The 72,089-nt window shown below is 38.6% G+C and overlaps 2 protein-coding genes and 5 long non-coding RNA genes across 8 annotated transcripts in view; 4 read left to right on the top strand and 3 right to left on the bottom strand.

The window, feature by feature from the left end:
- LOC148153170 (uncharacterized) overlaps positions 1-739 on the top strand; it is a 3,117-nt gene extending 2,378 nt beyond the window's left edge. The window contains exon 2 of the long non-coding RNA XR_015761814.1: positions 372-739. This is a non-coding gene — a long non-coding RNA (uncharacterized LOC148153170). The remainder of the gene's footprint in view (positions 1-371) is intronic.
- Positions 1-2,067, bottom strand: part of LOC148153169 (uncharacterized) — a 2,231-nt gene extending 164 nt beyond the window's left edge. Inside the window, exons 1-5 of the long non-coding RNA XR_015761813.1 lie at positions 1,796-2,067; positions 1,028-1,476; positions 855-907; positions 616-689; positions 1-396 (exon numbers count right to left, since the gene is read on the bottom strand). The exon at positions 1-396 is cut by the window's left edge and continues 164 nt beyond it. This is a non-coding gene — a long non-coding RNA (uncharacterized LOC148153169). The remainder of the gene's footprint in view (positions 397-615; positions 690-854; positions 908-1,027; positions 1,477-1,795) is intronic.
- Positions 2,068-36,016: 33,949 nt separating this feature from the next.
- LOC148153168 (uncharacterized) lies at positions 36,017-37,365 on the top strand. Its single transcript, XM_088002291.1, has one exon. It carries the CDS (start codon positions 36,436-36,438, stop codon positions 37,363-37,365), a length of 930 nt encoding a protein of 309 aa, XP_087858417.1. The 5' UTR covers positions 36,017-36,435.
- Positions 37,366-37,858: 493 nt separating this feature from the next.
- Positions 37,859-42,896, bottom strand: LOC106906373 (uncharacterized). 2 transcript variants are annotated; one of them, XM_088002046.1, is made up of 5 exons: positions 42,612-42,896; positions 42,279-42,358; positions 41,127-41,738; positions 39,882-40,364; positions 37,859-39,793 (listed from the first exon to the last, which is right to left on the bottom strand). In XM_088002046.1, the coding sequence occupies exons 2-5, from the start codon at positions 42,354-42,356 to the stop codon at positions 38,714-38,716; spliced, it is 2,253 nt and encodes a 750-aa protein (XP_087858172.1). In that variant the 5' UTR covers positions 42,357-42,358; positions 42,612-42,896; the 3' UTR covers positions 37,859-38,713. The 2 variants fall into 2 exon arrangements, with proteins under 2 accessions (XP_087858172.1, XP_087858173.1); XM_088002047.1 differs by lacking the exons at positions 41,127-41,738; positions 42,279-42,358; positions 42,612-42,896 and having other exon boundaries at positions 39,882-40,727.
- A 2,685-nt stretch (positions 42,897-45,581) lies between these two features.
- Positions 45,582-47,812, bottom strand: LOC148153167 (uncharacterized). The gene is made up of 2 exons (XR_015761807.1): positions 47,647-47,812; positions 45,582-47,320 (listed from the first exon to the last, which is right to left on the bottom strand). It is a non-coding gene; the product is annotated as an uncharacterized LOC148153167 (long non-coding RNA).
- A 3,934-nt stretch (positions 47,813-51,746) lies between these two features.
- On the top strand, positions 51,747-59,444 carry LOC148153166 (uncharacterized). The gene is made up of 3 exons (XR_015761805.1): positions 51,747-55,394; positions 59,005-59,074; positions 59,236-59,444. It is a non-coding gene; the product is annotated as an uncharacterized LOC148153166 (long non-coding RNA).
- A 1,139-nt stretch (positions 59,445-60,583) lies between these two features.
- LOC148153165 (uncharacterized) lies at positions 60,584-62,756 on the top strand. Its single transcript, XR_015761849.1, has 2 exons — positions 60,584-61,867; positions 62,503-62,756. It is a non-coding gene; the product is annotated as an uncharacterized LOC148153165 (long non-coding RNA).
- Positions 62,757-72,089: the final 9,333 nt, after the last annotated feature.

Raw genomic sequence — 72,089 nt, 5'->3', positions numbered from 1 at the left:
AAAAGGTTTTTGTACCACAAATTAACGTTTATATTTGAAGTCAACTCAGACATTATTTTTTGTTACTTTTATAAGTAAAAGAAACCCCTTTCAAACAGGAGAAGTCTCTGCGAGTGTTTTTCATTTTTTCTTTGAGTGAGTTGAAAACCTCCTAAAAGACTACTCTTGCATTTTTTTTGGACTTTTATTATGATGCAAGAGTGGCCATAACAATATATATTAGCTCATTAACTTCACATTTCTCCAATGAATATTTATCAAAGGTTATGATTAGAAGGATAAATTTCTTTTACTTTGTTTTCCTGCGGTTGTAGACTTGGCAGTAGAAAATTGATAATATAGGAATAACACCTTTATATCCCTTTTAACAGGTTACACTTGATTCTGCTGTGGTGCCTGTGGAAACGAAGTGCATGAAGTTTGTGCTCAGCTAGGAAAACCCTGTGGATCACATGGTGGGACTTCTGCTTCAAACTGCTCACTACAGTTTACCATTGGCTCTGTCACCCACCAGTTCACTGCAGACTGGCACCAGTTCACTGCAGTTCACTGCAGACTGGCACCAGTTCACTGCAGTTCACTGCAGACTGGCACCAGTTCACTGCAGACTGGCACCAGTTCACTGCAGACTGGCACCCGCCAAGGATCCTACATGGATGTCTTCTTAAGTTGTAAACCCTGAGTACATACTGTTAAAATAAAAATATACCGTTTGTAAATAAATTTTCTCTATCAATGACTTAAATTGTTAACTGTGATAATTATGTTTGTGTAATGTTTATATATATATATATATATATATATATATATATATATATATATATATATATATATATATAAAATTCCCTTCTCACCCTCCGCAGGTGGTCTCTTTCATCCTCTGAGCCCTGGGAGCTTGAGGGTTCTGCTGCAGTATGTATATATATATAGCTGACTGTATATATACAGTCAGCTATATATATATATATCTATTTATATATATGAATCCATGTACAGTGTTTAATGTTTGCAAGAAACGGTCACAAACCTTATGTCTTTGTTCCACAATGGCAGCTTTAATAAGCTCCTCTCCTTTCTCATTTCCTCTCCTCCACATACTTCGTTGCCAGATGTGTAAGATTTACAAAAAAAGCAATTTAAATGTAAAAGTTGCACATATGTAGATTACTCAAGAGAAGCTATTTACAATAGTTTTTACAGAACTCTACACAACATCAATTTATTAATAGATACATATTGATATTAATTAAAGGATAGATACACAAAGATTTCATTTCTAACAGCTGCAGTATTGAGTGTTCATCCAAGAAGTGTGACTTGCAGGAGCAGGGAGGCTCTGTACTGGTTTGTCTCCTTTTAAATCAAGAGGCTCATGATAGTTTGATGTTAGGCAGCAGATGTCCCACAGCTGATTGACTGAACCTGCCATGGACAGAGGAACAAGACCATCCCAGATATGGTAGGCTAGGTAGGCTACTGTTGAGAAAGATGAACAAAACAATATGAGAAATTATGAATCACATCAGAATATGTAAATTATTTGGCAGATAGCGCTTAAGTCAATATTTAAAATGCTTTTCTAAACAACTGTTGGAAGATGTCAGTGATTTTAGTGAAACTTAACAACACAGCACTGACAGGCAGGCGTGTATATGTTTCCTAACTGTGGCTAAAGCAGCTGCTAGCTGGTTTATTCTCCGATCGGAGGCTGTTTATTATATATACAGTTAGAGAATGGTGGATTGACAATGAGTAATAACGGCTAACACGTAAATGCTGTTGTAATTAACCTTACCTTTTAGTATATCTTTAAGCTAATGAGTATCCGTGAATTTTTCAGTCAGGTTTCCCGAGGCAAAATCACACCAGAAGTAAAGATACATCTCATCTCTTCGAGTTACGGCGCCCATTGTCTGACATCATTGTGAAAAGGGTCTCCAGAAAAACTTCCGGTTCAGAAGTAAAACGAGCTGTAGTCCAATCAGCGATTTCTTACGTCTCCGCTGGGACCTACCTTTTCCGTTTTCTAACGAGCTGTAGTCCAATCAGCGATTCCTTAGGTCTCCACTGGGACCTACCTTTTCCGTTTTCTTAATGTCGTTGTGTTTTTGTTAATGTCGTTGTGTTTTCGTTAATGTTGTTGTGTTTTCGTTAATGTCGTTGTGTTTTTGTTAATGTCGTTGTGTTTTCGTTAATGTTGTTGTGTTTTCGTTAATGTCGTTGTGTTTTTCTTAATGTCGTTGTGTTTTTGTTAATGTCGTTGTGTTTTGGTTAATGTCGTTGTGTTTTTGTTAATGTTGTAGTGATTTTGTAATTTGTAATTGTGCTTCGTTAATGTTGTAGTGTTTTGCACCTCAGGGCCACCGTATAAATTAGATAAATAGGAAATAAATAAATAGGAAAATAAACAGGGAATTAATCGATCTTAAAATTGTTATTCTCTTATTCTGAAGGGTCACGTTTATGTGTAACCCACGTGACTAGCTTCAGCCAATCGGGTTGATACGTTCTCTGACGTGAGAGAAAGCAAGCAGAGAGCGCAGAAGCAAACGGGATTGTGCTGAAAAGAAAAGACAGATAAGAGAAATTGACCACTCGTAGCTGATTTTCTGTCTAAGACGAGTTTGTTTTTTTTTATTTCTGGAGAAGGAGCTTTTCGCATATTTTTTCTCTCACCCTGACTGCGTTCGGGATTATTTTTTTGTGTTGTGGAACTGGACTTGGTGAGTTGAAAGTGTATTTTGTTTCTTTTTTAAGATAATGTATTTGTTAAACATTTATTTAATTTAAATGGAAAGCTGAAGCGGAGGCTGATCAGCGGAGGCGTTGGCTGTTGCTCTTGGTGCTAACAGCAAGCCAACTGAAAGTCAACAGGAGTAACAGCTGATCCGCTGAAGCTAACAGCTGCTCTTGTCAACAGAAATTCAACGGCTTATCAGCAGAGGAGCTAACTGTTGCTAACTGTCGCTCTTTGTTGGCAACAGGCTTTTTTTTGTTTTGTTTTGTTTTGTTTTGTTTGTCGTTTTCGTTCGGCTGGGATTTGGACTAAGGAGTCTCGGATCATCACTGAACTGGATCTTCCTAAAGAGTCTCGAATCATCACTGAATTGGATCTTTCTAAGGAGAACGAGATGGCGAGCCAACCCGGGAGCTTGATGACCATCAAAGTAGGAGCTACGCCTTCTGCTGGACATTGCCAACCTCGCGACTTGGTATGACCTGCCTATGTTGTCGTGCGTATTAGCAGTGGGTCACTGAAACAGAATTAACTGTTGAATCATCGGAAGAAACAAGACATCAATCTGAAGCACAGTTGATCTGTCCTTTCTGAATTGTTCTGCTGTGTTGTTGTTTTGCTGTTATTGTTTTTTTTTCTTTTAACTCCTTAAGGGAAACACTAAAGAACTAAAAATAGATTAAACAGATTAAAACAAACTGTAAACCAAAATAGATAAATAGTATTAACTAGAACTTAAATAGAACTAAATAGTATTAACTAGAACCTAAATAGAACTATAACCTAGGTAAAATAAATAGTATCCCTAATTTAGATTTATAAAATACTCTGAAAGAAACTGGAAACTATTTTTTTTTCTTTTTTGAATTTATGTCATTGTGTGTTAATTGTGTAATATTGTTGTTGTTTATTCTTTTATTGTTCTTTAAACAAATAATAAGCCGGCTGTTTTAACTTAATTTTCTTTGGTCTGTGGTCATTAATTCAAACTACACTTCTCACTACTCCATTAGCCGAACCTAACTCTGGTCTTATTACAAATTTATTAACTGTAAACACATAGCGAGTGTTACAGAAAGATATGTGGAAGTGAAGTTTTAGGACTACAAGTTAATCTTGGTCTCCATCAAAACATGAAAAAATAAAACACGCTCATATACTGGTATGACCAGCTGTTTGAAAAGAACTTAATTTACAACCATCATGGCAGGGAGTTCCCAGTCCTCTGCAAGCAAGCACTTAAGGACTTTTCAGATATCAAATCCCAGATTTTAATTTATTAGCAGTACTAATGGGCTCAAAGTTGAAAAGGAACTTAAGATCTCAAAACACCATACAACAACATAGCCACAACCCATATTAATCAAGAACCTAATATGGAATCGGATCATACTACATAATTGTCATAATGTGGGGAAAATACTAAGTAAAAACAGTCTATGTTTTCTTCACTGTTGCTGCTGAGGGGTGTTTGTTGTTGCGCAACACCCCCTCCCCCCTTCTCTCTCTCTCTCTCTACTTCCTCTTCTGAGAGGAGGGAGATGTTGCTCCCAGCTCTCCGTCTAACGGGTCCGAGAAGCCTCTAACTCCGGAGTATTACTACAGATGAGAATATAGAGGACATTCTGTTTAAGCTGGGTGCGAGAAAGACTAGCCTGGTTTCTAACGACCTCCATCCAGATGTCCCACCCTTTTTCACCCTGTGAACTAGCCAGATAGAGCAGCCCGGAATCAGCTAGTTTCACAGAGCACACCTGTTAACGGTCGCTCTTTCTCTTTAATAGTCCATGGGCCAGAGGCCAAAATTTGACATTTTTGTCCATTTCAGGGTGGCAAAGTCTATCAATATTTTTTGAAAAGATACATGTGTCTAGTGAATATTTTGGTATGATAGCCCTTCCAAAATGGTAGCTGAGTCATAGTTATCATCTCATGAAGTAAACAACCCCTTTGGAAAAATTCTGTATTTTGGGACTGCTGTATCTCTGGTTTAGGGTCATGGTATGGGCATTTGTCAAAGGTTTATAATGCAATATTTGGTATCATCTTAAAGGGGACACTCTTGGCTTTCATTTAAGCCATGTTTTGAGTTTCTCTGACCAACACAGAGGTCATTAGAGGTCGTTAAACCAAAATTATTACACATTTTTCCACATCTTTTGACCAAACTAGATACACTTCTTTCATCCCAGCGGTATCCAGGGACATCAGGGACACAAGAGTAAATGACTAAAATACTCAACAGACTCTAAGGAATCAGAAAATGTATGATATGCCTACACTGTCTGTCTATGGGAGGCGATTATGAGCTGTAATTTGAAGGTACAGACTTGGGCTATAACCTTAACTGGTGTATATGTTGGGGGTTTAGTGGGGGTTTGTTTAGCGTGTCACTCATGTCTAGTTTGTTAGTTATAAAAAAGTTAATCAGTAATAGTAGAAATGTACACTTACATAGACTTTAGGATGCTGTATTGGCCTATTTATCAGATTTTGTGAGTTTTTCCATCCTGGGCTACACAATAGTAGCCCAGGATGGCCACATAGAGACATGGCAGAATGAGAGAGGAGACCACCCACATTAAATTACAAATTCTGAGGTAAAATAAAAAAAATGATTATTTTCAGATGCTTAGGCTACTATTGACAGCATAATTCAGATTATTGTATTACATTTCTGCCAACAGATGATAACCTTAGGCATATCGGTACCATCTACATTATGCTTGCTGAGAATGTTGATGTCAATCAGGCCCACAAATTAGTTTGTTAAAAAATAAAATCAGTAAGATGTAACCATTTAGATTCAGCATGTAACTTTTATTTAAAAATCTATGTATTTATTAAAACTATTACTATGTTGTCCTGAGACCCTCCTCCTGGCTCTGCTTGGTTGTTTCAATTTAGCACTGCGAGAAGGCAGACAGGCTTGATTTTTCTTCACAGATTATTTGTCTCAGCATACTGTGACAATATGGTGACAGTTTCAACAAATATATAATAACAGAATCTTTTCCCTAAAATGTACATACTGCAGCATTGAAACTGCCTTTGTTTGGATGCTGTTCCTACCCTCTGATAGCTACACAATTTAGCTAAATAGTCTTACTCTGTAGTTTCAATTTCTACTTATCTGGAGCAAAGTTTAGTGCTGGTTTACAGTTACAGACCTGGAAATATTGACTTTTTGTATTTATTTCTTCAGATGACACATGGCTATTAACAGTAAATTAGAATGTTCACCATCTGAGTATCATTAATCCATTTGGAAATAATCCAGTGTGTGTGTGTGAATAAGGATACTAAGACACCTGCAGGAACCAAAGGTTTCATTTTAAAAGCCAGAGCTGCTACCAGATACTATCTCACCTCAGAAAACAGACTTCAGTATCTAAGGTAACTTAAGGTGCTTTTCTACTGGGAAGTCACGCACTAACCAGTTAGTGTGTAGTTCGGTTTTACCCCTGGTAGTGAGTTTTTCCATTACCCGCTCTATTCCTCACTATTGTGGGAGGGCCTTTAGCACAGCAACTGGTCAATTCTCCGCAGAGGTTTGAAGTGACACTCAGCCATGGAGAACCTCAAGGTTATGGTTCAGATGGACTCAAAGATATTTCATTTTGTTTTATAGAAATTCATTGCTGGCCCAAAGATAATGATAAAGGCTTCGATCAGCTGATTATTTTGCGATATATGAAATCGCTTTGGTCCCTACCCTGATCGGTCCAGCTAGTACTACACTTGAAGTAGATATGGAAATCTGAGAACAGCCAGCCAGAGCCGCGCTGGATCTGCTAAAGGAAAATGAATCTGGCCGAGGTGGACTGAGGCCAAACCAGTTAGAGGCAGGCTGGTAGAAAAGCACCTTTAGGAACATGACAGACAACGAGCCCACAGAAAGTGTGAGACATTATGGCCTACAGAAGCCTGGGATAGAGATGGACAGATATTCCTTTGTAGAACTTATGGAGAAAAGCTGGGTAAACGCTCTAAGTCAGTCTCAGTCAGACACAGTCGGTCTTTTCACCAGATTCATTGTATTACCAACAACCACATTCGTTGACACAATAAAAACATTCCTAAGCTTCAAAAATACTGGGCTCACTCTTTTACACCACTGTTTTTGCTATCTAACAAAAGGAAAGAAAACAGATTGAAATATTTTTGAGTGCATCATAATAGTTTAACAAAGAAGAGACCTTCAGATTTAAAAAGTCTTTGGTCATCCACTAGATCAATGGCCTTTTCTCATGTTCATAATAACTCTAGCAAGTTTCCTCTTGCAAGAGAGTTGGAAGAATCAGTTGATGTTGAATAATAGTCTTGATGGATCATTGGTGAAATGAAAGTTGTTCAAAAACTAAAAGGTGATGGCAAGACTTATTATAATAAGCATACTGATATTACTTTATACCTACGTAAGGATGCTGGATGTGGATTATAGCTCAGCTTTTAACTCCAACTCCTGACAAGTTGGTGGAGAGGCTAGAGTCCCTGATACTAGGAGAAGGACTGTGCTGGTGGATCAGGGATTTTTAAACCAACAGACCCCAGCATGTCCAGATCAACTCCCTTACCTTCTCCGCGGTCACACTCAGCACAGGTATGCCCCAAGGCTGTGTCCTCAGCCCCATCCTTTACTTCCAATTTACCCATGACTGCAAAGCCACCCAGAATAATATTGTCTTGTTCAAAAATGCGGATGACATACAGAAGAGGTTCAAAGGCTAATAACATGGTAAACCAATGGTGAAGGGAGAATTCCCTTACCTTGACAAAGGAAATAATCCTCAACTTCAGGACAAAGAGGACAATCCAGGGCTGAGCATAGATGGTGAGAAAGTAGAAAGGGTCAGTAGTTTCAAATTTCTGGGAGTCTACATCTCAAAGGATTTCAACTGGACCTTTAAAACCAAATACCTCTTTAAAAAAAATCCCAGCAGAGCTTCATTTTTTTCTGAGAACCCTCGGGCAATGTCGTCTGTCCAAGAAGCTGATGACCAGATTCTGTCACTGACTTACTGCTGTACAGTGTAGGTACAGCAGTACCTACACTGTACAGCACTGTACTATCTTGCAATGTACAGCAGCAGACAAAGGCACCGCTCTACTCCAGTTTTCCTGGGACATTAAGTTGCTTCTCCACCATTTGCATATTTAGAAGCATGAGCATTAGATTGATTGACAGCGCTAAAAGAACAACCAGTCAAAAACACCCAGTCAGGAGGAGGGTCTTAGCACTGTCAATCAACCTCATGTTTATGCTTCTAAATATGCTAATGGTGGAGAAGCAACTTAATGTTCCAGGAAAACCAGGGTAGAGCAGCACCTATATGAGGATGACTGACAGCGCTAAGACCCTCTTTCCGCTCTGATTGGTTGTGTCTGACAGAGCAGAATATTTGTTCAGGTGACAGCAGGTCCAGAGGGAGAAGGCAGAGGAGCTAATTCTTTACACAGATTATCCATCTTATATTCTCAGGACATAGTGATCATTTCAGTTAAGTAAAAAATATATATTTTTTTAATAAACATTACATACTGCAGCTTTATGTAGAGAGCAGGAGACAGTCTTGCTGAAGATCCTAAGGGAGTTTTTATATATTAAAAACTGAACTGACTGGACATACAAATTCATAGACTTAAAGTTATACATTTATATATTTTTCCTTTTAAATATTTATTTTTATTTGACTATACACTTTTATACTTTGAGCAATTTTTCACTTTTTTATTGGCAATTCTGTTACTCAAGGCAATAAATGTTAATGTCAGCATATGATGACAATAAAGTTCTTTGTCTTTCTGTCTGACTATGGTCTGCCTATCTACATAGCCAGCTAGTTGGTACAGGTTTATGTCCTCACATCTAATAGTCTAATAGCCTACTATCTTGCTATGTATGTGAGGACCCCCAGCATCAGGAACAGTTGGGTAGCATGCAAGCTACCTGATGTGCAAACAGGCTGAAGAGCTCAGAAATGTGCAAGCTCTAATGTTGCACCAAGACTACTTTGAAATATAAGACTGCATGCTGGTAAGGTAGTTCAGCCAATGAATTTAGGTGTGTATAAAAAGGGACACATCTAAAAGTTGCAGGACTCTGGCCCTTGAGGAATGCAGTTTGAGACCACTGCCTTAGTCTGTTGAGTATTGCAGTTGTTAACTTCCTCTCAGGTACAGCTGGGTTAAAAGAAATGTGGTAGTAAATGAATAGCAGACAAACAAAGGCTGTTCAATGCTGCTGGTCACCTGAAGCTTTCTGTAGCTTTTGGTGTACTTCTAAATCTGCTCCTTAGTACATCTTTTTGGGGTTGGTACTGCCTCTAGTGGTGTGGGGGTGGTAACACAACTAATATAATTACATTACTAAATCAGAATACCGCAAAGTCTTTAATGATTATTAATTTTTCATTCTCTTAAGAATGTAGAGCTAATTAAATGATCTAAACGAGACCTTAAAGTGGTTCCAGTTTCTCTCGATGGCCAACCTGTTGAAACTGTGGCACATTTTAAATTCCTTGGGTCGTTCCTGGACAGTCGGCTCAACTTTGGTGAAAACACTGACTATATTTTGAAAAACTGTTGTCAGAGACTCTACCTTTCAAGACGACTTGGTGATCTTGGAGTGAATTTGGAAAAAATCATTTTATTTGTCACAAAAGAAGGGTTCGGTGAATGCGCATATGAATCTGATGGTTTGGTACCTCAAAAAAGGTTAAGAACCACTGGCCTAAGGTTATCATCTGTTGGCAGAAATGTAATACAATAATCTGAATTATGCTGTCAATAGTAGCCTAAGCATCTGAAAATAATCATTTTTTTTATTTTACCTCAGAATTTGTCATTTAATGAGGGTGGTATCCTCTCTCATTCTGCCATGTCTCTATGTGGCCATCATGGACTACTATTGTGTAGCCCAGGATGGAAAAACTCACAAAATCTGATAAATAGGCCAATACAGGATCCTAAAGTCTATGTAAGTGTACATTTCTACTATTACTGATTAACTTTTTTATAACTAACAAACTAGACAAGAGTGACACGCTAAACAAACCCCCACTAAACCCCCAACATATACACCAGTTAAGGTTATAGCCCAAGTCTGTACCTTCAAATTACAGCTCATAATCGCCTCCCATAGACAGACAGTGTAGGCATATCATACATTTTCTGATTCCTTAGAGTCTGTTGAGTATTTTAGTCATTAACTCTTGTGTCCCTGATGTCCCTGGATACCGCTGGGATGAAAGAAGTGTATCTAGTTTGGTCAAAAGATGTGGAAAAATGTGTAATAATTTTGGTTTAACGACCTCTAATGACCTCTGTGTTGGTCAGAGAAACTCAAAACATGGCTTAAATGAAAGCCAAGAGTGTCCCCTTTACGATGATACCAAATATTGCATTATAAACCTTTGACAAATGCCCATACCATGACCCTAAACCAGAGATACAGCAGTCCCAAAATACAGAATTTTTCCAAAGGGGTTGTTTACTTCATGAGATAACTATGACTCAGCTACCATTTTGGAAGGGCTATCATACCAAAATATTCACTAGAGACATGTATCTTTTCAAAAAATATTGATAGGACTTTGCCACCCTGAAATGGACAAAAAAATGGTCTGGCCCATGGACTATAATTACAACTTGCACTTGTTATTGAACCAGGTAGGTTTTAGTGACTCGGGCGAGTCCCAAGGGTGTTGTTTTAGTTTTGGCTAAAAGCAACCTATAAAACATTTTCCACTTTCTCCTCCCAGAATCAAACTTCATAGCTATTTTACAACCATCAAAGAACTTTAAGGTGACTCATTAACTGAATGTCCACAACATCTTTTAGATTTTCTTAATGCTAAGTATTTTATTAGTAAGGCAGTTTTGTAAGGGTCAGTACAGCTTAAATTAGTAACAGAAATAATCAAATAAGTAAAATCAATAATCTAGTCTATCTTTCCCTAATGCTGACACTGTGAACTAAAAAAGAAACTTTGAGAGAGACGGACGGAGTTTGGCATTTTGAACCCCAGAACTGGCCTGATGATGGAAAAGGTGTTGCAGCAGCAGGAGGCTCCCAGTACAGGAAGAGTACTGAGTCAGAGCGGCAGATCTCGGGCCTCAGGGTGACTTCCTCATACGCGTAGCGGCCCTCTCCTTCTTGACTTGCAGCTCTGTAGCTCCTTTCTCCTCGTCTCACGATCTCTCTGGTCCTTCGAGATGTAGAAGAGCTGGTCTCATGGAAGGAACACACCAGTTCTTCCTCTTTGCCTTTGTTCTTTCCCTTTGTCTTTATCTTCATCTTTGCCTTGGTCTTTTTCTTTGGGGTCTCGAACCCAGCTGATGAGAGAAGTGCAATTTGAAGCCACATGTTGCGGGGCTAACGGGTTGGTCCCCATATGCAGAACAGTCTTCGTCTCTGTGGCTCCGGCTCTTCTTCAGCTGCAGAGTTCTTTGTCCATCTCGATCTTGGCTCGAAGCTGCCTGAAGGATCCAACCAAAGACTCCTCTTTTGCACTCACCTTATAAAGTGTTTATCCACCCTTTTAGTGCATTTGCATTGGCTAGCTTTGTTGCTGTGCCTGTCTCATTGGGTGACTGCTTGGACCGATAATCTCATATCCATCACCATCTTTGGACATTATCACCTGATGTCTGTACTAATGTCCCAAGTTGCTCAACAGTCCTCTTGTGTCTAACCTTCTCTTAGGAAAGTTAAAGTTTAGCAATAAGGCCTTGGTCACCTCTGCTCTCCTATCAGTTCCTCTTTCCCCCTGACCTTTCACCTACCATCTACCTCCAACACAACAGTGACCTTTAGTTACAGTTTACACCATTTCAAGTTCAATGTCAAAATCACATTTATAACCTTTTAGTTTCTCTGATTTAGCATTCATTTATAATTTTATAATAATCATTACTTATTAGTTACTCTTATAATCATGATGTGTGTTATTACAGACATTTCTGAAAAGAAACCATGAATAATTCATTATTCTAATTATTTGATACCATGTTACAGTTACTTCTTTCACCTTTAAGTACTTCCATAAGTATAAGAGTAAGTATTCTTATAATGAAACCAACATCGACCACTGGTTAAACCAATATTAATTATTGGCTTAATTATAAGTCATCATTATTAATTTAAGTATTTTACTCTGGGTTTTATCCAATTACTCAAAATGTCTAGATTTTATTCCTTAAACCTTTAGTGCTCAAAATGAGCAGTCTGAACTATTTTTAACCACTGCAGGCTGGAAACTTCCTCTTTTTCCAGGAAACCTGCTCTTCCTGTTTCATAACTCTCCTTCTGTCAGACTATGATTATTTATGATTAAATAGAAAAAAGTAGAATTAAAGCAAAGTTTGCAAGACACAATAACAACACACACAACCAGATTAATTTTATTACCCTCTGACTCTACTGTTGGGTCTTGATGTCACCTGTGTAATCAGTTTTAAAGATAACTTTATTCATTGTTAGTATTAAACTAAAATCTCCAGCATGGGGAAGTGGGATGAGCTCGACTTTTCTCGACAGGGGTTGCTGCTGCTGATATTGCTGAGAGCTGTGTTGATCTGAGAGTGTACTTGTTGAAAAGGCCGTAGGAGAGATGGTCACTGATTATGAGGTATATTATGAAATAAGCAAATTTGGTACTGTTTTACTGAATAAATTCTAGTAATATCAGACTAATTCCATAGCAACTCAGCTGAATACTGTTTTATTGTCAGGTGAAGGTGGGTGGAGGCAGGTGGTACCAGGGAATTAAGGTGCATCACGGTGAAAGTCGAGACCCTGTTTCTTTACATCAGGTTGCCTGACCTATATATTCATGAGGGAAATTATAAATATAGATAAAACCATCTTTTGTGACTTTGTCATCAGATCTGTGTTTTTATTCACAAACATGTCTATGTTGAAAAAAAATATTCTTTCCCACAATATCTGGAGGGTGCAGCGTCATCCCTCTCTACTTAAAACCTGCTCAAATTTGAGAAGCTGATTGAGAAATGATGTTTAACTGGGATAGAACTGGCCTTCAACAGCTACAGCCAGCATAAAGCAGTGGTCCCCAAAGTCAGTCCTGGAGGGTCAGTATCCTGCATGTTTTAGGTCTCTCCCTGGTTTAGCACACCTGGATCAAATTATGGCTCATTAGAGACCTAAGAAGAACATTGACATGCTGAAAAGGTTGGTACTACCACCAGGGAGAGAAGTAAAATGTGCAGGATGCCGGCCCTCTAGGGCCGACTTTGAGGACCACTGGCATAAAGCATTAAAATATTATATGATTAGACTCCCAATTGTCTGTGGATTCTTTCACTTTTTTTCCATCTTCCTTTTTTGTATTATTTAGTATTTTGTGGTTGGTACATGATGTGCAGTTCTTTCATCTTTCATCTAGTTGGTACACTCTTAAGACAAACACTTTTACTTTGCTCTTCTTTTTCAAATTTATAAATAATAATTTAGAAATAAAACCTGTAACAATTCATTTTTAAACCAAGAAATGAAAAAATATTACTCAATTACTCATCCCTTTTCCATAACAGTGTATGCTTGGATTTAATATCATTCACTGTAATAAATGTGGGAAGATTTCACGGCAGATGTTCTTGTGTGGGAATTTCATATTCCTGACTGATAAAAGAGGAAGAGCCAAACGTCCATCATTGTTTTTCCTGAGTTATCCTACAATGTTTTGCTTCACTCAATTTGTCATGCAGCTTTCAAGGTCCACTGTAAAGCAGGAACAACTCTACATTTAGCAGAGCTTGTGATCTGATATTGGTTCCAGTGCTAATTAGTAGCTCCCCATTTCCCTGCGAACTTGGTCCATCTGTGTCTTGTTCTGGCTCAGTTCCATACAGTCACCTGTCATGCCAGGAAACCCAGAGTAGTCCAGATGCCCATGCCTCCAACAGTTCTCTTTTCTGTGCTTCTAAGAGTTTCTTCCTCCTATGAAGAGATCTTTAATCGTTTTTTTTGATGGTTGTGTGGCATACAGGCCATTTTGCTGAAATAGTCGATGTAAATTAATACCGTTTTGTGGTTTTTTTTTGTGTGTGTGTTATTTACTAGTTCTGTTGCAGTTTGACGCGGCTGCGGAGGGGGTCAGTTTCACTCTGCTGTTGCTAGGAGACGGGTTGGAACAGATGTGTCTTTTTCCAATGGCTGTATAGCAATACCACTAATGGAGTTACTTTTGTAACAATTATTACAGTGATTCTTGAGGATAGGGACAAAACAGGTCCTATGGATAACGCACAAAATTTGAATAAAATATACACAAAATATAATTTTTTCAAATATCTGACTCAACTAACCTGGGTTTTATATATTTTTATGGCCACCATTTTTATATATTTTCCAACTCCATTGAAATTTGTCCCTAGTTTTTGTCAACACCATCAGAAATGAAAAGAATGTAAAAAAAAATCAGGCATTATTGGGGGGCACCAGAACTTCTGAGGACCCCATGATCTCTTCCTTTCTCTTCCTTTGCTAAGAGGGCTAGTTAGCTCTGGTTAGCTTAAGTTATTCTTTAGTTTTTTTCTTCTGTTTTATTCCTAAGTTGTTTGTCACAACCATGATGTATCAACACCATAACTGACAATTTACAAAACTTTGATGAAATTTTGTGAAATAAAAGCTTAATTTTGGTATAATGTAAAGATTTCATGGACCTGATGAGCTACAATATGGCCTCCTTCAGAATAACATCATATAAATTGAGGTAGTTTGGCATTTCGTCAACTCCGTCAGATGTCAACTCCATCAGAGTTTTTTTGACTCTTTCAGTGAAATTGTTGTCAAATCTCACTTAAATGTGCAGTTAATTCATTTTAATGTATTTTACATAAATTGCATTACTTCACATGTACCAAGTTTTTCATTTTATTCACTAGTTTGTCACCACCTTCAGTTCTGTGTCAACTCCGTCATGCACTGTCAACTCCATCAGATGGACTTTTTGTTGTTTTTGGTTTTAAATAATATTTATTTTGTTTCTTGAGAAGCATTTGTCTGTAAAATGAGTAAAAATATCACTAATAGGGTCATTAAAAATTATTTTTTATTTACTTTTGTCAGATGGTGATGACAACGTTCTAGGTTAGGTCGATTAAAAATTTAATTTTTTAAAAAAATGTTACAACTGGGAGCCTGTACTTTAGCATCTTTACATTTCCTAAATATTATTTGTCATATTTGCATACATAAGGTTGAGAAATAACAAAAAAATTATGGGAAAATTAAAACCCATTTTGTCCCTATTCTCAAGAATCACTGATTAAATTAAAATGTTGCGGACTCAATCACAACATCTCGCTTGATTGTTTGTCACCGTTACATTTTTGGCAAGCCTGAGCCCGGAGGAGTTTCAAGTAAAAGTAACCAATCCAAATGAGACGAACCGAAGACAGAGGAGAAGCTACCGATGGAACAGCTTCAAGACGAAGTGAGCAGGACGCTGCTGATGTTAGAGAAGTCAGAGCTGATTTTAGTTTGTAAACACCTCAAGAGTGATGAACCTTCAGGAGGCTTTACTGGCCAAACTCAGCGTTCTCTAATCACACTAGTAGAGAACACTGGACGATATCGGAAATGAGGAAGAACATAAATCGTTTCAACAGTTTCTCCAGACTTTTAATCACTTTCATGGAATCTAGGACGTTGGAGGATGCCAGAAAGCCAGAAAAGACACAAGCTGACGAAGGTAAATTAAACTCACTAAAAGTCAAGTACAAGGAATTGCAAAAGGAACATAGCAAAGCCCGAATTCTTATAGAGGAAGAAATTAGAGTTTTAGAGAAGAGACTGAGCATAACGGTGTATATGGAGAAGACTGAACCACACTGTGCTCCATCACCTCAAATACCAAAAGTGACCCTCAGGCGGGAGTTTCAGATTTGTGGGCAGATTGGAGAAGCTGGTCAGAGGGATAAATTGTCCTATAGGAACCTGTTACGGCCCTCTCCTTTGTGAGGAGGAGGGGATAACACGACAACCACAAAAATTCGACAGAGTTCAAGTGAATGTGATAAAAAGGAGGGATTTATTGACAACAAAAATCCCAGAAGGCTCATACAAACTGTGGGGGAGAAAGGGACAGTTAGGTGGTGCCAAATCAAAGAAAATAATAAAACAAAACAGGGCCTAACTACCAGTGTTTCTCAACCTTTTTTGGGCCAGCGCCCCCCTAGCCTTTATCCAGGTCCCTCACCGCCCCCCACCAAAGAATTTGTAGGCTACTTTGCACTGATTATTATTTTATTATTAATATTACTATCACTATTGTAGATGTTTTGATTTTTCTGTATTTATCATCAAAATAATTGTTTTCTTTTGTTTTTTTGTATAACATAATAAGCCTTCCGCTCACCTTGTTACCTTTGACCTTTTGCCCGTGACGCATGACACAGTTGTCTCTTGCACAGTGAGATAAGGCAGCTAACTGGAGCTCAACGTAGCAAACGTTTTGGTGAATTTTATATATATATTATATATATATAATGTTTTTGGTGAATAAAGTGGAGTAGACTTGCTATTTGTCAGATGACGGAAAACGTTGTAGTAACGTTTCTGCTTCAGCACGGAGTCACGGTTTAAGCAGAGAGGTAATGAAATACAACAGACACTGACAGGCCTCTGCGTCTGCCTTTCTCTGAAGAACTACTGAGGGGAGGAGACAACCGGGTGAGGAAAAACTGTTATCTATCGATTCAGTATTTTTATCATACAGACATTAGGCTGCTGTTGTTGTGCTATTAGCTAGCTGCTAGCTAACGACTTTGCTAGCAAAGCTAGATAAATAAAAAGCTTCTTCCCTGTGTACGAGGCACATCGCCCGTCCAAAACCGATCATCTCCATAATGAATATATGTCCGATCTTCTAATTTGCTTTGCTGCATAATGTACATTGCATTTATTGTGGCGTTAAGTAAATGTATCTTGAAGGAGAATAGCACTTACATAAAAGTCCAACGAGGATATTCATTTAGAATTAAAAATAACTCACCCTGAATTACCATGATAGATATAATGTATGTCATTAATGAAGGGGGAAAAAACTCAACCCAGACTTTAAGTTTAGGGTCTGGTTCGCAGAGTATGTAGTTAAATTTTTTCCCCCAATTATTCAATGGGAAAAAATAAACTAACCTCAGTTAAGTAAAATAAAATTGTAATCAAAACTTTTGGAATTGTAATGATTTCTTTTTTAAAAACAAATTTTATTTAAAAAACTTTTTTTTAATTAAATAACTAATTTTTGTCTTGTGAACTTTAAAAGTTATTTGCCAAACATAAACTTTTATTTGCACACATCAGAAATCTTTTGTTGCAATTTTGGGTCTTGCCCATGACGTCATGTGAGAATCACAAGCAAAACTTTGAGTCAAACAAAAACTTAGAATATCAAGAAAAGATTTCTGACATGCACAAATAAGTTTGTTTTGCAAAAAAAACCTTTGGTTGAAATGGCGCGTTAAATTCAAGTCTCCATTACAGAGAAAAAACTAAAGAGAATGCAACACTGTGTTAATCCATTTGAGCAGCCGGCAGTTTATCTTGAGGAAATAAATGACGATGCAAAAGTTAATTAGACTGTAACATGTGCAGTCCACTGCTCAACCACTGCGGACTGCGAAGAATTAGAAACCGCTGGGAGTAACTCATCCAGCAGCGGATTTAACAAATGGAGCCTTCTTGGTTCACGTTACCCAGGAGAGCGGCGTTCTGGAGGAGCTGCAGACGTAACATCTGTCCGTTTCGGAGAAGCGAAACCACGCAAAAAAAAAAAAAAAAAAAAAAAAAAAAAAAAAAATATATATATATATATATATATATATATATATATATATATATATATATATATATATATATTTATATCCTGGTAAAAGCTCACACCGGACCGCGCAGGGTAAAACACTCTCAGAGTTCAGTTGATCTGTGTGGTTCAGACAGATCCAACTGACTGATGAATTAGCGCAGATTTTTCTGCAGATGGAGACCAGGAGGAAGTGCGTTCAGACCCCAGTGGGTGAAGTGATGCCAATTTTAAGTGATGTCGCTTAATTTAATTTATTAAAAGTTATTGGGGCCTCAGTCAGTGGTTTTTGTCACTACGAGAAAATGTAGATACATCTGTTTAATTTGTGATGGGATCTGGATTCACTGTGAATATTAACTAAACCACATAAAATGCGACTAAATAGCCGATGTTACTATGATTGTAATTTCACGGATAAAAATAGTATATGACCAATTTTATTTATTTATTTATTTTTTATGTTGTCAGTCAAGATAACGTCTAGCGCGACCTGCCCCCCCTGACACCAACTCACACATATCTTCTTTCACAGTCTTACTTGTAAATCAATTTTTCTTTTCTTGGACGTTTTGATGTTAGCTTGTCGATGTCTCAGTTTTATTCGATGGGAAAAGCAGCTTGAGGTGACTCTGCTGCTCTCTAGTGGCGAGAAGCCGTAATGTTTGGCTGGTAACAATCAGAATGCATTATGGGAGATGTAGTTTGTAGTCAATTCGTGCTCAAAACCTATTTTAACTCAATCAACGGCATATGAAATGCTGGGGCGGGCCACATAAAATGACATGGTGGGCCACATGTGGCCCGCGGGCCTTGAGTTTGACACATGTGGCTTAAGGGATGTGATATGCCAGCCCTATCTGGATGATAATTTAGTTCACAGAACAAGTTTTGAGGATAAGATTATCCAGGTTGAGATCAACCACATGAGAACTGTGTTGCAAAGATACCAGAAGCATGGAGTGAAGCTGAGCCCAAAGAAGTGTGAGGTGTTCAAAAGAAAAGTGAGATTTCTGGGGCATCTTGTCTCTGGTGAGGGCTACACGATGGATCTGGCAGAAATGGCACCAGTTCAAGCTTTGAAGGACAGAACCCCCACAACGATAGGAGATCTGAGAAAAATGCAGGGATTTCTCTCCTATTATCGAACATACATACCAAACTTCTCCAGAATAGCTAAGCCCCTCTATCAGCTTCTGGTCAGTCCACCTGAAAAGCAACCTGAAAGTCCACCATCAGGAAAGCGTAAGGCCAGGTGGAACATCAGCACTGCAAAAAATAAAGGTAACCTCCCATTCACTCGACACAAAACCATCAAGAGACAATTAACAGTTATTGACAAACTCACTGAATCTCCCATCCTTGGGTATCCTGACCTCAACCAACCATTTATTCTGCATGTCAATGCTTCCCAGGAAGGGTCGGGAGCAGTTCTATATCAGAGACAAAATAACAATGGTTGTCATCGGGTACTGATCAAGAACACTGTCCCCACCTGAGAAAAATTATCACATGCATTCAGGAAAATTGGAATTCCTAGCACTTAAGTGGGGAATATGTGAAAGATTCAGAGATTATCTGTATCATGCACCTCACTTCACTGTGTATACAGACATTAATCCCCCTGACCTACATTCTCACCACAGCCAAGGCAAACACAATGCAGATGCAGATGGCCTCTCTTGCATGCCACTGGACATAAATGACTTATTGCAGCAATGTACAGAGGAGGTGACTCAGGTTGTGATTAGTGCATCAATTCAGGGAGTGACTGTGCTTCGAGATGCCCCATCTGTCTGGATAACCACAGCTCACATCAACACACTGGACTTAGTAAGTGATGCATCTTCACCTACATTGCCTGCCCCACTAACACCAGAACAGATCAGAGAAAGTCAAAAGAAAGACCCTCTCATTGAGCGAGTCATGTATGAAAAAAGCCAAGATCAATTCCCCCCCAGAGGACTGGTGAAAACTGAGCCTGCAGATGTTAGGGTGCTCTTGAGGCAGTGGCAAAAACTGTATATCAACGATGATGGTATCTTATACAGAAAAGCAGGAAATAAGTCTCAGCTAGTTTTGCTGAAAGAACATCATCTGTTAGTGTTTCAAGAATTACACAAAGAGATGGGTCATCTGGGGGTCGAAAGGACTCTGAATCTGATTCAAGACAGGTTTTATTGGGTCAGAATGCAGCAGGACACAGAACATTTTGTGACCCACGTGTGTGAGTGTCTAAAGTCAAAATGACCACAGAGGGCAGCCAGAGCACCACTGATGCCCATTGTGACAACACGTCCATTTGAACTGGTTTCTACGGTGGTCGACAGGTGCAAATGCGCAGCAACAGAGAAAACATGCAAACAAAAAAAGAGACGCAAATAAATAAAATGCAGCAAACAAGAAGAGATGACGCAAACAAAAAGCAAATAAAATGCAGCAAACAAAAAAAGAAACGCAAACAAAAAACAAATGAAGCAAACAAAAAAAGAGACGCAAACAAAAAGCTAATAAAATGCAGCAAACAAAAAAAGAGACGCAAACAAAAAACAAATGAAGCAAACAAAAAAAGAGACGCAAACAAAAAGCAAATAAAATGCAGCAAACAAAAACAGAGACGCAAACAAAAGTCCCTCCTGCTTTGCTCGACCAAAACAGCACAAGATGCCTCAGCACTGTGGGATATTGTTGATCAGATTGACAGACTATTGACGTGAGGGCTCGACAGATAACTTTTCGTAAGTAAGATGGACATAATATTGTGTATATTTTGTGATTAGAATATTACTTTACTGTATTTATGTCCACCGGTGAAATACCAGCTAATGCTAGCTGGTATAGCGCCATAGTGCTTGGTGTTCAGCCCCCGCTCTGAAAGCCAACCGAGATTATCTTAAAAAGTTTATTCTCTAACATTGACTTAGATTATTTGATAGAAGAGGCTGCTATAGAAATGAAACAATATAATGTATATTATAAAAATCATAACATTACATGTTATAACATTCACCAGCAAAGTTTACACAAGTGGCAATGGCTATTATTTATTTCACTCTGTCAAAGTAAGATACCTCCCAAATCTCCCGTTTTTGTTTTGAAGGTTTCCCTAAGACACAATGTGAGGAAGAAGGGAGAAATGTCTTTCAGGAGAAACAGATTCACTGCACAGCACGGATGAATCTCGCATCGGATTTTGGACTCAATCACTCTTAAGCTAGAACTCGTCGGCTGGAAAACTTGAGAAAAACCTATGTGTGTGTGCGCGCTAAACATGTATAGCCTAATATTATTCAGTATTAATAATTGTTTATTTATGTTTATATTTATATAAATATGTAATTGATAAGACGAGAGTGGTCCATTAGGCGTCTGTCCTTTTATTATGTCTATGTGAGAAACGGCCCTGTCTACGGAAGACGGGTCCTTCAAAGGCCACGAATATTGACGACCAGAAGAGAGAAGCTGTAGCCTTCGGTTAGCTGCCTAGCCTCCATCTCGGCGTTATGTTGCTTAGCAACAGTGACAACGTGAAGCACAGAGTGGCAAAGGAAAAAAAACGAACTCTTAGTTTGTTTTTTTACTTTTTATTTCTGTATTATTCTTCACCTTTTGTAACAAAGGCTGTTCCATAGTAAAAAAGAAATCTGTCTGATTCTAAAATGTTTTAACATGTATAGCAAGGGATGTACTCAAATTATTCATTTTCAAATACTCTCCATATCTCAGGAAGTAAGACATTAAGACATTAAAACTGTTATGTTTGAAGGCTTAACTTTAATCAGTGAAACCCATTTGCTCAGGAATAAATTACTTTAGTGAACTGAAAATATTTACAGCTATTACCAGACTTAATATCTGTGTTTCACCTCCACTCATAGGGGAAAACTAGAGGGAGTTTTTAAATCGATTTGTCGGGAGACAGACGTTCTCTCTCGGTGTACCGAACCTGGAGCGCCAGGCCAGCTGACAGCTGGCGAGGGGAGCTGGCTGTTAATGCAGAGGGAGTACACATCTCCAAAAACGTCGGAACAATATTGTAATTAAATAATTTATTGATGAACCGAGCAGATATCTGAGATCTATACATCTACATACTCACCTAAAAACTTTGTAAAAAATCATTTTGTGTAATTTTAAGTGTAACACAGCACAAATAATTTTGCCGTCATTGCTGCTTTTCTGAACACCCGTTTTAAAGGATGCAGACCCTAAATTTGGACACAGCTGTTTTTGTTCAACTCCCTCTAGTGGTCTGGAGCACTTCTGTTTTCAGCACTTTTTGTTTCCATCTTTTCTTTTGTTTGCTGCATTTCATTTGCTTTTTGTTTGCGTCTCTTTTTTGTTTGCTGCATTTGCTTTTTTGTTTGCATCCCTTATTTTGTTTGCTGTATTTCATTTGTTTGCGTCTCATTTTTTTGTTTGCATGTTTTCTCTGTTGCTGCGCATTTGCACCTGTCGACCACCGTAGGTTTCAGTTGATTTTCTGCATCTAGAGGCCTGTAATCAAGGTTATGCCCCATTCTGGTTATAATGGATCACTGCACTCGCTTTGCGCAGGCCTACCCCACAAAGAATAAATCTGTAGCAACAGTTGTGGAAAAACTACTTGATGACTTTGCCCTTTGCTTTGGCTTCCCGGAGAAAATCCACCATGACATGGGGAAGGAATTTGAAAACCAGTTGATGGCTCAATTGCAGAGGTGTTGTCACGTGCGAAGGTCTCACACTACCTGCTATCACCCACAAGGTAATGGATAAGTGAAGCAATTTAACAGAACCCTGCTGTCTATGCTTTTCTTCAAGTGTGCAAAACGCTGACTGGAAAAAGTCATTATGTAAGATGGCGCACGCATATAACTGCACCCGCAGTGACACCAGAGGCTTTGCTCCATATTATCTGCTCTATGGATGATCCCCACATCTGCCGGTAGATGGAGATCTATCGGAGTGTTTAAACAAGAGTGTTTAACAAACAGCCGAATGAAACACAGCAAAGCTATGCTGAGTATGTTAAAGATTGGCAAAGCAGAATGCAGCAGGTCTACGAGATCCCAAACAAAACCGCCACTCGTGAATCAAACAGAGGAAATAAAGGATATGACAAAAGAGTTTATGGAGCTGACCTGCAGCCTGGGGGGCGTGTGCTTGTACGCAACTTATCAGAGAGAGGAGGTCCTGGTAATCTCAGATCCTTTTGGAAGGATAAAGTGCACATCATCACAAAGAGAAGAAGTGATATCAGCCCAGTGTATGAAATAGTACCAGAAAGGGGTGGCAAAAGTCGTGTACTGCATATCCTCCTGACTACCAGTAGTTCATTTTTGTCCTCTGTAGAGGACATTTCTAAACTTGAATATCTCCCAACCCCTGCATTCTACTGAATTAATTCCTTTTGGTATCTGGAGAGGACATTTAGAGCTTTTCAATGATACCACATGTGAAGGGGTGGGACTTTTGTACGTACCTTTTTCTAATTGATATAGAAATATTAGATTTGTTCTTTGATAATGTCTTATGTACTCTTTATGTAACCTTCATAATCCTTGTTCATGCTTTGAGTTGTTGTACACGACTTGGGAGCGTGGACAGCGGCCGGTTGTCACGTAGCTGATCACGCTCTAAGTTCGTGCTAGATATTTTTGGACGCATGGATAATAGAATGGTTATTCTGTGTTTCATGGTCTGCTCGCCCTGAGTTCGATAGTGAGGGTCATGTCGTACCTTGACCATGAGGTGTACCATGTATGTCATTTTGACCTGATTCGAACAATGGCGGGAGTAGGTGGCTAGACATGAAGCGGGAAGTGGCTGCACTATTCCTGGAGAATCTGCCTGGGAGAGAGGAAATGGCCATTCCTCGCTCTCACGCGATTAGAGGGTATAATAGACGGGGAGTTCTCGGTCTTGGCAGAGTCTGCCGTGGGTCGCGTACGGACGCCCGGCCACGTGATTGCTACTCTGCCTGGATCGACGGCTCTCCGGTCCATGTGTCAAGGTAAGAGGGAAAGATATATTAGAGGACAATATATATAGCATCACGTATCAGTGTGTGAATGATTGCTTTGCTGTGCAGCATTGCTTTGCTGTAATCTGTGGGGAATAAAAGACACATTTATTTTAGCAGACCAGCGTGTTGACTCATTCTTGTTGCCAATCACCTCCGATCCTGTCTAAAATTTCACAAAACACTAATTCATAAAAATGGCGTTCATCAGTAATAACACATTTTATGGGAAGACACAAAGTAAGTTCATTACCTTACAAAGACTGTGGGATTTAAAAAAAATGGTGATTGGACAATATTTTTTTCCTAATAGTCAGGAGGAACCTCCTGCTCCCCTGTGACAGTCTGCCAATCGACAACCCAGAAATAGACTCAAAAAGGACTAAAAACGCAAAGTCGAGTACATCTCCATGTCATCTTTGTCAATGAGAAGAAACTTCAGACAGTGAGAGGGATGAGGAAATGGAGCTAGTGTACCGGTTTCCTCCTGCTCAGCACAGTGGTCACCGAGCTTTAGTCAGTCAGTTTAAACCCAGATGCTAAACCTTTTACACTAAACCTGCCTGACCAAGACAACGCACTGAAAGTGAATGAACCTCAGGCTAAATGGATGGGCAACATACCAGAGGAAGGATATGGGGGCCAAGATATGGAGCTGCACCTGGATCTTCCTGAGCCATCTGCAGAAACAGCTTCTGAGGAAGAAGAGGATCCAGTTGTCCCACCACCTGCATCCGGCTACCCAAAGAGAGAACGTCGCCGTCCGAGGATGCTGACCTATTGTGCTTTGGGTGAGCCAACCATGATGGGAGTAGGTGTTAAAGAACTACCATTGAGTATGATCCCAACTGGTAAAGAACTTTGGTGACCCTGGGTAGTTCCAGGTGTTTAAGTACCAAGTTAAAGACCGTGTATATCGGTTCAAGAACTGCATTCAAAAGAGAGAATTGTCTTTGGAACTCTCCAAAGACAATGTATTGACTGTGCTTTCAAGACAAAAGACTGGTATCAGAACAAAAGAACTGTGGCCGAAATTAAGGTTCTGTTACACTAGAGAGACGATCTGAACAGATGTGGAATTACTTATAACTGGAAATTTGTAATCTAAGTGACAACATCCTCTGTTAGTGTTGGACACTATTACATTAATATGAGGGTAATGAATGTCATGTTAAGTATCTTACTTATAAAATTACTTTCTGTAAAGGGTCAATAGGTGACGTTAAATGCTCTTTTAAATGTCATAAGACAATTTTTTTAAATGAGGAGGAGAGTGTGGCACACAGGCCATTTTGCTGAAATAGTCGATGTAAATTAATACTGTTTTGTGGGGGGTTTTTTAATGTGTTATTTACTAGTTCTGTTGCAGTTTCCCACGGTTGCAGGGTCAGTATCACTCCGCCGTTGCTAGGAGACAGGTTGGAACGAATGTGTCTTTTTCCAGTGGCTGTGTAGCGATACCGCTAACGGAGTTACTTTGTAACAATTATCAGTGAGATGTACTTAACACTTCAGTTAATAAGTGAGAATGCATTACTGCATTCTCACTTATTAAGATCCTGCTCACATTTTTCAGTCGTTAACTACTTCTGCTATCTTCAACTAATTGTGCTAATTCATATATCAAAACATTCAGCTTCTTCTGGAGATTTCTGCTATGACTTTTGCTAAAATTCACTATTGTACTTTTTGAAATAATTGCCCTTTTGTGCAAATGTTTTGCCCCATTGAAATACAATGGTGGAATTCTCTAACTGTTGTCAGTTGCTAGAGTGTGCACTCTAATAACTGCCGTTTTTGAACTTTTAATGCTTTTTGACAAACAAAATGATGCTGTTCATACATATTTCACTGTAGAGAAATAATTTATGCATTAAAATGTAGCCATGTATGTCTACTTTAAGGAACTATTACTATCATTGCTACAGCTCTTTCTGTTTTCTGTCAAACTCCTCTAGAGTAAAGCCATGTCACACCTTCTTGTATTCTTTCAATGTATTTTTCTCTTGTGCTCTATTTCTATCTATGTGTTTGCATTCTGCTTGTCTACCTTTCTGTATGCCTTCTGCTTCTACTGGTTTTACTGTCTCCAAAGGTCTTCTGCAAACTTTCATCAATTTTAGCAATTCATATATCAAAATGTTCTGCTTCTTTTGCTCCTTTATGCTATTTGTTTTGCTATGTTTCACTTTTTCAAATATTTCTGGTTTTGTACTAATTTCCACTTCCTGTGCTAATTATACTATTTCTTAAGCTCTGTTTCACTTTTTAACTTTTTCAAATAATTCAGGTTGCACACAAACATCTTCTGAATTTTACTATACCTTTGCTAAATTTAATTTCTTAGCAAAAGATTTCTACAATGTACGACTGTAACTTTCTTCTGCGTTTTTCTACTTCTTATTCTTTGTTCTCATGTTTCTTGCATTTCTCCATCAATCATTCTGAAAATATGCTTGTTTTACTCCTTTATGCTATTTGTTTTGCTATTTGTTTCACTTTTAAAAAATTTTCTGGTTCTGTACCAATTTCCGCTTCTGCTAATTTATGCTTTTTGCAAAGTTTCGCTTTTCAAGTTCTTAAAATATTTTGGATTTTATACTCATTTCTGATTCTGCTAATTTATGCTTTTTGCTATGTTTCACTGTTCAACTGTTTCAACTATTTCGGGTTTTGTACTAATTTCAGCCTTCTTGTGCTAATTATTCTATTTCAAAAGCTCTGTTTCACTTTTTGACTTTTTCAAATAATTGAGGTTGCACAGAAACTTCTGCTTCTTCTGCTGAATTCTGCTATACCTTTGCTAAATTTCATTACTTAGCAAAATATTTCTACAATGTATGACTGTAGTTTTCTTCAGCTTTTTTCTACTTCTTATTCTTTGTTGTCATGTTTCAAGGATTTCTCCATCAATCATTTTGCAAATATGCATTCTCACGGGTGTTTCGCTAGGAACAGCAATTTTTCTAGTTAAATTAAAATGTTGCGGACTCAATCACAACATCTCGCTTGATTGTTTGTCACCATTACAGTTGCTCTGAAGATGCTTGGGATGAAGTTCTAGCTACCGTGTTTCCCCGATAGTAAGATACCCCCGATTATAAGACGTCTCGGGGGTTTCAGGGGGGTCGGCTAATATAAGCCGTACCCCGAAAGTAAGACATATGTCTTACTTTTCGGGGAAACACCTCTCATCTAGCTGCATGCCACCTCCTGCCCATGACCGCACCGTCCCCCTCTCCATACGTCGCCGCGTCTGCCACCTCCCTCTGATCTTAATGAGCGCCGCCTCCTGCCCACTTCCGCCGCCCCCCCTCCATACGTTGGCACGTCCTTTTATAAAACTCTTTTGTGGTGAATACAATACTGTTACTGTTACAATACGGTTGTTAATAAATGTTAATTTTATGGTTAAAACAAAAAATTCGACAATTTTTTTCCAATATAAGACATACCCCGAAAGTAAGACATAGTGGGGCTTTTGGGGATAAAAAGAAAGTAAGACACTGTCTTACTTTCGGGGAAACACGGTATTTGTGCATTAGTTTTTTAACTAAATTCTGAAAGTTTCTTGCAGCACTGCTGTTCAGAAGATCACATAGTTCCTACAAGAACTAACTGTAAAGCTCAAATAAAGATAATATAATGTTTATTTTCCATCTATTTGTTGTTTGTTATGACTTTATCCCTGTCAGGATCACAGGTTAGCGGATGTCTATCCCAAAAATGATAGACAATAATCTTTATTATTAGCCATAATAAAGATTATGGCTAAGCATAATCTTTACTGAGTTGATAATTTTGACTTGAGTTGAAGTTTTATCTGACTTTACCACATTGTATTGGACAAGTGATAGATTGAATCATTGTTTTACAAACCAAGCTCAAATAAAAGACTGAAATAGACTTTATGTCTGTGAATTTTTTTTTCAATGAAGAAACATATTAAACCAAGTCCAAAGTGGAAACAAAATCCAAACTGGCTAAACCTGTCACACTGAGATGAAGGGTCAGAAATCATCCAAAGAACGAATGCAATAGAGCGATATATTGTTATTGTACCATAGTAGAAATGGTTTGGCTATGAATAGCTACATATATTTGTTGAGGAAAAGCATTAATAAAACTCGTATTTCAGATTAAAATTGCCAAGTCAGGGTACCACTGGGGGAAAAATTCAGTCACAGCGATTCCTTTTAACCCTTGTTGTCTTAGCACAACACTCAGGACAAATGGACAGATGGACAGCGGGGGAGGGTCGGATCAGATCGTCAGTTCCCGAAACCACAAGTAAAACAAAATATTGGAAAAGTGCACATGGGGTCAGTGTGACTCCACCGGACCACACAGAGAGTAAAAAGCTTGTGGCATCCCTGTCTCATAAGACTAGAGGATGGCTTAAATACCTGCCTGCTCATGATATTGTATTAATATAACAATAGATGAAGCAATAAGTCCAGCAGTAGCGTTATTGAACAGGAATGTCCTACACAGAGTCAGACAACTTCTCTCCAAGAGTTTATTAACAAAGATAACTCAAGTGCATTAATCAATAAGAGAAAAAAATATCCATCTTAAGTGTACCAGCCGGAGCCAACCTCCTTCCATCTCTGCTTGGGAGAGAGTAAACCAAGTTCAGTCTTCACTCAAATTTTAAGATTCTGAAATCACTGGCTGGGCATCACTGTCAGACTGTGTTTTACAGCCATTTTACAGTGTAGTAAAGAAACTGTTACCTTCAGTTGTTATAGAAATATATATATATATATATATATATATATATATATATATATATATATATATATCAAAAAAGACTAAAAAATGTTACTTCTTGGTTTAGCACCTTGAAATTGGGGCTCCGTCTCTTCAATAACTCCTGCTTATTTCTGAAACTCTAACTTCAGGAAGTCAGCACATCGCTCCTGTATTAACAGTTTAACAACATTTTTACCAGTGCTGCACTTTGAAAGAATGCACCTGCATACTTTCAAAGGGACATCCACAACACAAAGTGCATTTTGTGGATAGAAATGATTTTTAAAATGTATTTTCTGCTGTGTGCCATATTCGTTTATTCACACTCAGTGACCCGAGTATTTATTTTTAGACCCCTGGAGTATTCTCTGGACTGTTACCCTTTTGATACCAGAAAAATTCAAATAAACCTTGTAGAGAAACAGTCATTTTATTTTGAGCATGCCATTTTTGAGCAGCTCTCTCAGCAAAAGGTTTACCAGCCCTGTTTAGTCCACTTTAATCAAACTCTAACTTGTTTGTCTGGAAGGTCTGGTTCGTTTGGTGAAGTGTGAATGTGCAATCAAACTCTAAGCAGACTAAAAAAGCAAACTCTCGTCCGCTTAATAACCTCAGCCTCAGTTCTGTTGAATTGAACTCTGGCGCAGTTCGAATGCAGTGTGAATGCAAGCGGAATGGACAGTGCTCCAAAAGCAGGAAGCTAACTACAGAGGGATTATCAGTTGACATCATGTTGTGTCAGCAGCCCCTCTAATGCACATGATGCTGTCAGAACGCAGGCAAGATTACATTATTCCAACTGTATATATTTTAATCTTATATATTAACCGTCAACGACCGCAGAGGCCAAACGCCAACGACCGCAGCGGCCAAACGCCAACGACCGGAGCGGCCAAACGTCAACGACCGCAGCGGCTAAACGCCAACGATTGCACCAGACGACAGTACCGACATCCTCGTGTTTGGCATTGTGACGGAGGAAGGCATCATCTCCGCTCGCTAGCCACCATCGTTTCCCACTGCATCGTCTCATCTTGTGAGATCAATTCGACTTGCTAGCAAAAACAATCTCTGCCTGCTAACTACCATCTTTGCCTGAAAGCCACTACTGTCTCTCCCTGCAAGCCACCATTTTTTCTCTGCCTGTGAACGACTGTCTCAGCATGCTAGCTACTACCTCTGCCTGCTAGCTATTGTCTCTGCATTGTAGTTATCTTCTTTGCCTGCTAGACAACATCTCAGCTTACAACATTGCCAATACTTTCCAGAAGTCCAAGAAAAGTGAAGAGAGGACATGACTTTTTGGCAGATAAGTAAAATGAGACTCCTTCTGATTTTGTTCTTAGGTGTTTACACCTTTGAGAATGTGCCAAAGTCTTCAGAGGACTTGTATAATAACTTAGCTCACTCCTTCATGTCTTATTCTAGGTCTATGACCTTCGAACAGACAATTTGGACTATTTCAGATTTTATTATAAACTGGCACCACTTTAACCAAAAGCCAATAGATAACTTGGTTCATTTAATGTCCTTGTCTGTCTTAAAGAACTGTTTTGTGTTAAATGAATCTTCTCTATTACATCTTGCTCGGGCAAGGAAAACTGGATTAGTATCAAATGTAAATGGTCAATGGAAAAGTCTTATTCTACTCCTACTTTTAGTGTCAGGTAATGTGCAACCTAACCCAGGTCCAATTATTAGCAACATTGACACACCGGAAGAATTCAAAACCAGATCAGGTTTTGATCTGGTTTTGATCAAAACCACTCGCAGTTTATTGCCTAAGATAGACCTGGTTAAAATCTGGATTGAATCTACTAATACGGACATCTTAGTTTTGACTGAAACATGGCTAAATAATTCCATTACAAATAAAAACATTTCCTTGGAAGGTTATAATGTTTTTCGTTGTGATCGCCTTACGAAAGGTGGCGGTGTTGCCATCTATGTAAAGAACAACTTCCATGTTACACTTATATCTTCTGTATCCATTCCAAAACAATTTTAGTTATTAGCTTTGAAAATTGAATTCACTAAGGCTCAGCATATCACAGTTATAGGGTGTTATCAACCACCCTCTGCTGTATCTGATGCACTCCCTAATTTGTCTAAATATATAGCCGACCTAAATAACAAAGAATTTGTTTTGCTAGGAGATTTAAATCTAGACTGGTTGACAGCATCCTCAGATAGCTTAAAAACTGTCTGTGGTTCTTTAAATATCACCCAGTTAATTAATTACCCCACTCGACTTAACAACAAATGCCCTCTAAAATCATCACTCCTAGATTTAATTATGACAAACGCTCCGCATAAATATACAGGGATAGGAGTTTTTGCAAGCGACCTTAGTGACCATTGTGCTGTAGGTACAGTTAGAAATCTCAAGTTACCAAAACCTAAGCCACGTATCTTGATCAAAAGAGATTTAAAACACCTAAATGAACAAGCTTTTGTCCATGACTTGCTACATTTTAACTGGAGTAGGGTCTCTCTCTTTGATAATGTTGACCTTGCTTGGCAGTATTTTCATGACGAGATTTTAAGACTAATAAATAAACATGCTCCTGTACGTAAAATTAGGGTAAAGGGGCAAAATAATCCATGGTTTTCCTCAGATATTAGGGCTCTGCTTAAACAAAGAGATGCAGCTTGGGCAAGGGCAAGGAAAAATAAAACTGAAGACAGCTGGCTTTGCTATAGGAAATTGAGGAATAGGTGTACCTTATTAATTAGGAAAGCAAAGTCAGACTATTACCTTGCCGAGATGACAAAAAATTTAAATGATCCGAAGAAATTTTGGAAAACAGTGAAATCTGCTACTGAGCAGACGCCACTGAGTGACTTTCCAAATTTTATTTGGAATAAAAGTAAAATGCTGTCTGATAAATTAGAAATTTTAAATTATTTTAATGAGCATTTTATTTCTGTTGGCTCTCTATTTGATGATTTAATTTCCTCTGGCCCAAATACTGATGAGCAGTTTCTAAATAATGATTGTAACTTCACCACTTTTGATTTTTCCCCTATTTGTACAGCTGATGGCTCCTTCAGCCTGGAATCAGCTTCAGTCTGTCAGGATGTCAGAATTGATTTCACTGGATTTATTTCGAGCGATTCTTAAAAACAGGCAACGAGAATCTTTTAAACAGTGTCACTGTTTCTAAATTGTTTTATTCTGTTTTATAATTGTGTATATGTATTAATCAATTTTGTTTTGTAACCAGGTTGCTGTGTTCTGCAGACTTCTGCCCAGGTCCCCCTTGAAAATGAGATCTAGATCTCAATGGAGTTTACCTGGTTAAATAAAGGAATAAAAAAAAAATTACAATTAGGCTAATAAAATAATTAACAACTTCCCACCAGCACAGATCACCTTTAGCCTCTCTGTACCTCACATTAAATGAAGGGAAAACTAAATTCATGGTATTCTCTGGTAATCAAATCCATAATAATGTAAAGTTATGCATAAATGGAGTTGAAATTGAAAGAGTTTATGAGACACCATTTTTAGGAATTATTATAGACGATAAACTTAGTTGGAAGCCTCGCATAGAAATAAAGTTGCAAAAACTATTTGTAATATTGTTTAAAATAAAAGATTTAGTAAATGTTAAAGGCCTGCATATTATATATTCATCTTTGGTTATGCCTTATTTGTCTTATTGCTCAGAAATCTGGGGAAATGCAAGTAAAGCAAACATTGATGTATTAGTTAAATTGCAAAAAAAAAAAAAAAGCTATATAGCTTATTAATAAGGTGGGATACCATGAACCAACTAATAAACTCTTCTTTCAAAGTAATATATCAAAATTTAAAGATATTGTTTATATAAAAATACTGGAAATAATGTATAAAGCATTGAACAAAAGTCTTCCTTCTGGTATTCAGAAATTATTTAAGTTAAGAGAGAATAAATATAATTTGCGAGGTTTGTTTATATTTCAATGTGCAAAAGAGAAGAGCCAGGTAAAATCAAGATGTGTTTCAGTTATTGGTGTGAAACTGTGGAATGAATTGAATGATGATTTTAAGTTATGTCCTTTCTTGGTGAGCTTCAAAAGAGCTCTAAAATGTAAAATGATAACATCTTACACTGTAAAGTAAATTTATATATGCATTGTGAAGATATCTTGGTAGGTTGTTGTATAAAATAGGGTAGGCAAGAATAAGCTTGGCTTCAGCCTATTCCTTTTTTGGTAAATTATGGGTTTGTTTATTGTTGTTTTGTTTGTGTCATGTGTTTAATGTGGGCAATTTACCAAAATAAAGTATTGATTGATTGATTGATTGATTGACACTGCGTCCCGTTCAACCCGCAGCATCTGTCATTCCTGATGGCTTAGTTTATCAGATGTCACAACAAATCTCATTGAGAGCTGAAGATCTTACCATGAACAAATAGCTGTAATATTGCTAGTAAGAGAAAATGCCCCAAATGTCTGAGAAATTACTTGTCATTTATCGATTCACCTGCATTTAATGCTTATGTGTCATTAAGAGGCATAATTCATTTTTAATAGCATAACATATTTTGTCACACTGTCATTAACAGTTGTAGTATGCTGACAACATGCTAGTTAATGTTAAAACAGCAAGATAAATGTGGTGCCATGGTAACCTATGAGGGTTTAAAGGCCGCCCAGCTCTTCTGCAGTTAAGTTGCTCACTCATCCACTATGTTTGCAAACAAATAATCTGTCTATAGAGGGGAACAAATAGACGGACTATTTGTTTATAAACACAGCGGATGCGCATGCAACTTAACTGCATGAGTAGAAGAAGAAACCATGGCTAAAGTGGGAAAACAATTTCTGTTCAATACTCCCGTCCCTCACTTCCAAAGTTCATCAAAGCGCCTCGAATGATTTAGTGATGTAGTTGCTCAATAGTGCAGGACATTCTGGTCAATATTACTCTCTGCACTGAGGCTTATCAGAGAAGTTGTGTCCGTTGCGATGGCAATGGAATGGAAAAATCCTACAACTACTAAAATCTGACACCACTCCATTTTGGTTAATATTTTGTGAAGAAGAACGTTGTCTTGGTCTTTTTCAGATGTTTTGTGTTGATTCCTGCAGTAGTTCGGTGCAGCGCCACCACAGGTGAGTGGGGGAACAGATGTTCCAATTAGTTTGACAGTGCAGTGTGAAAGTAAACCACAGCAGCTGAAAATGAAACAAATGTTGCAGTTTTAGTCCGCAATCAAAGCGAGTCCACTGGACCATCAGGTGTGACACAATAAGAGGTAAACTGGATTCTTTGGATGCTCAAGGTCTTAGAATTGTTGTTTCAGTCTTATTACTTTTTGTTATAACCTGTTCTCTGGTTTTCCTGAAGTGTTCTTTTGTTTTCATGCTGTAATTTTAGCTTGGATTACAGGGACCCCAAAGACAAACAGTTTAAATATATACATTTAATGTGTGATTTCTTGAAATAATTTGCGAACACTTTCAGTCTTAGATCTGTGATCACAAGAAAAAAGAAAAGTTTCCTCCCTTTGTTTCACCCTGTGTAAATAAAGTCTAATGCAGTTTGACTAAATATAACTGCATTTTAGACCTTTCAAACCAATAAGAGAGAGGGTGTAGTATGCAGAAGTACTTAGTAAAGTACTGCTGCAAAGAGATCTCAGCATCTCTTTCCATAAAAAAAAATACAAAAGTTTGAGGAATTCACTTCAGGTCACTGACTTTGTGTGCATTGTCTTCAGTATTACACTTTGCTTAGCTTGGCTATTTTTTAAACTGACCACTAATGCCTACCTTCATTTTTTATAAGACTAATGGACTCTTATCTAGCCTCTTCCCTCGTCAATATTTGCTTTTGTGCATCCTTTCTTATTTATAGACATTGCTGCACTAATGCCTATTGTCTTCTCTGGATAAGCACGCAAACAGCAAAACACAAACCCACCTTTTTCCTGTCTTCGGCAGACAATGATTCAGCTTTTCCATCTCCAGAGTTACACACAACTTTTCTTTTGACTGTTTTTGACAAAACACCCTCAAGTGACCCAGAATATATGAGGCCACTCTTTCCATCATGGAAAACCAAATGAAGACACTCTAAACTTGTAAACTGACCTCAGTGGGTTTTCATAACAGATGAAAGATGGACTTTGTGTTCGCATGGTATATTACTCACGACTCAGTTATGCCTCTTTTCCACTGGCTCCGCTTCAGCAGCCCCACTCTACTCTACTCACTCTACTGTACTCCAGAGTGATTGTGTTTCCACAGACCTGGGTAGGTCTGCAGCTGGGAAACATCTCCTGGCTATGGCTCCAGCCCCACCTCCAAGCGTCCTGCGCCAAGTGCTATGTTTCATGCTTTTGTGACCGAACGCAAGTTAACATTTTTCAGAAACAAAACAATAAAAAGATATTTTTTATAGTCTGATTGTTATTTTTCGGAGGCTTCAGGAAGTGACGTGCAGTGAGAGAAATGCTGAGAATGTGACAAGACAGCTGATTTCTGCAGGAGTCTCCTGGCCTCACAGCTGGAGGAAAGCGGGTGGCCCAGACATTGCAGGGTAAGCTAACACTGATTTTTGTTTTCTAACTACTATAAAACTTGTAATACAGTACCAAATACACACAGTAATTTAAGCCAAGGTCTTGTGGATAATTTGTTAGTGTCAGAATTGTTGCATGTTGGCAATGCACATAAATATACCCCTCTATGTTTTCAGATGTTGGTAAACTGTTGATGCAGTCCATCCTCATTTGCTCATAGAGAGACGAATGTACACATGACAGTGAAAGAGTCTTAATTGATAGAATGAGCAATCAGGGGCGGATCTACTAGGGTGGCATGGGGTAGCAGTTGCCACCCCAGCTAGAGACAATGAATTCAATAAATAGTTATGGCAAATCGGACATTAAGCGCATGAAACTCTTTTTTCCGGCAACATTGAATGCAACACAATGTAACCTGACACGGTGGTCAGGAAAATACTACAATCACGCAAAGAATCAGAACAACGGACGCAATATTTAGTAGTTAAGTCAACCATAGATAATGGTAATAAGGGCTTCAGATTTCACAGGTGAGGAAAACGTTTTAATTTAAAGAAAACATTGAACAAGTCAGCAGTGGGTCAGTTATACTAGCCTAACTGCTGCTGGCCTGCTATTGACTTTGATAACCTTAGCATGTGCTGCGCAGTTCGGTGTGTTTTGGTTCCGTTAGCACTAAACAACCCGCCCACCAAGTCATCATTAGAGCAGCTGTTTAAATCAGCTAATCAACCACCGCGGTGTTCAGGCGAAAACTTATTAATAATCACAATATAGACATTAAGCCTGACAACATAATGTAACAGACTGGATGTAACGTTTTATAGTTTTTGCTACGTTTTTGTGTGGGAAATGTTTGCTTTTGGGTGTTGATTCCCCTGATCGGTAATCTCTGCTCCATCTGCTCGTTGAGCTGGTTTGTCGGTTGCCATGGCAACAGGTCGTGTGTAATGCCGACATACAGAGCGAGAAAAGGAGGAATAGAAGTTGTTGGAACTATTTTTTCTTTATTTCTTTATCCATTTGAATTTTGTTACTTTATTCTTAAATTTCTATTTTTTGTATTATTTACAGAGTTTATTTGTAGGTTGATAATTGTTGATTTTATTTATTTTTTGTTTTATTATTTTTCTTATTTATTTTCTAAATTTAGACAGGAAGTAATGTGGGTCAGTCCACTTTCTATAAGTGCAGGGGCCTGGTGAAGCACCAGCAGGCATTTGGGTTTGGGGCCGATGGTTTTTACCAGAGCAAGAGAGGTAGCATGAGAACAAATGAAAGTTTGATCTCTGTAATTGTTTTATTTTCCTCTTTTATAAGAGGAAAATTACGGAGCCCCCCAGGGGACATGGGGAATTTTTTTTCTTTTGCGTTCCCTCGCAATACTTTTGCGTTCCCTCGCAAAACTTTTGCGTTCCCTCGCAATACTTTTGCGTTCCCTCGCAAAACTTTTGCGTTCCCTCGCAATACTTTTGCGTTCCCTCGCAAAACTTTTGCGTTCCCTCGCAAAAGGTTTTGCGTTCCCTCGCAATACTTTTGCGTTCCCTCGCAAACTTTAAGGCAGCGTTCCGGAACCAGACGACAATGGAGCAGACAGTACACTCGTGTGTGAGTTTTGTGGATTTTTATTTTGAAATTGGCCTTCAATATAAGGATATTCAGTTTCTGCTTGCCAAAAAGCACGGGTGTCACATCAGTGTGCGACATTTAAAAAGAATACTTAGTGCAAGAGGACACACTCGTCGCAACTATTCTGCTGACTTGGCAAGTCTGGTGGAATTCGTTAGGAGAGAACTTCAGTCTTCTGGACAGCTTCACGGATATCGTTGGATGTATGCTAAATGCAGGCAACATGGACTTTGTGTGAGAAAGGAGGATGTCCGTCTGATCATGAGAGAATTAGATCCAGTCGGAGTGTCCTCGAGGCAAGCCAGACGTCTTCAAAGAAGAAACTACTTCTCAAAGGGTCCGAACTTCATTTGGCACATTGACTCTTATGATAAACTGAAGCCATTTGGCTTTTGTATTAACGGAAGCATAGATGGATTTTCACGAAAGATTATCTGGCTCAATGTATACACCACAAATAGTGATCCCAAGTTGATAGGAGGATATTACACTGAAGCAGTGGAGCGTTTGGGAGGGTGTCCGAGAGTTGTTAGAGGGGATCTAGGTACAGAAAATGTTTATGTCAGAGACTTCCAGCGATTCCTCATTCCCACTCAGCCCAACGACCCTCTTCAAAGTTATCTCGAAGGAGCAAGCAGTGCAAATCAAAGGATTGAATATTGGTGGCGCTTTCTGCGTACGGAGTGTATGGAGTTCTGGCTGTCCTTGTTTGCTGACATCAGAGACAATGGATTCTTTGATGGAGGATTTCTGGACAAAAACATTCTACAGTTTTGCTGTATGGGACTCATACAGGTGAGGGTTAATGGCAGAGTCTGGCCTGATGACGCCATCAGATCCATACGATTCTGTGAAACTGTACATGGTACTCAGAGATGCCATTAGAGCATTACTGTGAGTATTCACTGGAAAGAGCCTGCCATGTTGGGGTTCCACATCTTAAACTAAGCTGGTTGTTTATCAGACATTACCATGCATTCTAACTGTTAAACTTGAAAATTATCTGACAGTTGTTTTTATTTTTTGCCTCTCACTTTTCTTTGCTTCTTAATGATTAGTTAGAAAACCAATAACATGCTTTTGGGGTGGATTTATTTTGGTTTTCCACAAGGAAATCTATTTAGTATTGCAACATAGACATCTTTCTTATGCTGTAATTTTGCACTTATCTAATGTATTAAAATTGAAGCAGGAAACTAAATGTTCCTATGACAACATTTGTCTGTTGAAGTCCTGATGTGTTGGATTGATTTAGCAAAATGCAAAAGTCAACACGCACAACAGTTAAATTACATCTCCTTGCTATGGATAAATCAAATTACTAAGAAGTCCTGCAAATACAGTTCATAATTTAAATAAAGCACTGGAAACAAATTGCTTCATTGTTTTTGTGTAAACATTTATTGTGAACATTCACAGTAAATCAAAACATGTATCAAAAATAAAACTTTTGCAATACAAATATTACTTCATTTTTAATAATAGCTTAAGAAAACATTTTGGGCCCCTCCACTAAAGCAAAAAACACACAAAGGTCACCAGAAAACCGAAGTTAGCGGATGTTACAAACCCTCTTAATTTTGTTGTGTTTTAAGTATTTTTCTTGTGTACTTCATACAACCATGTAAGAATTTCAAAACCTACTTGGATAAATACAAAAATACAGCAACTGTACTGCTCAAATATGAGCAGGAACCATTGGATAAAATTGTCAAAATTACAAAAATGGGACTTGTTTGCACTTTAGTTTAATTCCTAAACACACCCTTTCACATTGAGGTAGAACATTTTAAAAGAAACATCTTTTTAACAAGTGTCATCTTATGTTGTCAACATTGTGCATACTAACAGAAAAGGGTAAAGAAAAAGTATTTTTGATGAACTTGTCAAACTCTGAATTTAGTTGTATTGCAAGCATTTTTCTGTAAACACCTGGACTATTAAAACATCCAAATAAAATTTCAGCTGAGTGTCAGAACTCAATTACAACAAATGTGAAAACCAACTACTGATCTAATTGCAACAGGCGATTATTAGAATTCTGCAAATGATACAAAATTGGAAATTGTTTACCCTTTAGTTTTTCATGCTAACAAACCTTTAGACATTGCACAGCTTTTAAGCATTGAAAATGGAATATCACAGTTTAACAATCACAGCATCATGAACATGGTTGATGATGATACAAAATGGAGTGTTTATTTTAGCAAAGATGTCAACTACCTTTTCAAGCTTAAATAATATCCATCAACATGAAATTGCTTGCCAAGATACTGTCAAACTCTGCTCTAAATTCCGGGTAGGAACTGTAAGTGTAAGGCACATCAATGATTGCTCCACATGTGTGTGCAACAGGTCTTCTCCCAAAACCTGTTTCAGCATTAAAGGTCACCTTAATTTCTTCTGTGCATAAAACTGACGAACCTGTGCAAAATCGCAAGAATTTCTCTAGTTTGCGCTGATCTGCATTCCTAATGTACCTTTGCAAGTAAGTAAATGTTGTCTGTTCTTTTTGTGATAGGGACAAAGCCTCTGTTTGCAGCATGTCAACTACTTTTTTGTTTGTTGGTTTTTTAGACTCGTATAAATGAAGGACATCAGCTGGATGAGACAGATTCAATGCAATGTCTTTGAAAATCTCATAAAAGCAATCGATGATGTACTTTGGTTCTTGCAATATGACTTTATGAGCCATGACTTTTATTGTTTGCTTGACATTTTCCTGACATGGAATGCTGTGAGCCCCCATCTGTGAAAACAGATCCAACAAATTGTCCTCCTCAACCTCTTCCAGTACATCACTGAGGGCCTTCTCAATGATACTTCGCTCGCTCTCTGACAAATACTTAGAGAAGGAGGACATCAAAACTTCTTCTTCTACAGCTTGAAGACCAAGTACAGAGGCAATTATGAATGCCTTGGACAACCTGACTGGAAATATGCCATGATCAATGAGTCCTTTTGCCCAAATTCGGCCTAGTGCATACCACCTCTCTTCAGAAAAGTCTGGTCTGAGTTTTGGCACCCTCTCCTCCTCCCCTTCACAGAGCTCCAAGAACTGCTCCCAGAAAGCTGTATACACGTCCCTTGACACTCCACTGTTGTCCACAGCCATTTCATTATTAAATTCCATTTTTAATTCCGATTCCATTATACTTTTGTCCATGAACAAATTAAGAAGGTCATCTATGACCATGGCACGCCGGATATGTGCATACCTTGGGTCTTTGGGATGTACTACACCTCCAGTAGCAGACGGTAATGCATCATTTTCTGTTGAAGGGATCATGTGTACTACAGCCGTTTGTGGAGCCTGTAACATAACATTAATAACAGTACATTTTAGTTGTTGCAAACAAATCATATACAGAAGCAAATAAAACCTCAACACAAAAACTTACTTCTGAAAAGTTTCCGGCTTCCATCTCAATATGACTGTCCATCATGGGAAGAGTAGAAGCAAGCTCACCATCACCATCTTGTGACCTTGACCCTATTTGAACTACTCCAGAATCCTCCATCTCATCCTGACCGTCAATGTTGTTGAAGTTGACCGTCACAGTTTCTGTTTCTTGAATTACCACTGGGTTTTCCATATCATCAACTGCATAGAAATACTCAGTTTCCTGGTTTGAGGGACCAGGTGTTGAATGTAATGCAGGATATAAAAGTTCAACATTGTCATCAATGACATACACTGGATCATGACCTTCAGTTCCATCTGGTAAAGCTTTGGGTTGTGGACTCAGCGATGCTTCATCATCTGAGATAAGGTGCTGGCTTGAGTTTCCTGATGTATAGCCTTGCAAAGACTTCATTGAAGTTAATGGCTCAGCAGACGGGGTAGAAGTCGAGTGTCGAGTATGTCTTCCAACATTGTGAGGCTATTTAAAAAGAAAAAAAAAAACAAAACAACAATCTTCACATTTGCTAAAAGTAGTCATTTGGTGGTTTTTAGCCAGTTACTTTACAACTCAATCACAGCATTTCATCAATGAGCAGGTGAGACAATCAGGTAGCCAAACAATACAGTTAGGCAAGGGAGGAAGTTCCATTTCATCACTTAACCATAAACAGGGAAATTTGTTAAGAGCATGTTTGTTACAATGAAATTTTACATAAAATGTAATGTAAAAATTGTGTATTGTGTTCAAGCTGCAGGGCCAAAAATGACAAGTAGCAATGCATATCAGATGTGTTATTCTCATTAATCAACTTTTTGAGACCCATAAGTCAAACTAAGATTCAAATGTTAGATAAGCATTTGGTTCAGAGTCACAGACCTCGTCTCTGGTACACCTTTAATGAAAACTTAAGGTTCTGACTAAGAATAAGTTTTAATGTCCAACTCCACTTAAAAGTCCTCAAAAATATTGATTAATTGCAGTCTCTTTTAGTAAAAATTACGCATTATTTATATTACAACTTAAGTTACTTTAAACTTTTGGGTGGGGGTTTTCCATGTGCTGGATGGCTGAGAACCTATACATATGTAGAAGTTGATATTGTGTTTAGTTTAACCAAACCAAACTATTTTTTTGGTTTGTTTAAACCAAAACATTTTCTTATTTGGTTTATATACCAAACTAAAAATGCCATTTGAATTGACTGGCACCTTTTAACGGTTTTGTGTCAGTAGATATTACCTGTTCAAAGTCTTCTTGGTCCTCTGATGAATATGAGGAATGCTCCAAGTCCTTGGTGCACAGATAAAGCCGTAACATTTTAAGTTTAAACTGTTCATACAGTTCTGTAAGAGTACTGTCCAGAGATACAGTTTGTCTTTTGAAGTCGCACATGCTAAGTGTAAAGTCCATAATGGATCCCTTTGATGATAATCCATAAGGAAAAAACAACTCTTTTGCAATGGTCATGACTTCTGACACAGTAGTGTTTTTCTCGAGTGCAAGATGTCTGGTTACACCTCCAAATTTAGACCTCACTTGATGAAAATCCCCGCTTTGAAAGTGCAGCCATCCCACTTCAACTCTGCGTTTGGATTTTACTGCATTGTTGTTTTTAGGTCTTGCCATCAAGCCAGAATTTCTCACAGTTGTTTGCTGGGGTACTTCAACATGTCTCTTCCTTGTCATCCGTCTTGTCTCAATCGTTTGTCTAATTCTATTTAAAATGCCTTCCTTGTCGAAATTTGCTTCCCTCTGTCGACAAAATGACATAACAGCCAAGCGGTCACCATACGAAGGGACATATCGGGCAAATTCTTCATCTTTCATGACAGAAATGACGCCTCTGTCAATCTGCAATTGGATATAAACATTTAAAGACTACAATTAGTTTTATACTTAATACAGTAAAACTTTTAAGTAAATACTGTGCAGTACTTTTTTATGGTATCATATAAGATTGTGTTATGTTTTGTATCATGCTGTATTGCAGGGGTGGGCAATCCTGGTCCTCGAGGGCCAGTGCCCTGCAGTTCTTAGATGTCTCCCTGGTCCAACACACTTCATTGACATTGCTGAATCACCTCCTAAGTGCAGTCAAGTTCTCTAGAGTCCTGCTAATGACTTAATTATTTGACTCGGGTGTGTTGAAGTAGAGATGCATCTAAAAGTTTCAGGACAAGGCCTGGAGTTGCCCACCTCTGCTGTCTAGTGATTTTACTTTGAGATTGAAGGAGTGGTCAGTGGGAAAGAATTTCCCTTTCGGGACAACAATATTAAAAGTTTACTTCCATTACAACACAATGAACCAACATACTTTTTGTACAAAAATGTATAAACTTATAATTAAACAAGGTCTAGTATTACTATAAACTTTATAACTGAATGCGTCACCTTATCAGCTTTCATCCGATTTATGTCTTCTTCCATAACATGCCTTGATCGAAGGAAGGCTTCAAGGTCGTCCTCCATGCCTAAATACAATTTGGAAGATGTATAATAAGTCCATAAATACATATTTTACAAACAAAGCTTTCAAAATTCACAATGTACACAATTAAAAATACAGGAGTTTAAACTCATAAGTATTTCATTATTTCAATGTCACTTTTCTGTGGGGCACCATAAATTATGTAAGCTGCAGCGTCCGCGTGTAAGCAGTTAAGAGATAGAGAAAAAGCAGAATCTACAACAGAAATAAACAACTAAAAGATAAAATAAACTCACCAGAGCTGCCCAGCCATCCAAGTAAAGCTATGCCTCTCAATTCCAGTCCTCACGTCCCCCTGCTCTGCATGTTTTAGATGTGCCTCTATTCCAGAACAGCTGATCCAAATGATTGCATGACTGCAGAAGCCTGTTAACCACCTACAGATTCAAACCAGGTATGTGGCAGAAGGGAAACACCTAAACCATGCAGGGCAGGGGGGCGTTCGACCGGACTTGAGAAACACTATAGTAAAGGGAAAAACAGGAAGTGGTCACGGGGTCCTCAGACTTTCTGGTGCCCCAAAATAATGCCTGATTTTTTTTCACATTCTGTTTATGTCTGAAGGTGTTGACAAAAACTTTGAACACCATTTCAATTGAGTTGAAAATATATAAAAATGATTTTAATTCAATGTATTGATACTTTTATAATCATTTATTTGGATACTTAATTGTCATAATATATTATTCTAGTATTCTTTTCATTGTTTTAGAATATTATAATGTACCGAGTTCTACTACAGAATTTCAATAGAATATAGACAAAATATAATTTCTTGAAATATTGTCCGAAAAGGTAGTGTGTAGGTAGACAGTCTTCCTTGTGATTGGATCTCGAATCTCATATTTTCTAGGTGGCTGTAATCATATGCCATGAATCTGCAACCGTGACATCAGCAACCGAAGGCATCATCAGACCGTAGCACGAACCGCCACGAAAGTTCTGCTGGCGTTGATAATTCTCATGTTTCAGGAACATTTAACTGCCAAATAAAAAAAAAATCTATTGTGTATTTTGAAAGATGGTGTCAGTCCTAGCCCTGCCATAACTCCCCATACGTTCTATAAATCATAGTGACACCTCCAAACAACTGACGTAGCGTAATAAAGCACACTTTAGCCTGATGAAGTTGTATAGTCTAGTTATTGTCATTAATAAATTGGTCGTAAACGACATAATTTACATCATCGTTAACGAAATTAACGTTGCATTCCCCGCCTTGTCACTCTTTTCTTTAAGCAAGCGAACAGATGCCTTTTCTTCCATCGGACACGATTAATATTTGACATAGTTGTTATAAATGAAGCTAAATATTGATAAGTAAACCGTATTTATGCTGAATTAAGATAATTTACCTGTTTCGTGGGTTTGTCTTGTCTTGAGTGCCGCTCCAAAATGAACCGGAAATGCAAGGGAGGAAATGTAAAAGGCTTTGCGAGGGAACGCAAAAGTATTGCGAGGGAACGCAAAACCTTTTGCGAGGGAACGCAAAAGTTTTGCGAGGGAACGCAAAACCTTTTGCGAGGGAACGCAAAAGTATTGCGAGGGAACGCAAAAGTTTTGCGAGGGAACGCAAAAGAAAAAAAATTCCCCATGTCCCCTGGGGGGCTCCGTAGAAAATAAATCACCAAGGACAATCAATAAGTTTAAGACATTGAACATCAATAATAAGACATTGAACCTTCTTTTGCCCGTGTCGAGAAACATGACCCCAGTGCCTCAGTAGTGGCTTGGTGGAACTTTTATTGGATGTTTGGCTTGGCAAACAATCAGAAGTGTTCTGTCTAGTTTGGTTCTTCACCTGTTTATCAGCTTTATTGTGGCGCACTGCAGCCGCTGCAATTCCTAAAAACAAGCGACAAAAACTGATGTAATCCCCTGTGTTCACAAAACGTGGTGATATTTATAACAGTCGTCAAACTACGGCTCCTACAGTATATTTAAAAGAAAACGATTGACCAATATAAATAGAAATTCGCCCCTTCTTGCATCTTGACAGAACTAACAGAAACTAAACTGTTTATAGATTTGTATCATGGAGAATTTATCAATCAGTTTTCTAATCTTTATTTTAATAGATGTATCTAATAACAAATGATTGGTCTACTAATATTTTTGTGACAGATTTCTCCTTGTCTTTATCCCAATGGATAAAATGGTTTTCTGGACACAATGAATCACATAGCGACCAATAGGCGCTTGTCCAGTCCAGTAATACATATCAATTAGCAGGAGTATGAAAGACGTAAAATAATTAACTATAATACATTAAGAAATTGTATTTAAGCCTCGGTGCTACATGAAGCTCATTTTGAAACAATGCAAGTTAAAAACAATATTCCCTTCTCACCCTCCGCGGGTGGTCTCTTTCATCCTCTGAGCTCGGGTCCTCTACCAGAGGCCTGGGAGCTTCAGGTTCTCCTCCAGTATCTTGGCTGTGCCTAGAACTGCACATTTCTGGACTGAGATGTCTGATGTTGTTCCTGGGATCTGTTTGAGCCACTGCTCCAGTTTGGGGGTGACTGCCCCGAGGGCCCCGATGACCACAGGCACCACTGTGGTCTTCACCTTCCAGGCCTTCTCCAGTTCCTCTCTGATGCCCTGGTATTTCTCCAGTTTCTCCTTTTTCTTGATGTTATAATCACTTGGTATTGCTACATCCACCACAACAGCTTTCCTCTGTTCTTTATCCACCACCACAATGTCCGGTTGGTTCTCCATTACCATCTTGTCTGTCTGGATCTGGAAGTCCCACAGGATCTTAGCTCAGTCATTCTCCACCACTGTTCCCCACTTTGATCTCGGGGCTTCCAGTCCATATTCTGCACAGATGTTCCTGTACACTATGCCCGCCACTTGGTTATGTCGTTCCATGTAGGCTTTCCCTGCCAGCATCTTGCACCCTGCTGTTATGTGCTGGACTGTCTCAGAGGCCTCCTGGCACAACCTACACCTTGGGGCGGATATATATGTATATACAAATATAAATTATATATATATAAAAACTGCCAACCCTGAAAATATCTCTGCCCCCCTCTTGCCACCCCATAAATATTTTCACTGTGAGCAGTGTTGTGTAATAAGTGTTTTGATAGGTGTATGAAAACGTTTTAATTGGAGTATGTACATAGATAATTACCATTAATCATTTATTGTGAGCAGTTTTTCATGAATACGGCTAAAATGTTCAAATGAAATTAACCACATCAATCACTTTAATTTTATTCCTTAGTCTCCTTTGTGAAATTTTCATTTAGAAAGAAATGCAGGCACAAAATCTTTCACTTTATATGAAACACTGTAATTTTTTCATAAACAAAGTTGCACAGAAGTCAGCAGTGTGATTGGATTATAGTGAAAAGTCTTCCTTAACTCTACTTTAACTTCAACATTTGTGTATTCAGCCCATAATTTATCTAAAGAGAATAAACAGCTTTTCAGGCCAAAACAACACAGACCACATAAATTGAGGTATGTCCAAATGATCATGTCAAAGAGAGGAGCATAGTGTTTTTACCTTAAATTCAGACCACTGCAAATTCAGTTTCCAAGTGTTGTCGAGCTGTTTGATCAGATGTGGAGGTATGATTGCAGCCAAACACAGATTTTAGGTATGAACAGTACGCCTTTCGAAACGCAGACAAACACAGCCAATCGGGCAAAGTTGACGTTGAAATGCTTCATTATCAAGTCTTCCACAAAAAACAGGAATAATTTGCCTTCAAAATAAAATACTATAGATACTAAATGTTTAAACCCCTCACAAAGCCAAAACTGGATCAGTGGTAATTACTGTAACAGCAGGTTGACTCATTCATTTCCATTTGACAGGGTGAATGAAAGGTGTTCTGGACTCTTGGCAGTATTTGACCTAAGTTTTCATGTTGCAACTTTAGCTAAATACAAACTGAATGGCAGTTCTAAACAAATATTGTTTGGTGCATGAACACAAACAGTCAGAACCCCAATCGCAGATGGAGGAAGGTTACCCTTTCATTCACCGGGGTGAACCCCAACATATAGCCACCAAGATGGGGGCTATATATTGGTATGCCCACTCCTGCCTGCTGCCACTCCTGGGGCAACTCCAGAGTGGAAGAGTATCCAAACCCTCTGAAGCAGACTAGTTCCAGAACCAGAGCCATGTGTTGAGGTAAGACTATTTCTAGCCGGAACCCACAACCACACTCAGGCTCCTTCCCCACCAGAGAGGTGACATTCCACGTTCTGAAAGCCAGCTTCTGTTAACAAGGATCAGCCATCTCACATTGCACCTGACCTGTTTAGCTTCTCCGACAGGTGGTGAGCCCATGAGAAGGGTGACCCACGTCTCGTTTTCAGGCTGTGCCTCGCCAACATGCCCCATCTCAAGGCCTGGCTCCAGAGTGGGTGAACACTGTTTCCAATGATCGTATTTGTAGCATATCTGTGTAACCAGTATACTATATTTCTAGATAATTAAAAATTGATCATGACCAACAAAGTCAATGGGCTAGTTCTTAGAAGTCTAGATACAGCTCAGGAAGGAGTAGACAGACTAGAAGTTGCAGATGTGAGTGCCTTATATTCACAGTGATTATTTACATTACAATAAGAAAGGAAAAAAAAACATTTAAATGGCCATATTAAAATAAAAGGAAATACACAAAGAAAACAAATTAAATTAACAAAAAAAACAACAAATCAGTTCCACAGTTCCAGTAACAAGCCACACCATTCAGTTCATAAAACCCCCCTGAACTGAGGCGGTTCAACAGGGTCAGGTGAGTTTAGAGCGCCTGTTACAGTTCATATGCTGACAAAAGTCAGATCAGAGTGGGAACAATTTTGTTCATGGGCTGCAGGAAGCCTCCCACCAGCCTGGCGGGGAAACCAAATCTCAACACCACAGGTGAAATCCTTTAGGCTCTTGGACCTGATTCTTCAGCTCGCCATCGAACCTGGCCTGTACAATAAAGCAGGACCAGTCTCAAATATATATATATAATCAAACATTCCAGTGTGCACACAAAAAAATATGATCGGCACTCATTGCACTATGAATAATCCTAATCAATGCATTTCCAAGTACAAATTTTCTAGATAAATCTTATTCATAAAAAGTCAATAAATATGCTCCATACAAACAACAAACAATGCAAAAATCATCAAGATAAGCAAATACTTTTAATATTTAAGGCATCTCATTGTTCTCCAATTTGTTTGTTCAGAGTCGCAATAGAGCATCCGAATTGATATCAATTAACGCCAAGTCTTCATAAAATGACTCACCAATTCCGGAGTTCATAAGGCATACAAGCGGTTTTGTGTTTCTTTATCCCTCAGCTCACGACCGGAGTCTCCTAAAGTTAGTACAATTTTATCAGCATTATACAAGATTAAAGAAAAACAGAATGTTGCGCTTAACCGACCTGCAGCTCTGCTCTCCCAAACTTGTTCTAATCCTCCATGCTTTTTACTCCAGCTAATATACCCAACAAATGAGCTGACGGTGGTACATGTGACTCAGACGCTCAACAATGATTGGCTGCTTAGTAAATCTCGCGAGAATTGCAATTATATAATCAAACTACCGCGAGATTTTGGAGGGCAATAGTAGCGAACCAGAAAATGGAACTCAACATTTCACTTGGGTTACATATTCATCATAAGGGATCATCATTATGGATACATGATCATTTTGTGGTGTTGTTTAAGGAAATTTAGTATAAACATAATAACTTTCCTTAAATAATACCACAAAATGAACATGTAGTCCCTATGCAGTGATGACCTGTGCCAATCATCATTAAAATATTAAGTTACATCTAAGCAGAAATTATTTGTTAATAAAGGTATTTTATTTATTTTAGTATGTTATCTTCTTTACATGGGTCATCATGAACAATTGTTTATTTGCAATTGAAAAATTGAGAAGATTTGCTTCATTTTCCTTTTATTCTGTTACCAATACTTAATATTTATTTCTGTAAAGCTTCCTTTGCCATTTTTCTTCACTTTCATATTTTAAAGCACTTTTATATATTTTGAAAGGTGTTGTATAAATACTGTTACATTAAAAAGTGATTCCCAATTTACAGATTAATGTTTTTGTGTCACGGGCTACAATAACTTTTAGAAAATGTAGCCAAAATACAGTCACAGCTTGTATTTGACTTTACTAGGAAAATACTCTTACTATGTAGACCAACTACAGATGTGAGGACATAAATCTTTTCAAAAAGACCATGACGTCTAAGGGGAAACTAATCACCGTGTTTATATATTTCTGTATTCTCCCAAACCTAACACACACCAAACTGGCTGAGAAAGGAAACCCAAGACTGACTAAAACAACACAATCCACATAAATGGAGTATTAACCTTCCATAGAAAGCCAATGAGAAAGGTTTATGGCTGTTAGAAAAATGAAGGATAAAGGAAAATGACTAACTAGTAGAGCAAAACATTTGTTTTATAGTATTGTTTAGTAAACAGATTAGTAAATTACTTATTTGAGGGAGAACACAAGTTTTTTATTCTGTTCTAAAACAAAAAAAAGTAGGTAGATATCTTCATTGAACTACTTCATCAAACTGGCTCACGTTCGATCCAGTAAGGGGTGAAGTACTTGGACCAAAATTAAGGTAGAGTCTGTCTGTTCTTGCACTTCCAGTTCCCTCATCATCTCCCAGGGCTCACATAGAAACTGACTGAGTTTGACTGAGTCCTATTTAACATTATCATCTGGTTTCATCACCACTCGTGTTGTCAAGAAACATGCTATGTGAGAAAGCACAATAACCTGGGGTGCCAATTTGGGCTTGACAACAGCAGTAAGGTAAACATCATACTGACCAAAAAAAACAAACTTAAATTTACAGAAAAATATGCTAAGAAATATTAGGAAGAACATCTAACTCCTAATAAATAAGAAATGACAGATTACCTGAGCAAGCATTCTTTTTTCTGATCTACTGAAGACCAGAGACTGAGTAATGTGATTCAAGCTGACAGGAAAGATCCAGCTGAATAATCTTACACCACACATATCAAGGATGACCTTTCCAGTATTTAGCATGTGCAGATAGAAGCCCCAGGGCTTCTATCTGACACATGCAGATAGAATGGAAAGAGATCCCTCTCTCTTTCCAAGCTATCTGCAGGAAAGAGAGAGGGATTGGGGTGTAGTTGAAACATACCAGCATCCAGTAAGTCTCAGATTTTATAGAATGTCCCTAATTTGCCAAGGCTCATACTAGTGTGCATCGATGTGTTCAAATCTCTAAAATTTCATATGTCGCTGAATTACTCCCCCACACTAGGTATCATGTTTAGAGAAGACCTACAAAATGGAACGAAGAATCTGGGGGGAAGTTAAGCTTCTCCATGGGACTCTGAACTGACTGGGATGAAATCTTGATAATAGCTTGACCTCTATATGGAAATGGCAAAAGTGTATTCAAGATAAGACTCAAAGAAAACCAGGTTCATGGTCGGTCTCTAATCGTTTCTGGGCAAAAAACAGCTCTTGTACTTCTTCACAGCTCACTTTGAATGTGCTGAAAGGTTTTTGTTCAAAGTTATCTTTTTTTTCCACCTTAGACCTTGAAAATCTTCCCCTCCGGAGAGAATAGAAAACAAAGACATGTCCATACAGTAAAATAGGAGGATCTGAGTTCAGAGGCTTTCACAAGGTGACTCATAAAAGAGGTGTTGCAGATAGAAAACAAGACACACTGGGACAATCCGGAAACTCAATCCTCCTTTCTTTGACGCTGATGGATGTGAGGCAGTGAGCCATCTGTCTGCGATGGAGACTCATAAAGATGCCATTTACACAAATTGTGCACAAAATAGAATGTCTTTTACTTACAACTGTTTTGAAGGTCTTTGAGAGTGCAGGGCTGTCAGAAACAGAAGACCAAAACGGCATCACAGCTGAAGTGAAAATCAGTCACTCATCAGGAGTTGTTTCTTAACAGCCACTAAATGATGCCTTCCTGAGAGTTTCCCATCGTTTCAGCAAAATCTCTCATTATGTCCTGTAGAGTCTCTTTTGATCTCAGACATGTTTCCCATGATCCTCCATCTGTCTGTCCTGCTGTGACAGAGGGCCCGGCCTCCACTCATTCCCTTTGGACAGCTCCATCACTCAGCTCTGAGTGCAGCTATCTCTACATCAAAACAATGCTGTGCCAGAGTGAATTAGTATGTCCTTCACCTTGGGTGGAATATGTCATTAGTTCACCCAGACACAAGAAAAGAAGATATGATTTAAGGCATGTTACAGGAAATCAGAGGCTGGCATGTTCTCAATAGCTGCAGATCTTCAAATGTGTCTGATTTAGAGAAAAAAAACCCAGAAGCATTATTGAGTGATTTCTTGCCTGGCATAATATCTAGAAAAAAGCATTCTGCAACAGAATATTGGACAGTCAGATAAAGGGCGTAAATCCCATCTCATTATTGGGAGGGACCATGAACAGGGAAATTTTTACAGTAAAATGTAACGTAAAATGTGTTTTGTGTGTGTGTGTGTGTGTGCGTTGGTATATGTGGTTTAGCAGGACATTTCGTCAGAATACACGCAACACTAGCAGGACATTTTGAATTAACGGGACAGGGGCGGTGTCCTGCTAATTTTGACAAAAATCTAAAAGCGTAGAAAGGTTTCTATTGGTCCAATAACCCCAAAAATGCAAAAAAAACGAGATGTCCGTTTAATACACATAAACCAGATTTTGTGTATAATTTGTGTATCGCCACAGTGCCCCCGGTGGCAACTCTGTGTAATAGCAGGACCTTATGAATATTCACACAAGCTCTTGTTCTGATTGGTTGTCTGCCGGAAGGTCCCGCTAATTACTACAGTGTCTTTCTAATTCACGTCGCTGTTTACACACATGAATTGTGTGTAAATTGCCAACTCTTACACTGGGGATGAGTTGGAAATATGATTACTCTGTGCTATAAGACTGAATATTTTATAAAGGTTAGTTGGATGCCTAAACCCAACCTTTTGTCCAACCTTACATTGGACAAAAGGTGTATGTGGCACCTAAAAATATACAGAAATTAATATATATTTTTGATCAAATATTTTTTATTTAAAATATTATGAATAATACGTGTGTGGAATAAGTGTGTGGATTAAAATAAATATAAACCATAAGAGAGCCATTTTTTTCACCAAACTACTGCTAACAGTTTGTTGATTCTGGTCTGCTCTGCATCCTCAGAACCAGAACCAAGCATTTTGAAGCAGAACTTAGCTTCAGTGCACCATAAATCTTGAATAAACTTACAGAAAACTGCAAAACAGCTGAATTCCTTTAAATCAAGGCAACACCCCCCCACCTACACCCCCAAAAAAACAATAATTTACAGTTGTTTCTAAATCTTAATCATTGGTACATGTATCAATATAATTAATGTATATGATTTTAATTTTGATTTTACTTTGAATTTAATTTCTATGTTTTTCTTTTTTTACGGTAAATGTATGTTAATTTTATCACTTTTTAGTCCTTTGATGTAAAGCACTTTGAACTGCCTTGCAGCTGAAATGTGCTATACAAATAAAATTGACTTGACAGCAGTTTTCAGATCTTGCCAAAGATTCTCCACTGAGTTTATGTCTAGACTTTGACTTTGCCATTCTAACACAGAAATATGTTTTTATTTATACCATTCCATTGTAGATCTGGCTTTATGTTTAGGGTAATTGTCCTGCTGGAAGGTGAACCTCTGCCCCAGCCTCAAGTCTTTTGCAGACTCCAGGTTCAGGAGTGTTCAGGTTTTCTTCCAAGATTTCCCTGTATTTGGCTCAATCCATCTTACAATCAACTCTAACAATCTTCCCTGTCCCTGAAGAAAAGAAGCACCCTCAGAGCATGATGCTGCCACCACCATTTTTGTCAGTGGGGAAGGTGTGTTCAGAGTTATGTGCAGTGTTTGTTCTCCACTACAAATAGTGCTCTGCATTTTTCCCAGAAAGTTAAATTTTGGTCTTGTCTTATCGTTTTTGCTGTATCCCAATATGGCTTCTGGCAAACTGCAAATGGGACTTCTTATAGTTTTCTTTATACAATGGCTTTTCTATTGCCACTCTTCCATAAAACCACATTTTTGCAGAGCATGACTAATAGTTATACTATACTGCATTTCAGAAATATCTCTGCATTTCATCCAGAGCCACCATGAACCTCTTGGCTGTATCTCTGATCAGTGCTCTTCTTGTTCAGCCTGTAAGTTTAGGTGGATGGCCTTTTCTTGGTAGGTTCACAGCTGTGTGATTTGCTCTTTCCATTTCCAGATGATTCGTGGAACAGTACTCTGTGAGATGGCCTAAGCCTGCTTTAAGCTTCTCCACAACTTTATCCCTGACCTGTCTGGTGTGTTCCGTGGACTTCATGATGCTGTTTGTTCCCCAATATTCTCTTAGCCAACTTTTGAGGCAGTCATAGAGGAGTTGAATTTTTTTACCATTTGCAGTCATCAGGCAACTTCTGAAGGCAATTGGCTGCATTCAGGGAAAGGGGGCTGAACACTTTTGCACACCGCACTTTTTAGCTTTTATTTGTAAAAACTGTTATGAATCATGTTTAGTTTTGTTTCTACTTCACAAGTATATACCACTTTGTGTTTGTCTTTCCCATAAAATTCTGTGAAAATATATTTCCAGTTGTGACAAAACTGGAAATTCAAGTTCAAGGGCTATGGATACTTTAGAAAGCCACTGTACAAATAGTAAGGCAAGTCCAATGACAGAACCACAACCGCCACAACCAAGTACCCAGTATAGTGTGAAGAAACATCTGAAGGGAATATAACCTTGAACACACCTCGTTAAAATGGGAAATGCCACACAAAGTGGTAGAAAACGAACAAGCTAAGATCCTGTGGGCCTTCCATATACAGGAAGACAAAATGGGAAAAGCAAACCAACTGAACATGGTGATCATTGAGCAGCAGAGCAAAGCAGTTGTTATGATGTAGCTATCCTGAATGAACAGAAGGTACAGAAAAAAACTAGAGAAATACCAAAGGCTAAAAAACCCCATCATCCTCCTAGAACTTGAGTGGTTGACTTATTTTGGGCTGTCTAGTCCACAATACTAAATTTTGCTCTAGATGGGGTCTGGTGTCCACATGTTAGGCCATTATTTTATGACTTGGTGGTGGTGGAAGATTATAACACATTACAGGTTAGACTCAAGATGTTCAGTGTTTCTTTTGTTGTGTAAGTTTACAAAAGTTAGCAACTGCATATATTTACCATGGTGCTAAACATGGTGATTTAAAATGAATAAGTATTTTTCTGAGAAAAATGTTGTCCACATATCATGTAAAACAATAATTCTTTGTTTTTGGAATCATTAGGTCCCAATCAGCCCATAGATGAATTAATAATGCACTCCATGTGAGAGTTTGGGTCTTAGGAGATTACAAAAAATGTGGAAGGTGAAAGCAACAGTAGTGCTTGTGGTCACTGAAACCCTTGGGGTAATGACCCCTAAACTGGAAGACTGGCTCAAACAAATACCTGGAGATAGATCAGACCTCTTGATACAGAGAAGCACACCTTTGGGAACTGCTAATATACTGTGAAGACCAAGGATCAATGAAGTATTTTTGAATTTGAAAGAAGGGATAACCAGTCATGGAGTAATACAGAATTAGAAATATAAAAATAAAAATCGTTTATTTAAAAAATATTTAAAGTGCCAAAAATATCATGATTATTTATGTTACTGTTAAGACAAAAATTTAAAGATTGATATTTTGTCGTTATCTCAATGTCTCTACTCTGCATACATGCAGATTGTCTAGGTAGTCTAAATTGTCTATTGGCAGGTACATCAGCCAATCTTTTTCTGCAGGTGTTGTGTCTGCCATTAGACAACAGTTTTTGTTTTTATGATATAAAGTGTTTTGAACTGCCCTGCTGCTGAAATGTGCTATACAAATAAACATGATTAATTGATTGAACAGAAATGATTAAAGGAAGTGACAACATTGCTGGTGGGAGATACCATCTAACTGTTGCCTCTTAATTAAAGAAAAATGTATGATAAACTATTTAACTTTGAAATATTGAATGAAAGTTACAAAATATTACTCAAAATTTTCTTGTTCCTGAAAAAAATCAGACCTTGTGTGCTTCAGAAACAAAATGGAATAATCCTTTTGTTGTACCCCTCCTCCTCTGTCAACGTGGTACAATCCGTCAAGTCCAGGTGCAAGCCATTAGTATTAATTGAACTTGTTTCATTTGTTTTGCGTGGAGAAAGAGGTAAGACTCATACAGAATCTCTTAAGACATTTAAGTACATATAGTTTTGAAATTTTGCTGAATGTTGTAGGTTACTTGATGCTTGGATACACCAAAGCATTTGATTTGCAGCATTTTAGCTAGTAATTACCAACCATGTTAGTCAGTGTACCAGAGTTTAAAGGGAAGGTGGCTCACTCCAGAATTAGATAAAACTGTATTTGGTCATTTTCTGTATATCAGTGAGTGATATTATTTCACAGGCACAAATGATCCTAGGTAATAATCATTAGTATTAAGATAATGTTTTAATATTTGAAGATTTTGAGAATCTGTCAATAGAAAGTCAATTATGTAGTACTGTGTACTTCAGTACATTTTCACATACAATAACATCAAATCATATTGTGTACAGCAGGGGTGTCAAACTCAAGGTCTTAAGGGCTGGTGTCCAGCAACTTTTAGATGTGTTTCTGATGCCACATGGCTGGATAAAATGGGGTGGTCATCAACTTGATTGCACTGAGAAGCTAATTCAGTCATATACTTAAGGTGTTTTAAACCAGACAAACATCTAAAAGTTGCAGTACCCTGGCCCTCGAGGCCTGGAGTTTGACACCCCTGGTGTACAGTATCATGTTGTATTCTCTGATCTTTGCAGGAGATGTCAACAACAAGGTCTCAGAGAGCAAACATGATTCCAGTTATTGCTCCTTAGGTGAAGATGAAGGATTTGATGTAAAATACCTCAATTCATTTAAAGGTGAGTTGTGACTATATTATGCACAGGATTCCAGAGTTTATTAAATGATCATTTTTTTTCTTTTGTTTTACTTTTTCACTTTTAAACTATTTTTATACTGCACATTATTAGCATAGATCATGATCGATGATCATTATAATCAGAACATCTTTCTTATTCCGAAGGAGACAAGCAACTGCTCAAAATACAATAGAAGCGTATGTATATAAAATTTAAAAAAAAAAATTCCCTTCTCACCCTCTCTTTCATCCTCTGAGCTTGGGTCCTCTACCAGAGGCCTGGGAGCTTGAGGGTTCTGCGCAGTATCTTGGCTGTGCCTAGAACTGCACATTTCTGGACTGAGATGTCTGATGTTGTTCCTGGGATCTGTTTTAGCCACTGCTCCAGTTTGGGGGTGACTGCCCCGAGGGCCCCGATGACCACTGGCACCACTGTGGTCTTCACCTTCCAGGTCTTTTCCAGTTCCTCTCTGAGGCCCTGGTATTTCTCCAGTTTCTCATGCTCCTTTTTCCTGATGTTGTAGTCACTTGGTATTGCTACATCCACCACAACGGCTTTCCTCTGTTCTTTATCCACTGCTACAATGTCCGGTTGGTTCGCCATTACCATCTTGTCTGTCTGGATCTGGAAGTCCCACAGGATCTTAGCTCGGTCATTCTCCACCACCTTTGGGGGTGTTCCACACTTCGATCTCGGGGCTTCCAGTCTGAACAGATGTTTCTGTACACTATGCCCGCCACTTGGTTATGTCGTTCCATGTATGCTTTCCCTGCCAGCATCTTGCACCCTGCTGTTATGTGCTGGACTGTCTCAGAGGCCTCCTTGCACAACCTACACCTTGGGTCTTGTCTGGTGTGGTAGATCTGAGCCTCTATTGCCCTGGTGTTTAGGGCCTGTTCCTGGGCAGCCAGGATGAGGGCCTCTGTGCTGTCCTTGAGTCCAGCTTTTTCCAGCCATTGGTAGGATTTCCTGATATCAGCCACTTCAGTTATTTGTCGGTGGTACATCCCATGTAGGGGCCTGTCCTCCCATGATGGTTCCTCCAGCACCTCGTCCTCTGTTCCCCATTGCCTGAGACATTCGCTGAGCACATCGTCCGTTGAGGCTTTTTCCCTGATGTATTTATGGATCTTGGATGTTTCATCCTGGACAGTGGTTCTCACACTCACTAGTCCTCTGCCTCCTTCCTTACGGCTTGTGTACAGTCTCAGGGTGCTGGATTTGGGGTGGAACCCTCCATGCATGGTTAGTAGCTTCCAAGTCTTAACATCTGTGGCCTTCATCTCTTCCATTGGCCAGCTAATTATTCCGGCAGGGTATCTGATTACTGGTAAGGCACATATATCCATATATATATCCATATATCCATGAAAACATGGATATATATATATATATATATATATATATCCTTCTCATCGTCCGTGGGTGGTCTCTTTCATCCTCTGAGCTTGGGTCCTCTACCAGAGACCTGGGAGCTTGAGGGTTCTGCGCAGTATCTTGGCTGTGCCTAGAACTGGACATTTCTGGACTGAGCTGTCTGATGTTGTTCCTGGGATCTGTTTTAGCCACTGCTCCAGTTTGGGGGTGACTGCCCCGAGGGCCCCGATGACCACAGGCACCACTGTGGTCTTCACCTTCCAGGTCTTTTCCAGTTCCTCTCTGAGGCCCTGGTATTTCTCCAGTTTCTCATGCTCCTTTTTCCTGATGTTGTAGTCACTTGGTATTGCTACATCCACCACAACAACTTTCCTCTGTTCTTTATCCACCACCACAATGTCCGGTTGGTTCTCCATTACCATCTTGTCTATCTGGTTCTGGAAGTCCCGCAAGATCTTAGCTCGGTCATTCTCCACCACCTTTGGGGGTGTTCCCCACTTCGATCTTGGGCCTTCCAGTCCATATTCTGCACAGATGTTTCTGTACACTATGCTCGCCACTTGGTTATGTCGTTACATGTATGCTTTCCCTGCCAGCATCTTGCACCCTGCTGTTATGTCCTGGACTGTCTCAGGGGCCTCCTTGCACAACCTACACCTTGGGTCTTGTCTGGTGTGGTAGATCTGAGCCTCTATTGCTCTGGTGTTTAGGGCCTGTTCCTGGGCAGCCAGGATGAGGGCCTCTGTGCTGTCCTTGAGTCCAGCTTTTTCCAGCCATTGGTAGGATTTCCTGATATCAGCCACTTCAGTTATTTGTCGGTGGTACATCCCATGTAGCGGCTTGTCCTCCCATGATGGTACCTCTAGCACCTCGTCCTCTGTTCCCCATTGCCTGAGACATTCGCTGAGCACATCGTCTGTTGAGGCTTTGTCCTTGATGTATTTATGGATCTTGGATGTTTCATCCTGGACAGTGGCTCTCACACTTGCTAGTCCTCTGCCTCCTTCCTTACGGCTTGTGTACAGTCTCAGGGTGCTGGATTTGGGGTGGAACCCTCCATGCATGGTTAGTAGCTTCCAAGTCTTAATATCCATGGCCTTTATCTCTTCCATTGGCCAGCTAATTATTCCAGCAGGGTATCTGATTACTGGTAAGGCATAGGTGTTTATTGCATGGATCTTGTTCTTGCCATTGAGCTGGCTTCTCAGGACTTGCCTTATTCATTGGAGGTATTTGACTGTGGCTCCTTTCCTTGTGACCTCATCGAGGTTGCCATTTGCTTGTGGTATTCCCAGGTACTTGTAACTGTCCTCAACAAATATATGGAGGACTGAGTTTTGAAATTACAAGTACAAAATAATGAGTTGCATTCAGTTGACAAAAAATGTTTAAGTAACCACAGAAAGACATCCAATTAGATCAATTAACTGATTTAGAAAAATGTTAATTTCAATTGCTACTATTTGATATATCTGCATTGTTTAAAGTTTATCCTACTTGTTATGTGTACCTACAGGTTGGGGTGTGTTCAAAAAGCAGATTTCCTTATTGAGTACAGAGAAGTCATAAGTAGAAAGGAACAAGAAAACCGACTGAAAGTTTACCATGATACACTCGAGGTTCTTATGTTTGATTTCAACTTCAATGGACAAAAGCTTTGGTATGCGACTGTTTCAAGGTTGTTGTGTTTTTATTTTACATCTAAATACAGTGATGTAAACATTTTCAGCTTCATCAGTAAAAGTAGTTTTAGTTGGTAGAGGAATATCCTTCTGACATGCAAACACCAAATATGCAAAATCCTTTCCCTTGCATGGTATAATTATTCTTATTTTCATACTTAATATTTTAGTGTTGATGTTGCCAGAGAGGATGGATGATTGGGGAGGCTGGTAAATGATCAGATGAACCCAAACAGCAAAATGAAAGTTAAAAGAGTGGATGGAAGACCTCATCTGTTTATTTGCACTCAAATATATTGGTCCAGGGGAAGAAATCACTTATAATTATGGTGATTTTGACTGGCCATGGAGAAGAAAGGTGCTTATAAGTGTGAAAATACTATCAAAAATCATTCAAGTAGCACTGAAGACATATTTGAAGGATATGTCAAGTTGTAGTACAGGGTTTCATTATAGTTGAAAACAAGAAGTGGACAAGCACATACAGTAGGTGGACTTCATTTTTCTATTGAGAAGTATGGACTCATTCAGTGTACATCCCTTCATTTCAGATTTCCAAAGATGAACTGTCAGGTTGGTGATGTGGACGCATGCGGATCCTGTTCAACCAACCCTCCAGAGGTAATTTTGGTCTCCAATGACCAACTTACTCTCTAAAATAAAGTAATTGAAATGATATTAAGTATTGTTCAAACACACAATGTAAGAAAACAGTCCTCCCTATTGGAGGACTGTTTTCTATATTGGGAACAAACATTTAGTGAGTGTTCTTTACATTTCAGATTTCCAAAGATGAACTGTGTCAGGCTGGTGACATGGATGCATGTGGATTCTGTTCAACCAACCCTCCTGAGGTAATTTTGGTCTCCAATGACCAACTTATTCTCTAAATTAAAGTAATTGAAATGACATTACGTAGAGTACAAACACATAGGTGTTGTGTAGTACTAGATTTGTTGGTTGCATAAAAAGGGAGGACTGAGTTTTCAAATTACAAGTATAGAAGAATGAAAATTACATTTAGAAGTGCACATTTTGGTCTCCAACGACCAACTTTTTCTCTAAAATAAAGTAATTGAAATGATATGAAGTACTGTTCAAACACACATGTGTTGTATAATCCTACATATGTTGGCTGCATAAAAGTGGAGGACTGGCTTTTGAAATTACAAGTATAGAAGACTGAAAGTTACATTGAGAAGCGCACATACACACAGGTCCTGTGTAATACTCAAAATGTAAGGTGCAGGAATAAGGAGGACTGAGTTTTGAAATTACAAGTACAGAAGAATGAAAGTTACATTGAGAAGCACGCATACACACAGGTCCTGTGTAATACTCAAAATGTAAGGTGCAGGAATAGGGAGGACTGAGTTTTGAAATTACAAGTACAGCAGAATGAAAGTTACATTGAAAAGCATGCATACACACAGGTCCTGTGTAATACTCAAAATGTAAGGTGCAGGAATAGGGAGGACTGAGTTTTGAAATTACAAGTACAGCAGAATGAAAGTTACATTGAAAAGCATGCATACACACAGGTCCTGTGTAATACTCAAAATGTAATGTGCAGGAATAGGGAGGACTTAGTTTTGAAATTACAAGTACAGAAGAATGAAAGTTACATTGAGAAGCACGCATACACACAGGTCCTGTGTAATACTCAATATGTAAGCTGCAGGAATAGGGAGGACTGCTTTCTACATTGGGAACAAACTCACATTTAGTGAGTGTTCTTTACATTTCAGATTTCAACCAACCCTCCAGAGGTAATTTTGGTCTCCAACGACCAACTTATTTTCTAAGATAAAGTCTTTGAAATTATATTGAGTACCAGTGGTCCCCAACCTTTTTATCACCGCGGACCGGTCAAGACTTGGCAATTTTTCTGAGGCTCGGGTTCTTTTTTTACCCTTAATTTCCCCTTACAGCAATCTTAGAACGTTGCTCACGATAATTGTAACTGTTCATCCTGCCATCTGTGGCATGATCGCATCCAGTCGTTGGAACATTGGGACTGCTCTGATCTAAAATCAGGCATATTCTAGCAACTTGTAGGGTTTTTACTTGATTGGGAGCTAGAACTCAACCTGTTGAACTTGACAGTTCAACAGGTCCAAAGTCCAAAGATGAACCGTGTCAGGTTGGTGACGTGAATTCATGCGGATCCTGTTCAACCAACCCTCATGAGGTAATTTTGGTCTCCAACGACCAACTTATTTTCTAAAATAGAGTTTTTGATATGATATTAAGTACTGTTCAAACACACAAGTCTTGTGTAACACTTGATATGTAAGCTGCATAAAAGGGGGGAACTGAGGTTTGAAATTACACAAATAAAAGAATGAAAGCTACATTTAGAAGCGCACATACACACAGGTCCTGTGTAATACTCAAAATGTAAGGTGCAGGAATAAGGAGGACTGAGTTTTGAAATTACTAGTACAGAAGAATGAAAGGTACATTGAGAAGCATGCATACAAAAAGGTCTTGTGTAATGCTCATCAGGTATGTTGCAGAAATTTCAAAAACTGAGTTTTGAAATTACAGGTAGAAAAGAATGAAAATTACTTTTAGAAGCGCACATACACACAAGTCCTGTGTAATACTCAAAATGTAAGGTGCAGGAATAAGGAGGACTGAGTTTTGAAATTACTAGTACAGAAGAATGAAAGGTACATTGAGAAGCATGCATACAAAAAGGTCTTGTGTAATGCTCATCAGGTATGTTGCAGAAATTTCAAAAACTGAGTTTTGAAATTACAGGTAGAAAAGAATGAAAATTACTTTTAGAAGCGCACATACACACAAGTCCTGTGTAATACTCAAAATGTAAGGTGCAGGAATAAGGAGGACTGAGTTTTGAAATTACTAGTACAGAAGAATGAAAGGTACATTGAGAAGCATGCATACAAAAAGGTCTTGTGTAATGCTCATCAGGTATGTTGCAGAAATTTCAAAAACTGAGTTTTGAAATTACAGGTAGAAAAGAATGAAAATTACTTTTAGAAGCGCACATACACACAAGTCCTGTGTAATACTCAAAATGTAAGGTGCAGGAATAGGGAGGACTGAGTATTGAAATTACAAGTAAAGAAGAATGAAAGTCACATTTAGGAGGGCACATACACACAGGTCTTTTGTAATGCTCATCATGTAAGTTGCAGAAATTTGGAAAACTGAGTTTTGACATTACTAGTAGAAAAGATAGAAAATTACACTTAGAAACGCACATACACACAGGTCCTGTGTAATACTCAAAATGTAAGGTGCAGAAATAGGGAGGACTGTTTTCTACATTTTCAACAAACTCACATTTATTGAGTGTTCTTTACATTTCAAATTTCCAAAGATGAACTGTGTCAGGTTGGTGACATGGATGTATGCGGATCCTGTTCAACCAACCCTCCTGAGGTAATTTTGCTCTCCAACAACCAACTTAGATTCTTATATAAAGTCACTAAAATAATATGAAGTACTCTTCAAACACACAGGTCTTGTATAATACTTATCATGTAAGATGTAGAAATGTGGAAGACTGAGTTTTGAAATTAGAGGTAGAAAAGAATGAAAGTTAAATTTAGATGCACACAGACACATGGATCCTGTGTAATACTCAACTTGACAGGTTCATACATTAGGTAGACATTGTTTATTTTATTTTTTTTTTTAGAAACAATCATTCAGTATTCATATACTGATATAAATTTGTTATCAAAGAATTACTGATTACACTTTAAAAATTAGGTATCTTCATGTTATTAAAGGTAAGTTTAAACAGTAATGATTTCTTAGTTAATGTCAAGTTGTCATAACAAAGACATTTTGAATAATGTCAACTTTGTATTAAAAGTGTCATAATTTACCGAATGACGCTTTATGACAACAGTCATAAATATTCATGAAGGCTTATTCATGTTCATGACATGTGTTGTCATGTTTATGACAGTGTCATGACAGTCTTATTCACCCCCCTTCAAATAAAGTGTTACCGAAATATTCTTGCTGAAATGCTTTCAATGTATACAAAATATGTTTTTAATCAACAGGTCTGTCCAGAACAAAGTTCAAGTGAGGTGACATCATCAGAAGAGGAGTATGTTCCTGATTCCCTAGATGATTCAGACATCTCATGGGATGACAGATGCACTGCACAGAAATATGGACCAGTTATAGTCCATATTTCCATGTTTGGACTTCTTAATGCACATAAATTGTATGTTTTTTGTATGTGTATGCTGTGGTCCTGATAAATAAAATTGGCCCTGATAATTACTGTTGGTGTCATGGGCGGAGCCAAGCACCTCATTATCTTTTGTCCTTTTAATACAGCATTGCATCAGGTTCTCATATTTTGAGTTCTGATGTGTGTATCTAAATTTTTAAGTGAGATCTATGTTGTGTAGCTCAAACAAGATTTTTGACAACTTACTACGTCTTTCTAGCATAAGTGGAAAGGGGTGTCCGTTTAATGTTGCAAAAAACTGGTTTGAAAAAATTGTCCTGCTAATACATATAAACCCGTATGTGTGTGTGTGTGTGCCTGTGTGTGTGTGCGTTTGTTTGTAATACCTTGTGGGGACGATTTTCCTGACATATACTACGTTGTGGGGACCAATCGCTCCTCGTGGGGACCGGAGCCTGGTCCCCACGAGGGGAAACCCTGTTTTTGGGTCAGGGGTCATATTTAGGGCTATGGTGTGAATTGAGTTTTGGTTAGGGTTAGGGTTAGGTATGTGATGGGTAGGGTTAGGAAAAGGGTAAAGATAAGGTTTAGGCTGTAGAAATGAATGGAAGTCAATGGAAAGTCCCCACAAAGATAGCAAAACAAACGTGTGTGTGTGTGTCCAAAAATAACTAGTAGGTAGCAATGAATAACAAAAGTGTTTTTCTCAGTAAACAACCTGTTGGGACCCATAGAAGTCAAACTAAGATTTGAATGTTGCTTAGATATGAGTTTGGTTCAGTGTCACAGATCCAACCTCTGCTACACCTTTACAAAAATTTATGGCTCTAAATAAAAACAACTTTTAATAAGTAACTGCACTTAATAAAATTCCTCATAAATATTGATTTATTGCAGTGGTTCTCAATACAAGTCATGTGTTATTTAAATTATTAACTTTTTAATTAACTTTTATTTTTGATCGGTATTTTCATGTCCTGGATGGCTGAGAACCTATAACTATGTAGGAATTTAATATCTGGGAAGTATAACTTAAACTTAAAGGTTAGCACTAGAGTTTTCTAGAAAAATATCCATATTTTATTTTGTGGTTTCAAAGGCTCTACGTTGAACATCGTAAGAAATAAAGGCATACTTTTTTTTTTTTTTTTTTTTTTTTTTTTACTGTCAGCTGCAATCGTTCCTCTGCTCTCGGCTCCCATACAGAGCTGTCAGCTAGTGGCAATGCTAGTGGCAATGCTCAGCCGCTCCAGTTTCAAACTCTTCTTATTAAAGTAAGAGTTTGAGAGCTAAATATAATTGAAATATTGGCTACCTTCAACAGAAAAAGGTGCTAAGTCTATGAAAGCAATGTAGCAGTTAAGCTCGTTTTGATTTCCAATGCATAAGGTGGCAGTTTATCATGATTCAGCCAAAGTAATGAAATAACGAACTGTTCATTGTTTCTTCCTATTGAGCAGTGAAAGTAAATAAAACATGTTACATGTCCTTTGCTTTAAGTATTTACTTACTAGAGGGTTTTTTGTTAAGACTGCAGAGCCACAGCTAACAGCTAGCTCCTCACTTCAGCGGCTCTAACGGATCCTTTAGGCCCCATCATACTCAGGCGTACTTATGTCTGCGGAGGTCCGCGCGGACTCGAAGCAGACGTCCTCCGTTGGACACATGCGTGCAAGGAAAAATTTTTATGACCGCGTATGCGTACTCGGTGTCGCACATTAAACTACCCGGTGGAAACAATGTTCACATTGAACTGGTTTTCATGTGACACCGGGCTGATAAGGTTGAGAAAAAGGGTTATATGATTTAATGTTGTTTTAAAGTCGACATCAACATGATAAAAGTCAACATAGACCTGTCGCGAGGATGTGTTAGCCTGTTGCTTCACAGCAACAGGCTTTATTTGCTATATTCACGCAAATATTAACATGGTGAATTATGCAGAATTTTAAGAATAAAAAACAAGACATCATTCTAGACTTCTTTATCAGCAGCAGAGCAGAGAGGTGGTCCGATAAGTTGAATATGACTTTTTTTTTCTGAACAATGGCAAGGAAAGAATGATCAGGTAATCAGGGTCGGACCCCCTGGGATTTATACCTACGAGTCAAATATTACCAATGTAATTTAATGTTGTTCAATAAACTTAAAATCATTGGACAGGTTGACTGTCCTTACAGATAATGTGATTTTAAAAAATATATTACAGCTGTGGATGTCTGTTGATAATCCATACTATAATTTTTTTTCGACTTAATCTTTCAAGCGCTTTGGTCAGGGCATCAGAAGCATTGAGGATGTTTTTTGGATAGTTGAAACATGACTATAACAGCCTGTGTTTTTTTCAGTTCATCATATATTTTTGTGCATTACATTACGTTTGAGCTTTTCTTAAATATCTGTAAGTCCAAGTACAGCACTGTGCTGCACAGGGTGCCAAAACTACTTCTATGGTTGCTTCTGATTTTGGCTTGTTTGAAATCTCTCTCTGCTTGTGTTGTTAAATAGCCTGAATGTATTGTCATCCAGGTGAAACTGCTGCATTAAAGAGTTTTAAAAACTGCAACCTATTCATTGCTCCTTCACTGACAATTTAAACTGGTGACCTTTTTGCTCTACACAAGTGGCTTACAAAGCTGTCTCTGTCCATATAAAAGGCCTTTTCCAATACTTGGACTAATATTGTATTCTGGTGAAGAACACCTTGTTTATAGCAACTGAACCTATAAAACTAGACAGGTTAAAGGATCAAGGGAAGTCAAGAGTAGGCATGTAAGCAGACAGAATCTTTGATGAGTATTCTAGACTGGTTGAATGGAGACATGAAAAAAGAGCCCAAAGGCTGGTTCAGAGGAGGCAACAATGGGCTCAATCTTTGCTGAGCAAGAAACATGTATAAAAACATCCGAACAGAAACATGTGGCAAAGAGAGACAGATAACACCTGAGGAAATATTGGAACATGATTTAAAAAGAAGACAAGAGGAAGCTACGAACAAACTGGAAGTAACAATATTGACATTTTTTATTCACCTTGCAGTGGAAAACAAACATGGAGCTTCATAAGACCTACATTTGTAACTGTTAGTCATTTTCGCTCCGGAAAGACTAGATTTAAGACACAGAAATTAATTTAACTGCAGTATAAGTGTGTACGGTATGTGTGTTGTGTATATATCTCAAAGCAGACGATTACATGCACCATGAAAACATACATAACCACTTTTTCTCAGCTTGAGAAGACAACCTTTCATGTTCATTCTGCAACCAAGATAGATGATGTCACAAGAAAAGGACAGTCAGGAACATAATGCTAGGGAATAAACTGATGATGACAATGTACCAAATTAGTTGTAAAGTGGCTTCAGCACCACAAAGCAAATGTTTTAAAGAGGCCGTCACAAAGGTCTGAGCTAACCCCATCAAAGAACTGTGGACAGGATTGATAAGGTGTGTGTGAGCAATTTACACAAAAATCCCTGACTCAGATACACCAGCTCTGTCAGAAGGAATGAGCCAAAACAGTTTTGATAACGTTATATCCGTTTGACCTCTACCCATGAAGAACTGAACACAGGAAGTTGGTACAACTATTGACCCAACAGTGCACTACTTAATGACTTAATCTACTTTCAGCTTCAACAGGAAGAAGAGGATTTGCAGGAAGGAAACTCTCTGATTACAGAGAGTTTATAAGAAAACAGTAAGACATAACACCATTCTTTCCCCAGGTGGAGCTGTAGGGGGAACAGATGTGGAGTACCATCTTGTAAGAAACTGAGAAAATGTATCCAAACTTTTTTACCACTGGATTCTGTTTGTTTGTTGTTCTTTGGATATTTATTGGTCTCTTTAGAAACCTATGTGAAGAAATGGAAGGCATAATCTAAACTCGGACTACTAGATTAGAAGGAATACAGCTTTATTCATTTTCACGATAACCTGAAGATCAGATAAATCATAATTAAACATATTGAGTAGCTAAAAATAGCAGACTGTTAATGCACTTCAACTCTGTAAGAACATCAGTCACATTTTCTTTTAAATTAACAAATGTTTCATCAATGCATTCGGCACATGTTCCCTGCTCCAGAAAGGTGAAGGTCTCTGGACATCCTGAAGTTGTGAACTCACTGGAGGTCTGTGAAGTTGGACACTGAGACAGCCCCCCACTGTAGGCCTGCAGGAATCCTTACAGCAGTGGTCCCCATCCCCCGGTCCGTGTCTTATACTCTTTATGTAATGCATAACATGCTTTCATAATCTGCGTTTCATAACCTGATTACGCTCTGAGTTCGTGTTGTACCTTGAGATAGTAAGAGGTCATTCTGACCTGATTCGAACAATGGCTGGAATTCGTGGTCAGATATGAAACGGGAAATGGCCGCACGATTTTTGGAGAACCTGCCTGGGAGAGAGGAAATGGCCATTCTTCCTTCTCACGCAAGGATGCTTGTTAGAGAGTATAAAATTGGGGGAGTTCCTCATCTTGGCAGAGTCTGCCGTGGGTCGCGTACGGACGCCCGGCCACGTGATTGCTACTCTGCCTGGATCGACGGCTCTCTGGTCCATGTGTCAAGGTAAGAGCGATAGATATATTAGAGGACAATATATAGCATCACATATCAGTGTATGAATGATTGATTTGCTGTGCAGCATTGCTTTGCTGTAATCTGTGGGGAATAAAAGACACATTTATTCTAGCAGATCAGCTTGTTGACTCATTTTTGTTGCCGATCACCTCCGATCCTGTCTAAAATTTCACAAAACACTTTGGAAAGTTTCTTTGCAAAGGGGAAAAGGCCCAGAGAAGAGACAGGAGGATGGATTTATCCCGGACCGGTAGGTGAGTCCCACATTACAAGCCGCTCTGTGTAACATGCAGCGACCGGCTGCTAATGAGGCAATGAAGCTTCAAACTGCTTCACCACGTAGAGACCAAGCAGGCTGTGGATATAAGCAACACTTCGGGTGTCATTGTCTCCATCACTCCCAGATGGGACCGTCTCGTTGCAGAGAAACAAGCTCAGTGCTCCCGTCAGTCATTATCGTGAGTTAAAATTTTCACGAAAGTAAAATGCTCGTCTTTGTGGCGCATCTGTTTCTTATTTTGAAGGGATATGTAAACGTTACCATAGCGACCAGAGCCAGAGAGCGTTTGGGCAGTGGTCGAGAGGAGATGAGTAGAGCTTGTGAGTCTTAAGTCTGGTTTAGACGGAAAGATTTAAGGATTGTCGGCCAATTCCCCAAACCTCGAGCTGATAAAAGTACAACAGGTTCGATCGGTTCGTGTTCAGCCACAAGGCAGGAGCAACACGAACCGATTCCAGTCACAAACATCGCGATTCCAGAAGAAAATCCACAAAATCCCCAACATAGCATAGGGGAATTTAGAATGACCAAACACGGATGACGATGTAGAAACAATAGTGACAGTTTGTGGACTCATTTTAAGAGATAAAAGACGTAACAAAAAGAAAAGGCGGTGGATAAAAGACAGCGGGAGCAGCCGCTCTATTTGCTGCACTATGATTTGGAGGTGACTATGTTTTTTCATAGTTAACATTTTTAACTGAATAAACATAAACATATATAATAATGACCTTTACATATAATAAACATTTCCACATATCATCTCCGATATCCACCGGACTCACAGTTGCGCGATATGTCAGCTGTTTGGGATTCCCCTCTGTTCTTACGTCACCACGCTTTCTGATTGGCTACCTGTCACATTCAGCAGGTTGTATTCTCGTTCCCAGTCAGGGTAAACCCCACAGGCTGCGATAAAAAGGCCAAGACAACCTTTTTATCGCTGAATATACCCTTTTTATTGGATATATTCAGGATTTAGCGGGAACACCAACATGCAGAAGCCTTATCTGACAGTTCACGCCCGCCCAGAGTGTTGGTTTGAGGAAGAAAGAATCCAGTAGCAGTCAACAGAAATAATGGTTTCAAAATTTTGCTTTTCCTCACTAAAAATGTGACAGCAGAGACCAGGCAAAGTTCTGGCACACTCTCCTTTCATCAAAGTGACCTTTTCAGCATAACATCACTGTCATGATCCGTGTTTCTGTGTGTTTAGTTTTGAGTTTTTCTGTGTGATTCTGTTTCTGTCTTGTCCTCCCCGTTGATGGTTTCCCAGGTGTCTCTCATTCCCTGATTACCCCTGTGTGTATTTAGTCTCACCTGTTGTCTGTGTTCTTTGTCGGATCCTCTTCTAATGTCGTCGTGTGTACCAGTCTGTTTCCTTGTGCTCCCTGTTGTTCTGTACCTCGACTTTATACAATAAATTCATCATTTTCATCATAACCTGGGTTCTCTGCGTCTCTCCTCACCACTACCACCACCACCTTATGACAATCACTGACTCTTTGATGCATTTTCTTAACTTGGAGTGCTACAAATGGCACTTAACAGAACTTAACAGAAAACTGGGCAGGAACTCAGTCTTGTGATCGTTTGTTTACAAAAAGTATGTTAAATCATTAAATGGTTCTAACTTTAGCACTGCAATGAACCACATAATTAATCTTTGAATATACACATTTAATAAACAATTTCACATCAATGCCTAATTTAGTTAAACCTATTTATTTTTATCTCAAAAATGCAGGGCTAGACTTTTTATCTTTGTGGCCTCTTTGAGGCCCTGGTATTTCTCCAGTTCCTCTTTGAGGCCCTGGTATTTCTCCAGTTTCTCGTGCTCCTTTTTCCTGATGCTGTAATCACTTGGTATTGCTACATCCACCACAACGGCTTTCCTCTGTTCTTTATCCACCACCACAATGTCCGGTTGGTTCGCCATTACCATTTTGTCTGTCTGGATCTGGAAGTCCCACAGGATCTTAGCTCAGTCATTCTCCACCACTGTTCCCCACTTTGACCTCGGGGCTTCCAGTCCATATTCTGCACAGATGTTCCTGTACACTATGCCCACCACTTGGTTATGTCGTTCCATGTACTCTTTCCCTGCCAGCGTCTTGTACCCTGCTGTTATGTGCTGGACTGTCTCAGAGGCATCCTTGCACAACCTACACCTTGGGTCTTGTCTGGTGTGGTAGATCTGAGCCTCTATTGCTCTGGTGTTTAGGGCCTGTTCCTGTGCAGCCAGGATGAGGGCCTCTGTTGTGTCCTTGAGTCCAGCTTTCTCCAGCCATTGGTAGGATTTCCTGATATCAGCCACTTCAGTTATTTGTCGGTGGTACATCCCATGTAGGGGCTTGATGGTACCTCCAGCACCTCATCCTCTGTTCCCCATTGTCTGAGACATTCGCTGAGCACATAGTCTGTTGAGGACGATATATATATATATATATATATATATATATATATATATATATATATATATATATATATATATATGAACATCAATATTAAAAGCAATAAATATCTTTGTTGTTTAGCTATTTATTCAATAGTTTAATTTCTGAATTTGAAATTTAGCTTATTTTGTCTATATGCCTATTAAAATGTGATAAACTGTGATTATTTGAAAATTGCACGGTCTACAAGAAGTACCACCTATATATTGTAACAATGTTTAAAATCCAACCATTTCAAATCTAATATAAGCATCTACTTTCCCAGCTTGAAACCAACTCAAGAAAGCTTCCAGAATATCTGTCCAAAACCAGAGAGAGGAAATTCCCCAGTGAAACCAGGAAGTATCTTGTGCCAAGTAATTACAGCCAAAGTGGGCACTCCTTTTTTCAAAGTGCAATGCATTAGCTTCTCAATAAAATATTGATAAACATTCAACCCACTCGCCTCTACGATTACATTGCAATAAAGTGAAAAAAGTAGTGACTAGAGAAACACCCCTTTACAGCTCTTCACTCTGTGTTTTTCCTGTGAAATGGAAAAAGATGGACATGTTTGGGTCTCTGTATTGACAGGTGGGATATAGGGCTGAACTCAGGCCTGTAAATGTACAAGCCAAGACTGTACTGGAGGGATTTCTGTGGTGATGGAGTAAGTGGTTTGCTATGGCTGTAAAGCATACAGATCAGCTGTCCCTTAGACAATTCTCACAGCTTTAGTGCAGAAAGAGTTGGGGGGGGGGGGTTCCACCCCCACCCTCCAACCACCTCCTCCTCTCCAGAGAAAGGTTTATAAAAATAGAACTATTCATTCTAAAAGGAGATTTTTTCTATCACAACAAGACCATTTTCTCCCATGCCAGAATTATTATTCTGGAGCATCTAAATGGACATCAGTGATTTTCAACAGAGTACATTTTTGTTTTAAAATTTAAATCGTCCATTCACATGGCTGTGCAAAGTACTGCTTCAAGTTTAATACAGCACGCAAGTGAGGGACCCTGGAACAGAAAAATCGTTTTATTGGTCATTTATATAGCTGCATATTTAGTGATATAGTAGTGAGATTGTTATGAAATACTCAGAGTAAAAGCATCCACCTCTTTGGTTAATGATAAAATTCTTGTATAACTTCTAAACAATTTTCCACAGTTATATTCAAAAGAAACACCTCCCTAACATTCAGGGATTATGTACTTTGGGGTTAAAGGACTAGTCCACATGGTGGAATCTGTGCTTGGTGTTTTTGTACAATTGGATCAAAACATTTAAAAACATTTTTAAAACCAGATTATAGATACTTTAAATACCTGAATTTCAAAAAAGAAAGTTGAAAAGATGAGGCTGTTTAAGGTTTTTATGTGATCAAATAGCATGTGGGAAGAGACTCTCTGTTCCAGCTGGCATTTGCAGAAAGCTCTCCGTAGCACCAACTTGAAGGTAAGGGTCCAGGATGTGTGGTGTGAGGGACCAGACTCAAACGAGGACAAAAAATGTTCAAAGTACAAAAAGGTTTCAATTTAATTCTTCAAAAAAATAATTAAAGTGTGGTGACACTAGATGGAAACTCAGATTTTGTGGAAGTTTAATTTTAGTAAATTGCTCAACAACGCCACCCTGGGAATTTCACCCAGAGAATATTACCTCTTGTTTAAGGCACACAGGTTCAGTTATGCATGGATTAAAACATCTGAGACCATTTCAAAATTATAAAAAAACGTTTATTAAATTCTTTTGAAAATGTTTTTAAAACCAGTTTCTTTTTAAAAATTAAACTAAAGAAATCAAAGGAAATCAAAGAAAATAGAAGAGCTGCAGCAGTTGAGGTTACCGGCCGGAGGGGGCGCTATGGGGACAACATCCAAACACAGCAAATCAAAAAAAAAAAAAACCGCAGTGAGACAACCCAAACTCCAGAATCACAGCACACAGACGAGGAAGACACCGTCACCACACCAACACCGCCACCGGACCTCAGCAACTGCAAACAAAAACAAACAGTTAACCAATATAACAATATCAGCCCGACTAAATAAACAAAAGGGCTGTAAACAAAAGTAGAAAAATAAAAATCAGACAATACAAGTTAAAACATTAAGACCAGGCGTGGCCCTGCCACGCCACAG

This window comes from Poecilia mexicana, unplaced genomic scaffold (assembly GCF_051168715.1).
Source record: "Poecilia mexicana isolate PSO_F unplaced genomic scaffold, ASM5116871v1 scaffold_21, whole genome shotgun sequence".
NCBI classification, from domain to species: Eukaryota; Metazoa; Chordata; class Actinopteri; order Cyprinodontiformes; family Poeciliidae; genus Poecilia; species Poecilia mexicana.
The sequence above is the reverse complement of the archived record's forward strand: the minus strand, read 5'-3'. Positions and strand labels throughout refer to the sequence as shown.

Coding starts and splice junctions, on each gene's coding strand:
- LOC148153168 (XM_088002291.1), top strand. CDS start 36,436: ATGGAGCAGACAGTACACTCGTGTGTGAGTTTTGTGGATTTTTATTTT.
- LOC106906373 (XM_088002046.1), bottom strand. CDS start 42,356: ATGGAGGACGACCTTGAAGCCTTCCTTCGATCAAGGCATGTTATGGAA. Junction 41,739..42,278: donor ATCGGATGAAAGCTGATAAG/GTGACGCATTCA, acceptor ATCCAATTGCAG/ATTGACAGAGGCGTCATTTC. Junction 40,365..41,126: donor ACCAAGAAGACTTTGAACAG/GTAATATCTACT, acceptor CTTTTTAAATAG/CCTCACAATGTTGGAAGACA.